The 72,089-nt window shown below is 43.7% G+C and overlaps 2 protein-coding genes across 2 annotated transcripts; both read left to right on the top strand.

Annotated features, from left to right (window-relative positions):
- Positions 1-15,088: 15,088 nt before the first annotated feature.
- LOC119164541 (female-specific histamine-binding protein 1) lies at positions 15,089-33,511 on the top strand. The gene is made up of 5 exons (XM_037416755.2): positions 15,089-15,248; positions 17,368-17,540; positions 25,894-25,973; positions 31,779-31,865; positions 33,208-33,511. The coding sequence occupies exons 1-5, from the start codon at positions 15,135-15,137 to the stop codon at positions 33,336-33,338; spliced, it is 585 nt and encodes a 194-aa protein (XP_037272652.2). The 5' UTR covers positions 15,089-15,134; the 3' UTR covers positions 33,339-33,511.
- An 8,646-nt stretch (positions 33,512-42,157) lies between these two features.
- Positions 42,158-63,754, top strand: LOC142769130 (female-specific histamine-binding protein 1-like). Its single transcript, XM_075872073.1, has 5 exons — positions 42,158-42,317; positions 44,437-44,609; positions 56,523-56,602; positions 62,013-62,099; positions 63,451-63,754. Exons 1-5 carry the CDS (start codon positions 42,204-42,206, stop codon positions 63,579-63,581), a joined length of 585 nt encoding a protein of 194 aa, XP_075728188.1. The 5' UTR covers positions 42,158-42,203; the 3' UTR covers positions 63,582-63,754.
- Positions 63,755-72,089: the final 8,335 nt, after the last annotated feature.

Here is a 72,089-nt window from a genome sequence, read left to right as displayed (position 1 = left end):
TCCAGGGTCTTTTGTCTTGACGGATAGCCCTAACACTTCCATGCCCGCATGCGTGAACCATGAGCGCGCATCCAGCACCTCATCCGAGGTGTAGGCACAACAGCAAGTCCAACGGTGTTTTCTGTGCCGAAGAATAGGCGTGGCTCTTTGGAGTGCGCAAGAGAGCCAAAAACCATCGTCATGGGGCCTGATAAAGGCTCCTGACTTAACACGATACTTCTTTTGTACACACAGCACCTATTTACACTCATATTGAATATACAAGCAATACAATGAAACGTCAGAGGACTGCTCAGAAACCTCGACAATGTGTAGGAACTCTTACACAAACATTCCTCAAAAGTGTTGTGTGTACAAGAGACGCACTTAAATTTCAGGAACACTAATTTTCTACGACAATATGTAATATTCAGAGAGGACCACAAAGACGCTGAAGTGTCATCTGGTGGTTTGGCCATTATAGTTCAACAGGGCGTAGCATGTACACATCTACCACTACAAACATCCCTTAGGGCAGTGGCTGTGCGAGCAGTTCTTTTAAACAAGCTTGTCACCATCTGCTCTCTTTAAATACCTCCTCAGTACCACCTCGAAAAACACAAGTTCCAGTCTCTGATAGATGAAATACCGGAACCTTATGTTGACCTTAGGAGCTTGAATGCGCATACTCGTCTATAAAACGACTCTCGCAACGAAGCACGAGGTCGCCTAATCGAACAGTTCATCTTTCCTTCGCGTGCGTGTCTGGTGAACAGAAAGGAAGCAACATATTTTAGCCTCGCCAACGAAACCTACTCATGCATAGATCTCAGCATTGTTTTCCCATCGCTTGTACCCCTGCTTCAATGAAAGGTGCTTAACTATTCTTTTGGAAGTGACCACTTTTCAATTATTCTCAGTTAACCAATAGACAAAGGTCATCCACAATGTTTCAGATGGCAGACAGACAAAGCGGACTGGGAGTATTTCAGAGAAGCTACTCGCTTGGGTTGGTCGAACATATGTCAATTAAGAGTAGATGCGGCTGTACTTTTTCACAACACTTTGTATTGATGCTGCAACAAGGTGTATCCCACCTACTGGATGGTCCACTAGGCGACGCGTCCCTTGTTATAACAGTGTGTCCAAATACATGTAGAAAGTAAAATAAAGCATGGAAGCTGCTTGATGACTCTCTGACAGCGGAGAATCTTAAAATTTTTTAGAATCCTAAAAGTTTTTTCAGAACATAGTCTCAAGGCAGCAGGACGCGTAGACAGGCCAGAAGTAAAAGTTGGCACAACATTATACCAGGCATCAATTCATATACATGGCTGGCCAGTGTCTGAAATACGGTTAGAAGAAAAGGAGGAAGACAAGTACATTAACTTCCTCTCGTAAACACACAACATGACAGCTTGTAAGATCAAACAAACTAACTCGGCGCACACTTCGAACAAGTGTCCAGCTCGTCACGCTATAGTGAAGCCTTCCAAACACACCACAAGAATATAAAAGCAGAAACTATAACACAAATGCACAATACACGAAGCTTACAACGACGCTTTCGGCTTGGCTGAGCTCGAGACATTACTTAACTGCTGCAGTGTTCACATCCCAGGTTCTAATCGAGTGGTGTCCGATATGTTAAAAAACCTGCCAATCGAAACACAAAAACATTGAATGCTTGTAAAAAGCTACGTGGTTTTCTGGTTCTATCCCTGATTCCTGGAAAGAGGCTATAAATATTTCCATTTTCAGAAAGAGCAGGGACCCCTTTTCAGATTCGAGTTATAGATCTATTGCACTTACAAGCTGCTTGTGCAAACTCTTCGAAAAAATGATAAACTGCCGACTTGTAATTTTTGGGAAGAAAAATTTGCTCCAACCAATTCAGTGCGCAGGGTGGATCCACCACCGAGCTTATTGTTCGAATTGAAGAACAGATCAAAGACTCTTTCGTCCACAAACAATATTTTCTCTGTGTGTCCCTCGATATTGAAAACGCCTACAATACAACATTGCGCTTTGGAATATTAAGAGACCTCTCCACCTTGCGTGCGTGGCAGAATGTATATCGTAACTAAACGTTACTTGTCATATCAGATATTCCGTGTCCTAGTGGGCAGTGTTCTCTCTCAAGTATTTGTCCAAGAAACAGGATGGCCACAGACGGTGTACTTAGCTGAACACTTTTTATTATTAAAATTATTTCTTCGCGCTTGTTCATCTCACTCAAGGAGTTTTACTGTACAAATGTCGGTGATGTTCATCTTGGTTTTAAATCTACTAATTTCGCCCTGTGTGAGCGGCAGGTTCACGTTGGTTTAAAGAACGTCTCCAATTGGGAAGAGGACAACTGGTTACAACTGATTGCGAAAAAAGCAAGTTTCTTTTTTTCTTCTGGAAGACAGGCATCCATTCCGAACCCGGTATTCAACTGCATAGGCAACATCTCTCCGTTATTACCGAACACAAATTCTTAGGCCTAATCATAGACATCAACCAAACCTTCATACCACACATCAAGTGTCAAAAGACAAGTGGATAAAAGCTATGAATGTTCTAAAAGTTTTGGCACGTACTACGTAGTAAGTGGCATGAAGTGTCTGGTTATTTTGTACACGAGCCTCATACCTACTCGCCTAGGTTATGGGCGATTGCATATAAGTCTGCGACACCTACTGCCTTTGAAAGGCTTGACCCTGTTCATGATTCATGCATCCGCCTGTCTACGGATGCTTTGCGCACTATCCCCTGGAGAGCCTGTACGTGGAATAGAACGAATGGTTGCTCCACCTGCAGAGATGTTACACGTCTTTTAAATAGTATCATAAAGTGACGACATACAAGGAACATCCTTCACATTCTGAAATAAATGACATGTCAATCCTTGCTGTGTTTGAGAAACGAACTTCCATAGGACAGCTGTACTTTCTCTGATTGAGAGGCCTAGCGAAGAAAGCAGGTGAACCAGTGAACACAGTTTGATGCCTGGTGTAGTATGCCTGCAACCGTGGCAGCTGCAGGCAGTAGATTGTGACCTCTTTTTCTTGGAGGTTGCGGAAGACGCACTAATTGCACATATTCAGACATATTTTGTAGAACTAGAACAGAAATACACAAGTCCTGAGTTCTTTGCGGATGCGACAAAAACCAACATTTCTGACTCGACGCAGCTATTGGCCCATCCTTTTCTGAGGCCGGCGTTCTGCACCCTGATAAAAGCATTTTCACTGACCAAGTTTTTGCGATATGTGCGGCTGTAAACAAAATAAACAAACAAAACTACAGAAAGCAATAATATAAACAGATTTCCTAAGCGTAGTAAAAGCTATGAAAACTTTTAAAAAGCACAAAACATTGTTCTTGTCTCGCTTTATCGCTTTTAAGAATAGCCTACTCATCCAAACAACATGTTGTAGTCTGCTGGGTGCCAAGACAGCGCGAAATACTAGGCAACGTTCTGGTAGACCAGCTAGCTGGATCCGCCAACAAAACCGCTACCAATACATCTCTGCCAAGTCCTGCACTAGACTTGAAACCTTTTATAAAACGAAAGCTCAAGGGTTAATAATAGAGCGCATGGGGACACACGCAGGTAATAAATTGCATGTAATCAATCCGCAGCTTGGTCATTGGCAACCAGCATGAAAAGCACACCACACAGAAGTGATACTTACACGGTTAAGAACAGGACATATATACAAAACACATTCATTTCTTTTGTCTGGGAGCAATCTACCTTTGTGTGACAGAGGTGGAGAACCACTCATCGTCCCTGCAGGGGCGTCTGTTTACGCAGGCGATCGAGTGTAGCGGCACCATGGACCCAAGCTAACGGGTGAGTTTAGACTATCTTCCACGCCTAGCCACGTTTGGCTGAGCGGTGTCCATGGAAAAGGGCATCCTGGAGGTTGAGACAATGCTGAATGATTGAACCTACAAGGCCTCCCCGGTGAAGGAAACACACCTCTTTTTCCCCGGCTTCACGTAGACGGCAACCCTGGCCTGAACCACCTAAGGGAAATCGGCCGTCGCCTTTTTCTATCTGTCTCTCCCTACATCTTCGTCTTTATCTCTCACCTTTTATCTTTCCTGTCTTCTACTCTCTTCGGTTTACTTCCAAACTTCCTTGCAGATAGGGTTAACCCTGTTCAAATAGCCTAATTTATTCTACGCGCATTGGGTTATAGTAGCGTTGTACGTGTGGCGTAAGCAGATTTTAACATCCGCAAAACTTTTAGCATTCCCTTCCTTTTTCTCCTGTTAAGTGATCGTACGCACCAAAGAGTGGTTTTTTTCAACCGATCTATTAAATTTTTTTTCTATTTCATGTTGTACATAAGGAGAAAAGTGGCAAGCAAGCCAGAACTGTCTCCCTCTTTGTAGTATCCAGGTGTCTTACGGAAGCTCTTGGGACCGGGTACAAAGTTACCAAAATTTCCAGCGGAGACCTCGTCTTCAAAGTTCGAGAAAAAGAACAGTTTGAGAAGCTATCTTTCAACTTTTGGGTAAACTCACATCACTGTAACACCACGGAGATCAATAAACACAACTCGTGGAGTGGTATCTGACACTGATTTGCTTGGACTGACCGAAGCGTAACTTCTGGAGGGTTGCAAGAGTCAGAATGTGACCAATCTACAGAGAATTATCTACAGAAGAGGCAACAAGCAAACAATAACCGCGCACCTTATACTCACTTTTGCCTCCAGTAGTTGGCCAGAAACTAATCAATCTGGGTACACAAAGACATCGATCAGACCATATATTACGTAACGCACGTCGTTCTTTTAGACGTCAAAGATATGGCCACGAGTCACACAGTTGTCGTGGTCACCAAACGTGCGCACAATGTGGAGCGTAAGGCCACAATTTTGACAACTGCAAAGAACCGTCATAATCTGTGAACGGTGGCGAGAATCGTGCCGCATACTCAAGGCCTTGTTTATTTTGGAAAAAAAAGACATAATCACAATTGGTAATAAAGAAATCATCACATTCAAAGAAACAAGAAGAGCGTCGCTAATTTATGGCCTAACATGAGCTGATGTAGCACGTCAGGGGGCAACGCCGTACCATCTCTCACCACTACTTCAGCCAGCGCAGAGCAAGCAGTCGGCCGTGGCGCCTGCCTCCAAGGCGGAAGCAGTTTTGTCTACACCACCTCCTAGCGAATCGAGATAGGAGACTCCAGGGTCTTCTGGTCTCAAGGCTTCACCTGACCAGGCAAGGCCTAAAATCCAAAACATTAGCTCGCACGTTAGGGTATCCTGTGCCTCCGAGGAGGCAATGTATACAATGGTATCATTGGTGCCAAAAGAGCGGCGTGGCTCCTTAGAGCGCGCCATGAAAAACAAAAAAGCCAATAACGAACCGTACGACCATCCTGCCACCTGAATTAACAAAGTCACTCCAACACAGGTTACTCTCTTGACATCACTTATTATTATGCAGACATAAATATTACAGTGGAACATCCGAGGCATTCTTCGATACCTTGATGACTTACAAGAACTCCTCGATGAAAACAATCCTAGAGTGCTGTGTGTACATGAGGCACACTTAAAACGAACACACAAGCTTTTTATGTAACTACAGACCCTTCCGAAAGGATTGAGATGATCCAAGCCATCATCCGGTAGCTGTTATAGTTAGTCAATAAAAGGCATGTGCACAATTACCCCTTCAAACTTCCCTTGAGGCGGTAACTGTCCAAGTGGTTATTCTAGACAAACTCGTCACTGTCTGGTCTTTGTAAATGCTTCCGTATCACCGTCTTGAAAAACTTGAATTCCAGTCTTTAATAGACGAACTACCTGAAAATTATCGGGACGCACATAGGTGTCTGTGGGGGGATTCTCGCTGTGATGCACGAGGTAGTCAGGCGATTTTCCTCGGCGCACATATAGAACATGTGTCCAGTTGTCAAACTTTACTGAGGCATGCCTAAAACATGAAACAAGAATTGAGAAGCAGAAACTAGAACACAAATGTGCAAGATGCGAAGCATACAACCAGGCTTTCGGCTTGTCTGAGCTCAAGACATCAAAAACTCCTGCAGTGTTTCTGCCCTAGGCTCTGATCGTGTGGTGTACGATGTGCTGAAAAACCTGCCATTGAAAACGCAAAAAACCTTACTTTGTACAATGCTATCTAGTTTTCTGGCCTTATCGGTGCTTCCTGTCAAGAGGCTATTGTTATTACTATTTTGAAAAAGGGCAAGGACCTTTTTCAGTTTCGAGTTATAGACATATTGCACTTACAAGCTGTTTGTGCAAACTTTTCGAAAAAAAATGAAAAACTGCCGACTTGTACACTTCCTTGAAACAAGGAAGTGTACAGTGGTTTCTCCCCCTCGATGTCAATTACGCCACCAGACGAGAATGCCATCACTTATGCGAACTAACTATGGGCGTCAGGACCTTGAGTATCAAGTACCCCGGCTATTGAACATTGTTGAACATCATATAGATTTTCATGCACCCCGCTTTAAAAGATTTATAGAGAACTTTCTGTTACATTCCACGATAACTTATCCTTAAAGTATATCTGTCTAATTTTCTACGTGTACCGCATATACAGTTCGCGCTACAGTTTGAAAATTCACAATTTAATGCGTATAGGTATATATTCTTGGAGTGGTTGTATGATATGTTTGTTTTCATGAAAAGTATTCATGTATGATGTCTACCTGCAATGCTTTATTTGCAGTGACAATTATGTACATGCATGTTTTCATTTTTCTGGTTGCTCTATTGTTTGTATACTCGCATCGCATGCAAACATGTACACGCATGCCGAATGCGCATGGGAGTAGGAGCCTCTGTCAGGCAATACGGCCTTTAGCTCTTACTTCTCTTTCTGTATCAGAAAGAAATAAAAAAACTTCAAACTTCAAACAATTCGCTCGACCTGTTTCAGTACGAGTTTCGAGAAGGTAGGTACACCACTGACCACCTTGTTTGTATCGAGGCACAGATCAGAGACACTTTCGTCCACAAGCAATACTTGCCTTTTGTGTTCCTCGAAATCGAAAAAGTTTGTGATACAACATTGCACTTTGGAATATTCAGAGACCTATTCCACCTTGGCGTGCGTGGCAGAATGCTTACATTAAAGTTACTTCTCCAACCGGACATTCCGCGTTCTAGTAGGCAGCGTTCTTTCCCAAATGTTTGTCAAAGAAACAGGCGTGTCGCAACGTGGTGTACTTAGTTGCACACTTTTTATTATCAAAATGAATTCTTTGAGCTTGTCCGTCCCTCGCAATATGTTTCATTGTACATGTGTCGACACCGTCGATCTTGGTTTCAAATCTGGTCATGTGGCCATGTGTGAGCAGTAGGTTCAGCTTGGTTTGAACAAAATATCAAATTGGGCAGAAGAAAACGGGTTCCGACTGAATGCAAACAAGCACGTGAATCTTCTTTTTCAGAAAGAGGGGCAATAATTCGAATCCCGACATTTAGGTGCATGGGCAACGTTTTCTGTTATTACTGAACACGACTTCTTAGGCCTAATCTTGGACGTGCAGCTAACCTCCTCACAACAAAACAAGTATCTAAAGAACAATTCCATAAAAGTCATCAACGTTCGAAAAGTGTTGTCACGCACTATGTGGGGAAGTGATAGGAGGTGTCTGATCAATTTGTATACAGCTCTCATAAATACTCACCTATATTATGGGGAATAGCATACGAGTCTGCGACATCTACTGCACTTGAAATGCTTGAACCTGTACATCATACTTTTTACATCCTTCTCTGTGAACAGTTTTTCGATTTCTTAAGGGAGCACTATGGTGACAGCTCATTATCTATAGATTTCTTTCAGATTGTTTATATATCTTTGATTGACGCCATGAGTTTCTGCTATTTGCATGACTCCTGATATCTCCCAAGAATAGAATGCCTTCTCGTAATCTATAAACGAATCGTTTAGTTGTTTTCTGTTGTCAGTATTCCCCAGAAAAGTATATACAATGTGCTATTGCCGCTTTGCGTGATATGAAGTCTCGGGCGTTCCGCGTTGCTGTTTCACCACTACTTCTTGAGCTCTCGCCTCCGGGATCTTCGCGGTCTACGCATACATGGACAGACATAAGTCGCGCTCTGCCTTCGTTGTAGCAGGTTGTTGTAGGCATTGCCGCTTCACCTTTCAGGAGTGAGACTCTTTCAAGATCGTTTTCATTCATTACAAAAAGAGTGTGTGGTCTGTAAAGCACTTATTGGTCATCGTAACCGTGTAGTCTATATTGGAACCTTGCGTGAGCTGCACCGACTAACGAACAATGCTCAGTGGATTAGTCTAGATTTTAAGGGAATTCAAACAAAGAAAGAGCGAACGTTATAAATAAAAGCAGAAAAATGGCCAACGCAGAAACTATACTCCTATCTTCTTTATGGTCACCAAGCCCCCCTCCCCTGAAGCTCCCCTAAAGGAGATCTGTCACACCTGCTTTTTGCGTCGTGAGCTTTATTGGAACATTGATTGATTTATTTGTGGTGTGTAACGTCCCAAAACCACCATATGATTCTGAGAGACGCTATAGTGGAGGACTCCGTAAGTTTCTACCACCTGGGGTTCTTTAACGTGCACGTAAATCTGAACATACGGGCCTACAACATTTCCGCCTCCATCGGAAATGCAGCCGCCGTAACCGAGCTTTATTGGAACAGGATTTCGTGATGTCAACTATACGCTGTGGCGTTTTTTCTTAGCTGTCGCATACAATAATAAAAATTATATTCAAGCCTAACTTGTCACATTCACTTGTTATGCGTATTCAGCCAGATTTTTGTTTAACTTGGTATGACTGCTTACAGCATGCATTTGCACAATGCTGCATGGGTGAATTCATTATTCAGTAGATGTGTGCCGATATTTACCGTCAGTATGGTACTTTAAATTATTTGAAGACACAGCCACTGTGATCCTGTTTGTCCTATTTCCCTTCGATTCGGAGTCAATGAATGTTTAATCTAGCGTATAATAAAAATACTAATAGAAACGTTGGTCAATTAAACGTAGAATATTTTGTGTTATAGCTATGTGTGCAGATGTAAATCAGCATACCACAATTAACAAATCCCTGGCAGAATATGCTGGCGAGTACTTGCCTTAGGTTGGAATGAAATGTAATTTACAGAAGTATTTCAAATGACATTCTTTTTTAACGTGAGTTTCATACTGAAGTAATACATCTCTTGGCACATGCCATGCACATAAACGATGCTTGTGGGCACTCCTAGCCAAAATATTAAGCAATGACGCATGTCAGTAGAATTGTATATCGCCTTTATTTTTCGGTATGTATATTACTTTGAAATCAACTATTCAAGCGGATGGGCAACCATACTCAGAGAGTGGGTCACTGATTCATATTTATGTCGTATATTCTATCCAAGGAGAAATACTTCAAGTTTCTGTAGAAGTATTATGCCTCTGTTGTTCTTCGATAGGTTTCTGAACGAAATGAGATTGCTCTTGAAGGGGTACATCATCTGTCACTGCGTAGAAGACTACAGATACAACTTTAGCTCTAGGTGATTATGGATTGATGACTGTGACGCATTGCAAAGTTGAGCAGCCAGCTGCGGCACAGAGTATATAAAAATCATTTCGTTTAATAGACTCTCAACTAAAATATGAGTCACTTCTAACAAAGAAATCTCACCAGAGCTGTACTTGAATGACCTTGTTTTGTAGTAAGACTCAAGATAATTTTTCTGAGCATCATTTTTGTCTGAAACATATGTTCAGCAGCGGCCTTCTCAGCGCTTTAAACTCCAAGCTACCTCTAGCTGGCTACTTCTATAAACAAAAAAAACGCAAAACTTCTATAAACAAAAAAAAACAACACAAGAGAAAAATTAAAATTCATTATTGTTTAAATTCACTAGAGAATCTGCCAAATATACCATTTACATATGTTACTAAATTAACCAAACATAGTATGTCGGAGGTACAAGTGTTCTTTTAGCAAAAATAACGGGCTACTCAAGTAAATAGTATTGTAATAAAGCCACGTCTTTTACATCCCAGTATGATAAGCCTACATCGGGGCGATATTTTTCCGTCGCCGACATTGCAGAATATGACCTCAATTGATAACTGGTTTTCGGTGCGGCTAATAGAAAGTTAAAAGGTTAAACAAACAAAGAAGTCGCAAACACCATTCATTCTTCAGCTTACATGATCAAGACGGGCGCCATGGTATGAAACGCGTAGCGAAGACGGTAGGCAGTAAAACACGCCCACAGCATTCTTTCTAATGCACCATGTGGCTTTCTTTAGCAATGTGCTTTAGAACGCACAACCACACCAATCGCGTTCACGATGCAGTGTTTTCTTGCATGCTCTATGAAACACCGTTCTACTCGTGTATAAAAGGTAGCGAAACGAAAGCTGCGTTTTCAAGAAGCAAGAAACAATACCTCTTATGCTGAATCTTTATTGAGAGTGGAAGGTAGAAAAGATAGCAACGGTGAAGGCCCACCATATGCACGAGACATTCGTGCATATAGAAAGCACGCGTACTTTCATCAGATGAAAAAAATTATTTCTATGCTGTAAACAAAAAACAGAGTGATTACCACAGGCACATACGCTAGAACTGCTAGTCATAGCGTTCATAGCTATGTCATAGCTAGTCATAGCTATGACTAGCTATGACTAGCAGTCACTAGCTAGTCATAGCTAGTCATGCTAGTCATGGAGGCAAAGCTGCATGCCTAGGCAACTTTTTACAATCGGTATTTTTACCTAAACACAGCTGTAGCTAGCGTGCAACTGCTAGGAGCATTTCGCCCACGCTTTCTGTCGAGCTTAGTTCTAATCTATCATAAAAACTATTGAAGGACGCTGATGAAAGTAAATCTAGTGGTCAAGTCAAGAGTTCTCCGCGTATACTTAAGCGTTGCGCGGGGCCAATTTTTATGTACCTGCATGCAATTTTCGAAATATCTTTTGTGAAAGTATCTTACAACATGACTGGAAGATTGTGCACGTGTTGCCAATAAATGATTATGATTCAAAAAAGAACATTGGTAACAATAGACTAATATCGCTTGCGTCTATTACTTGTAAAATACTTTAACACGTTACATATGAGCAAATAATAAATAATTTAAACATGAAAAGGTACTCATCGACAAACAGCGTGAATATCAAAGAGGAATGTCTTGCACGAAACAATTAGTAGAATATTATCAGGATGTGATATCAGGGGATGGTAATGTAGGATAGTTTAACGGTGTGTTTCTAGATTTTTGTAAAGCCTTTGACATGGTGTCACGCTCACTCTTACTGTTTTACCTTACCACCTTAGGTATTGATTAGACTGATTCAAAATTCTTTGGACTGCTACCTTTCTCAAAGAAGACAAACCGTAGTAATGTAGACAAAAAGCTCCGAATACGCAGATTTCACCTCAGGGGTACCAAAGGGCTCTGTTCTGAGTCTGCTATTATTTTTAATTTATGGTAATGCTATTTGAGCAAGAATATGATCTTCAATAATGTTGATCTCTGACCAAAGTGTTGTGTACAAATAATTTCAACTCACACGGATGTAGGAGCAGTTCATCAATAGTTATCACTCATTTGTAACTGTTGTATGAGGTGGAAAAAGGTTTTAACATAACAAAGTGCGTATATATATATTTTTTACAAATTGGATCAAATCATTTCTGTCATGGTACCACCTTAAAAATTTAGAGACAAAACACGATGATGTATACAAGTACATAGGTGTGCTACTATAGTCTTAATTGTCGTAGACGCCGGCACTGCACTGCCAAAGCTGGTAAGGTATAAATCTCATTCAAAGAAATTTCTGATGTTGTAATGCCGAATTTAAAACGTGTGGCATACCCACTTACATCAGACCTATCTTGAAATACATTGGTGTCATGTGGGACCCCACCGAGGTAACTTCATTGCGGCCCTTGAGCAAATACAAAATCGAGTCACCGGGTTTGTCTTGACACGGTACGAAAGGAGGGAGAGCTGCACTGCAATGAAAGCTGAGCTAGCACCGCAAGAAAAATAGAAAAGAAAATTTCTCTATACACTTTACTACATTAAACTAAAACTGCAGAAAGTTTTGCCTTTACAAACCTCATTGTATTTCAAAACGCTTTAGCCACAGTTGTAAAATCATGGAATACTCATCTGAAAGGAAAGTGTATGCCCATTCTTTTTTTCCGACAAAATAAACATTTACAGTACCCTAACTGAAGAGCAAGTTTATAATAGAAATGAAGCTGAATAAAATACATTTTCATTCCCAGTATGAACTTGCTTTTCTGGTAGCGTATCTTAATGTTTATTTTTTTTCGAAAAAATAAACATTGATATATACTGATTGAAAAGCAAGTTCATATTGTGAATGAAGATTTATTTTATTCAGTGCTGTAAACTTGAACGGTAACCTGATCGATGGTGTATTTCTTTGAGAAAACAATGCTACTGTGCGTGCGAAAAAAGGTGTATTTCAATTATTCCTATGTGAACAAAGTTGTATTTGTGAGTGCAAAAGTATGTAATTCGCTCATTGATGTAAGCTCTCTGCCAGAATGCCTTCGGGCGCGGCGGGGTGTCCGATGAATAAAGAATAAAAAGTAAATAAACAGAAGATTTCATTTGAGGAAGCTTTATTGGAAGTAGAGGAGAATGGTGAAGATAGAAGTATGGCGGGCGTGTGATATTTAGTGTTCGCTATTTTTATGTACACAGCACCTTAGGCTCTAGACTGGTGCGCTGTTTGTTTTCCGTTATCCAGCGAACCTCATGCAAGGTGCCCAATACAGGAAATGTCGATGACGCTGACGCATAAGACTTTACAGAGCAAGCAGTTTTTTTTTTGTCATGAATGATAGCGATCTTAAAAAAAGCTCTCACACCTGAAAAGCGAAGCGGCAACGCCAACGCCTTGCTACTCCGAAGACAGAGTGTGGCATACGGTAGTCAAAGTGTACGTATACAGCAAGCAAGCCCTGAAGTGAGAGCTCAGGAAGCAGAGGTAAAAGAGCAATGCAGAACAAGCTGCTCCCTGCACCAAACTTCAGGTCGCGCGAAGCGGCAACAGCAGATTGTGTATACAGTTCTAGAGGAACGCTGAGAATACTCTCCACCACTATACGTATCATTCATAGATTACGAGAAATCATTTTATTCAGTAGAGATATCAGCTGTCATGCAGACACTGAGGATTCAGGGTGTCGATGAAACATACAAAAACATCTTGAAAAAATTTTTACAGAAAGTCAGTTGCCACCGATGTGCTCCACATCGAAACCGACACACTACAGGTGAAGAAGGATGAAAGACGGGAAGACATGGCCTCCCGAATGCTATTCACTGCGTGTTAAAAGGAGGTTCTCAGAGACATTACAAAGGCAAAAGTTAGAGAACCGAAGTATTGGAGAGTATCTTAGTAACCTGTCGTTTGCCGACGACATTGAATTGCTGAGTAACTCGGGGGACAAATAACAATTCGAGGTCAATTAATTTAGAAAGGAGAGCAGAAAGGCAGGTTCTAAAATAAATTCGAACAAAGTGAAAGTACTATACATAATCCTCGGAAGAGAATGGCGCTTTGAGATAGGTAGCAGTGCATTTGGACTTGTAAAAGAGTACGTCTACAAACGACAGGTAGAAACCTTGCAGTCGAACGGCGAGATAGAAGTAGCTAGAAGAATAACAATTGGGTGCAGCACATTCGTAAAACATTCTATAAGCATGACTGGTAGATTGCCAATATTCCTCAAAATAGAAGTGCATAACAGCGGCATCTTGCCAATACTTGACTACAGAGCAAAAACCTGCAGGTTTACAAGAAGGGTTCAGCTCAGATTGAAGGCGACACAGCGAAATACGGACAGGAACTTGATATGTGTAACCTTAAGAGACAAGAAGATATCAGGGTGGGTGAGGGAACTAGGGTTAGGGACATCATAGCTGAAATATAAAAGAAATGTGCATGGCCCAGGCACGTAGCAAATAGGGCGGAAAACCACTGGTCTTCATGAACTAGATTCCCAGAGAATGTGAAGGGGAGACAGAAACTTGCGTGGACCAAAGATATGACATGTGCGGGTAGGATGTGCTGCATGCTCAGGACCGAGTTGACTGGACAGGAGAAGAGAGAGCGCTTGAACTGCAGTGGGTGTAGTGAGGCTTATAAGTAGACTGATGATGTATTTCACATTCGTTGCCTTTTGCAGATGTCATGGTTGTAGACCAGTGGTTTGCCCAATCCTCAAGAATACCTTCAGAGTTATGCACTATTTTTTCCGAGCTGATTATGTGCTGCATTTGTGTCCAGATGGTGTTAATACAGACCATTTGCGCTTTGCCCTATGCAATCTTTTTTCTCGAAGCAATGTTGCTGCAGCAAAACGTTAAGCTTCTTGCAACTAAATCGAAAGTTGGGCTTTTTGGATATTCAGAGTATAACTTTTCGTTCAAGCGCACGAACAAACAGGAAGGAAGAGAGGTCAAGCGCTTGTCCTTTTTTCCTTTCTGTTTATTCTTGCGCATAACGGACAGTTATACCAGTTAAGCTCCTTCATTCGAAACCCCTTTTTTGCGATGTCTGCGCAATGTCCCTTATAAATTTGAAAGCACAAAGTTATGAAATTAGGATGCTCTATGTTACTTCAGTGGAAAAATTGCATTATTGACAGCAATATTTTCACTGAATTTGGCCTGCCAAATGTATTTATTCTGCTAATAACATTTAGAATATGTTGAAAATAAAGGACCGCTTGATCTAAATTTAAGACACACAAAGTCTAAGTTCTGATGTATAGTCATATGTCTGTGCGTAGACACGTATCGCATGACGTGTCCTTAAAGAGCTATTTTCCAAAAAGAAGAACGTTAGAACCATGAATTGTCAGGGTGGCCGATTGTAAAAAAGAATAATGAATAATGACTTCAGCATGCTTCTCTTGTCACTTGTACTATCATACGAAACATTCGACCAGCGAACAAGTCCAAAAATAGTCCCTTGTCGGTAATCGATTGACGTGATGATGTCCTCGTGTTTCCTCATTGTTAATCCTCTACAGCGCCGTGTATAAATATGGAAGCTTCTAGTCCCTAAACACTCCATCCACCGACTGAACCTCGAAGGAAGTCAACATGAAGCTTCTTGCAGTCTCTCTTGCCTTCGTTTCAGCTCTAAGCCAAGTTAAGGGCAATATGCCAGTTTGGGCGGATGAAGCAGCAAATGGAGCACACCAAGATGCATTGAAGGTAAAATTATTCTCTCTGGTTGTGATGTTTTTGCATGAAGAAATATATGACAAGGATATATTTTTTGATGTCAGCGTGACAGACAGTGAATGTAGTTTTCGTTGTAACGACACAATATAACTCATCACAGCACCAAAAATCAACACACCGCTTATTATGCGCTCTCAGATAGTTTTCAAACGATCATCACTGGACTTAGTACTTGAGTCGGTTAAGGGGTAGGCAAGGCCGGTCTATTTCCGACAACTTCCACCAGAAATAATTTTTTTTCGTATGCCAACGCTTGTTCTTTTAGTGACTTGTACTTTGTGATCCGAAATAATTATTCATTATAAATTGTTTACATGTGTACTAAATGCAGAGACGTGTACTTTATGCACTGGTAGCGTAATATTATGCTTGTTGTTTTCTTTCTTTATTGCCAAAACATCCGGTGAAAAGCCTGAATAAGGTATCCTGTAATATTCTTAACGAGCAATATATTTGTATGCATACAATTTATTTTTATTTTTAGGTTTCTTAGGTATTGCGCTAACAAAAATATAAAATCATGTCTTAACAACACGACTGATTGGCTGCAAGGATGTTACACTGTAATCTACGCTTCTGTAGAAAAGTACGCGGACCATTAGCGTCAGTTTGCCTTCGCCTGCAGTGTCATCGTATGGCAAGGCGCCTGCTGCCAATACTGTTTCTCTGGACAATTGCGTCTGAATAGTGCTTGCACGTTCATTTCGGGAAATTCTTGCTCTAAAGAGCAGACTAATCATTACTGGAGGCGTTGTCAGTGACGTCATCTTGTGCTTTCGGGAACAGAACTTTTTCACACGAGTGCTGCGGCTTCCTCGATTTCGTTTGCACCAAATAAAAATTCACTAGGGCAGTCACGGTGTAAAATGTATTAGTGTGTATAGATCATGATAGATATCATTATTTATATACAAAAAGTAAGCAGCATTACTCAAAACAACAATAATATCATGAGTAATATATTCGTACGCAGTTTTCTAGATATTCATGCAAATCACACTTGAAACGTGGTTAGTGGTTCGTTATCAATTACATCTGTCACAAAACTTTCTTCATTATATAATGCAGATGACATCGCTCAAACGAAACTAACATATATAAAAATGAAATATTAACCCACAGTTGATTGGATTTTCTTGCAAATCACGCTTGACGATGCAATAAGCACGTCTCAAACGTATTACATGCCTCTTTTAACTTCCTTCTTAAGATGGTTCATACCAGACGATTCATATTTTCTGTATACTGAATTCATCACCATCGCCATGGTGTGCCACTAGCAAGCATGAGTACTGCAGACTATTTATGGCGAAAATGGGCTGAATCTCCCGCAAATAAAGAGTACTTCGAATGGTATACGCTAATGACGTTAGCTCCAGCGTGAAGTTCCGAGGCTGAGATGGCCTAAACGACGTGTTGTGTCTCATGGCTGCATAGAGGAGGCGTCACAGTTCTTTTTTTTTTCGTGGATGCATGTAACCTCAAAACATTCTTTAAATGATGAGAATTTACTGAAACATGACATACGTAAATAAATGCTTCCGTCTTTCGTGTAAGTATTAGACACTCATGATATTCGTAAAACCATTGTGCAAGAAAACTTCAGAAAGTTGTTCCCTTGCATTTGTCTACGAAGCCTGTTCGATTATGTCATCTTCTTCTCCGTCTTTTCCATCGTTGCACTAGCTTCTGACGCCCAACAATACTCTATACAAGTTCCCAGAACTGATGTTTTTAAATTGAATATACGCGATCATTTAATCTTGTGACACCACAGCATGTAGTAACATATGGAAGAAATCTGATTGCCATTGTTATAAGAAAATTATGCGCTGGACTCTCTTGCCGCCACCGTCGAGGGCGGTGGTGAACACTCGTATGGAATGATTCAATTATGTATTTGGCCATTTGAATTAGACTGTAAATTGCATTCTATTTTGTCATCTTGAGACCCCAATTGAGGGGATGTAGGCAGACCCTGAAAAATTGAACCTTGATGAGATTGCATAATGAACTATTAAGTAACGTACCAGAAATTAGGATAGTTCTGTCTGAGCTGCAGTATACTTACATATATTTCATTTTTCAGCATCTCAAAAACAGTGTTTCGGATGCTTACGACATGATAAAAGTGACCTATAACAATGACCCAGTGTGGGGAAATAACTTCAGATGTGTATATGCTGTATTTGATAGCTTCGATGAGGATGAGAAGAGCGTTGACGCATGGTTTATGTTTATTAATGATGCTGATTCAAATTAGTAAGTACAACTTTCTTTTCTATTTTATATGCGGAAAAGTCAACACATTATTGTCACGTGTTCGTCACGTAGACGAATCTAGCAGCCTGGATGTTCCGATGAAACTGTTTGTTCGGCCATACTTGTAGCCAATATTAGTAAAGTTAGGTGACAGCAGCACACCGACACTAATCGTAGCTAACAGATATTTGCCGTCGATAAACTGACAAGGGGCGAAACGGGCTGCTGTTTTTGCATGTGTCGCTGAAAATTCCAGCCGTATCACTGGCCTCCGCGCAAGTGATAAATAGATCTCCAGTGTTTGCGCTTATGCGCAATCATGAAAATAATATACAATGATCGCGAACTTTCTTAGAGGTTTGAGGGCAGTATAGGCTGAGCATTCGTAAGGCCTTTTGGGTGAAATCTGAAAAAAACACGATATTTAAAATAAGAAACATGCGTGGAATGTGAAGATTAACATCCCGAAACCTCCATATGTGTATGAGAGACGCTGTAGTGGAGAGCTCCGGAAATTTCGACCACGTTGGGTTGTTTTTTTACAAGCACCCAAATCTGAGCACGTGCGCCTACAGCATATTTGCGTCCATTGAAGGTGCAGTTGATTCAGCCAGATTTGAACCCGCGACCTGTGGGTCAGCAGACAAGTACTTTGGCCACTAGACCACCGTGCCGGGGCTGGCAATATAGAAGCAACATAGCCAACGAAGTCTTCAAATACTTCAATTTTTTTCACCTTACAGGGCCACACGCCCTTGCATGGGAGGATAGCTTTAGGCGTCCCAACGATGACACGTTGGCCAGTGTCTATGTTATCATTTTTTGCCGCTGGGACAAAAGATAAATACAAAATGTATACGAATATTTCAATGAAAATCTTGAAAACACCCTTCACCTACAGCGAACGTAGTTGCTTCGATCCTTTGCCTACGTAGTCTTGTATGCACACATTTCTCCCAACTGCCCTAGAGTGTGGTCGATTGGTGAATTGCAGCACCTAATGTAGTGGAGTCTCTGTTTACGTAACAAAATGAAACTCCACGTCCTCGAGGCATTATTTTACAAAAAGATCTGCAGCACTGCATTGATAAATCAAAGAAGGGCCCGTAGGAAGCCTACGATGCAAAAAAGACCCACTGGTTCCCACCCCTGTCGCAGGAAGACACTCATAGGGCTCCTGGGAGCCTCCTTTCGGGTAATATTTTTTTATTCACTTAAGTTTCAGTGTGAACAATTAGACTCTCTAAGAAGACAACCTTTTCTGTTACCCAACCGACAAAATATCATTCCAACCTGCAATGTTCGTCGGTAGGGAACCACTTTTCACTCATAAATCGTTACTAGGTTCTTCAAGAAATGTCCGTTTTCACCATGTAATATGCCCAGGCATATCGTAGCGCAACCTCTCCATAGAGGTTGCTGCTGCAGTTGCTACATTAAAAAGCACTTGCCTCGTAGCCCTTGGACACAGGGCGCTGTTGAATGTGGCAGAGAACGTCGCCTGAAGGGCGTCATGCGAGACACGCACACGATCTCTGTGGAGCGGTGACGGCGATCTACAGGGACCATAACTGGGATCACATGATAATTAACGAGCGAAGTCTGTTCGATAACTATACAATGCCCAATGAAGTGTGGCTGAAACTTGTCACACCGACTAGGTGTACAAATAGGTGTGAACAGGAGCACCTCGTCACCAGGTCGAAAGAGTACAAGGCGATGGGATGTGTCATAAATGACTTTTCGATCTTGCTGCTGCGGTTCCGTGCTCATGCGAGCACGATCGTGACACTGAGCTAGTTTCGAATCGTATTCCTCGCTGGAAGACGAAGACGAGTTCACGTCAATGTTGAAAAAGGAAACGTCGAGGAAGAAAGTAGGGGAACGTCCATCAACGAGGTAGAACGGCGAAAAACCGGCGGTGCGCTGAACGGCCGTGTTGTAAGAAAAGTTGAGGAATGATAGGAGAGTATCCCAGTTTTCGTGATCTGGACTGATGTAGACCACTATCATATCAGCAAGAGTACGGTGAAACCTCTCGTTGAGACCATTGGTCTCAGGATGGTAGCTTGAAGCTGTCTTGTGTGTTATTCCTGAGGTGCGCAATACTTCATTTAGTACTCCTGACAGGAACACCCTTCTACGGTCACTCAGCAATACACGAGGGGCACCGTGGCGCAGAATGATGGCGTGCCGAACGAAGTCAGCAACTTTAGATGCAGAGGCAGTAGATACAGACGTTGTCTCCGCGTAGCGTGTCAAGTGGTGTACAGCGGTCGCTATCTATCGTTTGCCAGTACATGGGACGGGAAGAGGGACGTAAAGGTCGATACCTAACCTCAAATGGCGTTGTGGGGCACGGAATTGGCTGTAGAGGCCCGGCCGGTGCAGTTGTCTGGATTTTATGACGCTAATACGGGACACAGGAACCGACGTAGTGCGCGATGCTAGTAGAAATAACGGGCCAGTAGAAGCGACCCTGAATCATGAGTTTTTTGAATACCAAGATGTCCGGCAGCCACATCATCGTGGAAGGCTTTAAGCACGTCAAGTCAAAGAAAGTGTGGTAACACGGGAACCCAGCGTTGACTATCAGGGTGGTAGATGTGACGGTACAGAACTCCATTCTCAAACTTAAATCGCAAGAGTGGACGACGATGCCGTGCTTTAGGTGGATGGGAAGTTCCTGAGAGCTGGTTCATAATACGCCTACAGTACGGATCAGACAACTGGCAGGAGTGAAGTGTGCAGTTGTTGTCCGATGATAGCTGATCTATTGAGGCTAACGCGGGCGCTGCACTAGAAGTGATGGCCGAACTGACCGATGCTGAGCTGGGTATTTGGTAGCGGGCAGCGTGAAAGGGCGTCGGCGTCTTGGTGTTTTCTACATGACTTGTAAACGATATCAAAGTCGTACTCCTGTAAACGTAGAGACCACCGACCCAAGCGTCCAGACAAGTTCTTCAATGTAGAAAGCCAGCATAGGGCGTGGTGGTATGTAACGATCGTAAAATGACGGCCGTGGAGATAGGGACGAAACTTCTGCTCTGCCCAGACCACAGCCAAGCAGTCCTGCTCAGTTATGGTATAGTTCTTCTCGGTTACGGTTTGTACTCTACTGGCATTCGCAACTACTGTCTCTTGTGAAGAGGTGTCGCGTTGGAGCAGATTGCCACCTATACATCGGCTGCTAGCATCCGTATGTAGGATGGTTGCTGCGGCCTCATCCAAGTGGTGGAGTACAGGTTCGGACGTGAAAGCACACTTTAATGGGTCGAATGCCATTTGACATTCTTGCGAGCGCAGAAGGGGCACGTTGGAAGCAAGAAGCTGCTGCAGTGGAGCTGCTATTGATGCGAAGTTTCGTATAAAACGGCGAAAATAGGAGGAAAGACCAAAAAAACTTCGCAACTTCTTCGGACTTTCGGGGCGCGGAAAGTTAAGCAACGCCGCACTTTTGTCCGGATCCAGCCGAATTCCGTCTTTCCCTACGACGCGGCCCTAAACATTGATAGCTTTTGTGGCGAAAAGGCATTTTTTGGTGTTGAGTTGGAGACCAGCAGCGGAAAGGCACGTCAGAACGTCATCCAAACATTGCAGATGCTGAGGGAACGTTGATGGAAAAATGACGATGTCGTCAAAGTAGCAGAGACAGGTTTTCCTGTTAAGGCTGCGCAGCACGGTATTCATCATGCGCTCAAATGTAGCGGGAGCGTTCGCCAGCCCGAAAGGCATAACGTTGATGTTGTATAGCCCCTCGGGGGTAGCGAATGCCGTTTCCTCTTTATCCTCTTCGTTCATATGAGTTTGTCAGTAACCGGAACGCAGGTCGAGGCTGGAAAAGTATTTCGCGCCTCGTAGAGGATCAAGGGCGTCGTCAATGTGAGGCATTGGGTGCAGATCCTTGCGAGTGATCTTGATGAGTGCCCTGTAATCGACGCAAAAGCGCACGGAGCCATCCTTCTTGCGAACCAGAACCACAGGCGACGACCAAGGGCTAGATGAATGGCGAATTACCTCTCATTTGAGCATGTCAGCTACGTTTTCTTCGATTCTACGTTTCTACGTTTTCTCTCAGCAGGTGACACGTGGTAGGGCTTGCGGCGTACAACAGATGTTCCGACTGTGTTGATTCGATGCGTTTTAGTAGTAGCTCGGCCAAACGTCGAGGTGCAAACATCGAAGGACCTTGCATGTTTCTTTAACAAAACAAGTAGCTGTTGAGTCTGTTAAGGTGTCAAGTCGTCGCTAATGGCTCCACTAAAGGTGGAAAAAGAAGCAGGCTCACCCTTAGGGCTGTCGTTGGAGGAGACGGCATGAAGTTGCACGACGCACGCGGGCTCGGGATCCGCCACGCAGGCCACCGTGGTGTTCTGGGGAAGTACAATTTTTTGGTATGTTGTATTCACAGCGGTGACAAGTGTGGAATCATTAAGAAACGAAACCACACCGGAAGCGAGAATGATGCCTTTACCGACGCAACCAAATGATTGTGAGACCAAGATGTCGCCATGGTCGATGTCCTTGGAGGTAATAGTTACAATTCGCTCTTGACCTGGTGGTAATTCGGTATCTTCCGCAGCTGTCAAACGAAGTGGCCTCTAAGGGTAGTCGTTGAGCATGCAGTCCGTGCCGGTGAGGTGGACGACGCGTTGGTCACAGCAATTAGCCGCGGAGGCAAAACAAAAAAATCTCACCCTAAAATTAATTAGTAAGAGTAGTCAGTCAGGACGGCGATTTGCATGTGGTGTCGGATACCATCAATAAAAACGGGGGCTGTACAGAAAGCGGAAGGGCAAATGGTATACCCCTGGGCAGCAACCAACGTGGCTCCATGGAAAAGGGTCATCATTTTTTCAGACGTTGGCCTAAATCAACACGCATAACAGAAAATGCCACACCCGTGTCCACCAGAGCATCCACATACAGTCCTTCCACTACCACTGAATTCATGTTGCACGGGCCTGGTGGAGGAATATCAGTCCTAATTCGGAATGCAGTTTTCCCCCAGAAACTTCATCACTTAGTTTTCTGAATGACTGGCAGTGACGAATGAGGCAGGCTGAAGTGGGGAGGAGGAGCGGCGAAGGTGTGATGGTGAATGGCGTCTGGAGTTCCGGCTGTTCCGAGGTGCGCAACATACGGGTGGAGAGGGACACTGGTGTATAGGTGATGAATTATGTTGACCTTAGTATCTCGTTCACGCAAGTCGTAACCGCGGCGCTCGTCTTGCTGGCACTTGCGGTAGAAACGAGACATGTGGCCGTGATACTCACAGTAATAGCAAACTGGGCGAGATGAGCGGCAGGGGGAAGGGTAGAAACAATGTGGAGTACCTGAAGAGAGTGCGGTCAGGTGTGCAGAGGAAGGATCAGACGGCATCGAACAAAAGTTGAGAGGAGAAGCGGCAGTGACCGACGTGTACGATGGCAGCGGCAACGTCGTGTTTACCTCGCTCAGAGGCATAGCAGCGACCTGCGCGTTGGTTTGTATGGGCTGAGACGAGGGTGACAGGACGTAAGACGGAGAGTTCAGAGATGTCAGTTCCTTTCTGATAATTTCGCGTAATGCCGCTCCAGTAGACGGTGGAGAACACGGTGGAGAGGTGTGAAACCTATGTTCTACAACTCTTCACGTATTATGTCTCTTATCAGGACACGGAGAGGTCTGTTCGCCTATGTCTGGTTGTAGACGAACCGAGTCCAGAGTATCGAGGCGCTGACATGTCGTGACGACGTCGGCTATGGTAGCTGGGTTCTGAGCAACCAGGGCATTGATGGCAACATGTCCTATACCCTTCAAAATGTGGCGTACTTTGTTTGACTCCGGCATAGATGAATTGGCCCGCCGGCCGAGCGCAAGAACGTCCTCGGTGTACGACGTGTATGACTCAACGGAATGTTGTTGGCGAGTACCCAGGGTTCTCTTCGCGACAGCGGACCGAATGGCCGGTTTGCCGAAAACGTGACGGAGCTGCTGCTCGAAGGTTGCCCAGTCGGGTATGTCGATGATGTGGTTTAAGTACCACGCCTTCGCCACACCAGTCAAGTAGAAAGTGACGTAACGGAGCTTGGCGAAATCGTCCCAGCGATTAGAAACACTCACCCGGCTGTACACATTCAGCCAGTTCTCAACGTCTTACCCGCGACGACCAGCGAAGAGACGGGGATCACACCGTGGTGGCTGTGTACGTAAAGAGGAGGCGCGGCTGAAGACGGCGGAGGAGAGATGGCAGCAGTGATGGCAGCAGCGCCGGCAGGCTCGTTCTGTGACATGCTGCCAGACAGGGAGGGCAATCGGCGACTTGAACACAGCTCCAGGAAGTTGAGCGAGGTGGGAGAGGACCGAGGACTGAAAATCCACCTCCACCACGTATTCCAACTCTGCCTTGTATGAAGTTTGAGTTGAGACAGCTTTTATTCAGCCAAGTGCTCAGCAGCGAACCGGCAGTCGGAGACCAAGCGCGCACGGACACGATGACGATTGTGAAGAAGAGGACAGGGACCCAGACAGATGATGATGATTATGATAATGCATATATGAGAAGCGCATAATGAGTGCCCACTATATATATATATATATATATATATATATATATATATATATATATATATATATATATATAACACAAGAAACACAATTTAGTGGGTCTCAATTATATTACCAGCGGTTTCGACCGGTGGAGCAGTCTTCGTCAGGGTTTGCGAACAAGTTCACAGTGTGTTTCTTCTCTTCCCAAGTACGTATAGCTCATTGGCATATATATATATATATATATATATATATATATATATATATATATATATATATATATATATATATATATATATATATATATATATATGTATATATATATATATATATATATGTATATATATATATATATATATATATATATATATATATATATATATATATATATATATATATATATATATTGTTGGGCGCAGGTATAAAAGCTGGCTTTTGGCTCTGTGCTTGTAGGAAATTATGGTGCTGTCTAGCACAGGGCGGCAGCCGCATCTATCACAATGAACCGCCGGAAAGCCGTCGGCCAGAATTCCCCCGCACGCATTCCAGAAACTTATAACGATGCCTTACCTGGCATCGAACTTCGCTTCTCGTTACGGGACAGCTCCTCTGTGAGAACGAGGCTCACCCGTGTGGGGCCGAAAAAACCGCATAGACACCAACGTGCTGGCCGACCATTTCAACCTGTATGCATGAAGAAAGCTGATGTTTATTAGAAATGACCTCGACTTTTTCGCGTCTGCCCATGCTCTTGTTCATGTTCGTGCCCATGTTTGCTGTTCATATAATTATATATATATATATATATATATATATATATATGTATATATATTTATATATATATATATATATATATATATTGGTTTTGCGGAGATTTATTTAGCAAGTATTTCTATTTACTGAGAGAAATAAGACAATACATCGGGAATTGCCTTCGTTTGAGAAAAGCTACAACTCAAAGAACCTCGACGCTTCATCACAGCTGACAGATTTTCGCACTTTTAAGCTTCACTGAGTGTGCATCACTTAAACGTATATGGTACTTGTTCTTCTGGGCCATTGGTATAAACCTCGAACAAGCTAACCTTGTAGCGAATCTTGCGTTTTGAACGTTTTCAGTTAAGATGTGAGCACAAACTGTAATATCGTAAGGTAAAAGTGTCCAACTGAGTAACGCAAACGCTTGGTTTTGGGACGTTAAACCCCACATATCAATCAGTAACGCAAACGCTTTTACTACAAGAAATACCCTCCTGTCTACATTCATAGCACCGAATAGATGGATTATCTGGATAAAGCTTTTAAATGTCAACAAGACAGTTTGGTGGATTTTTAAGCTTTGTCTCAGTTTTAGAGTGCATATATTGTTTCCACAAGAACTTGTCTTGATCAGTTTTCACATGCTGACTATGCGTACTATCCTAGGATTATGGATATTCAAGAGCCGTCTTACGTAAAACGGCACCAAAACTGTAAAATGATAGTATTCGGAGATCGGGATACACCGTGAATTTTTAGAAAAGCAAAGAAACTATTCAGGCAAATAACTTGCAACCCCACTATACTGTTATTTACACAACGCGTTCAACACTATACAAAAGCGGGCCATACTGGCAATATATACGCTTCTGTGACAACACACAGCTAATTTTATTCCTCGTTTTTATGTGCGAAACTGTCTCATGTGACTGGTTGGCTTTATTGATATGGTTGAATAAACTATATCCTCGCAAAAAACCGTTTATAATATTGTATCCTCAATTTTGTTGCATGAAACTGAGCCTGCAGATAAACCTGCGCCCTTTTTCTACAAAACTTTCAGCCAAGGTTCTCAAGAAAAGGCAACTACTCTTACAATGTACGACTACAATAAAGATAACGCCATCTTCTACGTTACGGAACGTAAGTTTTGCTGTTATTCCTTCTGTACCAGTGCATTATTTTGGGATGCACAAAGCGTAAATCGAAAATGTTAAACATTTACTTACCGTTGACTACATGAAGCTGGAAGATCTCAGGCGTGCGTTTTGTGTGGGTGGAATAATTATTCCAGTGCTAGCTACAAGAACACTGCTACTTCCTCTGAATTGATGGGGACTTGCTCTGTTCTCTTGTTATGTGAAGTCACTCGAACAAAACTTGATATCACAAGCGTTGTTAGAATCACTGTGGGTCGAAAGGCACTTCTGGGGATATTCGCAGTAGAAAAAGCTATAAAATACACCCTTGTAAGGACTGCAAGCTATATTTGTATGCAAAAATATTTTATTCACGTGCTGTTTTATCACAATAGAAGAGCACAAGCACTTTCTCCTATATTTGCTGCAACATTACCGAGCTTTGTCTGATTTTTGCCCTCAAAAACAATAGCATAGTTACCAGAAATGTCCTGCTAGTGCACTAAGCAATATAAATATTTTATCAACAAAGAAACGCTGTCTAAAATCTGTCTTGTTCACAATCACAGCAGTCTGTAATGGTTTTCACCTTGTGTGGACTCGCAAAAAGCGTAGCACAATTTCTCCGGCCTCCGCTGGGGGGCCTGTGAAACCAGACGTTTGGTATGTAGCGACACCACGGACCCGAGCTTACTGGGAGCTAACGGGAGGGAGGTTCGACTCCCTCCTACGCCTAGCCGTGCGTGGCTGAGCCGTGTCCTGGGAGAAGGCGATCCTGGGGGTTGAGCTGAGGCTGGGTGATTGGACCTTTAAGGCTTCCGGCCGAGGCGACACACCCCTTCGTTCCCGGCTTCACCTAGATGGCACCCCTGGGCTGACTCACCCAGGGGAAATTGGCAGTCGCCTTTTCCTATCTCTCTCTCCTTATATTTTCGTCTTTATCTCCCACTTTTCATTTGTCCCGTCATCTTCTCTTTTCAAAATACTTCCAAATTTCCTGGCAGCAAGTGTTAACTTTGTGTGCTCAATCAACCTAGGTTAAACCATATTAGGTTAAAGTCACGGCGTACTACTGGCGTTGCGCAGACGTGTTCACATGCTCTGCCACGTTCCCTAGTTGGGCTCAGTGGTGAGTGGTAGGCGCCGTTACCGAATAAACACTTTCTTTCATGGGATCACAGGCCCCTTCCTAAGTGATTGTCCCAGAAAAGGGGGCGCACCGAAGCAGCCTCACAGTTTTCATTTGGTCTTTAAGCTAAAAGACACTGCACATTATCATCATCTCGAGTGTAATGAAGAATATGACTTGTTCCCAAAATATTCTGTCATACATTGTGAAACGACAGGAAAAAAAGCAACAAACATATCACCGTTTCTAGTTTGCAGATGCCTCACTGATACCATCGGCACTGGCTACAAAGCCACCAGGATGGCCAGTGGGGACCTGCTAATAGAAGTCAAAGACAAAATTCAGTATCAGAAACTAAGCAACCTTGTTGCATTTGGGGACAAACCTCTCACCGTTACCGCTCACCAGACATTGAACACAGTGAAAGGTGTCGCATCAGATGAAGCTCTTGTAGACCTTACCGACGAAGAACTTTTGATTGATTTGTGGGGTTTAACGTCCCAAAACCACCTTATGATTATGAGAGACGCCGTAGTGGAGGGCTCCGGAAATTTTGACCACCTGGGGTTCTTTAACGTGCACCCAAATCTGAGCACACGGGCCTCAACATTTCCGCCTCCATCGGAAATGCAGCCGCCGCAGCCGGGATTTGAACCCGCGACCTGCGGATCAGCAGCCGAGTACCTTAGCCACTAGACCACCGAGGCGGGGCAAGAAGAACTTTTGGACGGCTAGAAAACAGAGAATGTCATACATGTGCGGCGCATTAAAGTTAGGCGGCATAATGCAAAACTCCCCACAAAAGACATTGTACTGATGTTTGGAGCAAACACACTCCCAGAAACAGTCGCTACAGGCTATCTCATGCTCCGTGTTTGACCATATATACCATACCCGAAACATTGTTTCAAGTGCCAACGATTTTGCCATGCTTCCCAAAGCTGTCGAGGGCAGCTCACGCGCGCAAGGTGCGCCACCACAGGGCACTCTGCTGATGACTGTAAGTCTGAGGCTGAGGCCCATTGCGCGAACTGTGATGTTGACCATCCCGCTTATTCTCGCTCATGCCCAGCCTGGAAAAGACAAAAAGAAATTCTCACAATTAAATTCCAAGAAAAATGTCAGTTTCAGGGAAGCCCGACAGCGCGCATCGCACACTTTTCTACTGAAGTCATTCGCCGAAGTGGTGCAAGGGGGGTCATCACCACTGCGGTTTTCGGCGAAGCCCCGGACGGCGCCTGGCGTGCCAAGGACACCGCGAGCAAACCCCACTGGAGAAGCAGCCCTGGCTGCTCCGCCCTTTTTGAACACGGCCTTACCAAAGGCCTATGTGAACCCTGGCAGCATCCAGGCCAACACACAAAATAAAGAGGTCTCCTAGACCTCTGGCAAGGTGGGGGCGAAGGCTTTGACCACCAACACAAATCCGACCTAACGTACACGTCTGTCTGGCGCCTCTCCAGAGGCGATGGACACCACGGACCCACTGGTGCAGACTGCGCTGAAAGAGCAGCGAGAGACCCTTGAGCGCTTCAAGAAAAAAACACCAATTACAGGGCCCCCTAAAGGCTCTGTAAAGTAAGTCACTTCCAATTCGTACACACAGCACTACTTTCCACCCAATATGAAAACAAATTATACAATGGAACGTCAGAGGACTGCTTAGAAACCTCGGCAATGTCCAAAAACTTTTACACAAACACTCACCGAAAATGCTGTATGTACAAGAAACACACTTGAAACCAAATCACACGAACTTCCTTAGAGACCACATCAACTTCCGCAAATATCAAGATAATGCAATCACATCACAAGATGGCGTTGCTATTATTATAGACAAATGCATAGCTTGTCGAGATTTGCAGATACAAACGGCCCTCGAAGCAGTGGCCATTCGTGCTGTTGTCTTAGGGAAACTTGTTACAATTTGCTCAATGTACATTTCTCTTCATTATCAGCTGCAGAAACAAGAATTTCAGTCTTTTATTGATCAAATACCTGAACCATATATCGTCCTTGGCGAATTTAATGCCCACACCCCTTTGTTGGGTGACTCGAAGAGCAATTCGTGAGGCTATCCAACTGTAGGGAATCTGATCTATTTCAAACAAGTGAAGTCTCAAGGGCGAAGGACGCGCCGACAGGCTCGTAGAGAAAGTTGGCAGAAGGTTTTGTCAGGAATTAATTCCTATACTGATGAAGTTAAGATCTGGAACAGGGTGAATGTGATAGAAGGCCGACAGACATACTCACTCCCTCTTGTAGACACATCGGGTAACAGCTTTGAGGATCAAGTAGACTCCCTGGGAGCATACTTTCAACATGTGTCCAGCTGATCGCATTATTTTGATACATTCAAATGATACAAAGAGAGAGTAGAAAGGCAAATACTTGAACGTGAATGGAAAAAAAAAAGGAGCCATATAACAGACTTTTTCGCTTGGCTGATTTGCAAGCAGCGCCAAACGGCTGTAACAAATCAGCCCCGGGCTCTGATAGTGTTTTATATCAGATGCTTAAACACTTACTTCAAGAAACATATAAAACCCTCCTCCGTCCGTGTAACTCCATATGGCGTTTTGGCGAGATTTCCTCTGCGTGAAAAGAGGCCATAGTATTACCTATTCTTAAAAAGGGCAAGGATCCATCTTTCGTATCGAGAGACAGACCTATCGCTCCGACTAGCTGCGTCAGAAATTTATTTGAAGAGATGATAAACTGTCGAATATTACATTTTTGGAATCAAACAAATTCCTCGACCAATATCAGTGCGGATTCCGAGAGGGTCGATCCACCACAGACCATTTCATCCGCGTAGAGGCGCAAATACGCGAAGCTTTCATTTAAAAGCAGTTTTTCCTATCTTTCTTCCTTGACATAGGTAAGGCAAACGATACAACGTGGCGTTTTGGAATACTGAGAGACCTCGCACAATTAGGTATACGAGGTAATATGCTGAGTGTAAGTGAAAATTATCTGTCCAATCGTACATTTCGTGTTCGAATGGACAACGCCTTGTCACGACCATTTGTGCAAGAAACGGGAGTACCGCAGGGTGGTGTCCTCAGTTGTACTATCTTCGTAGTCAAAATGAACTCCCTGCGATCGTGCATCCCGCGTAACATCTTTTATTCAGCATACGCTGATGATCTGCAGATAGGTTTTAAATCCTGTAATCTCTCGGCATGCGGACAACAGGTTCAGCTCTGTGTTAACAAGGTCTGTAAATGGGCAGATGAGAACGGTTTCAGTCTGGACCCCCTAAATAGCTCCTGCGATCTGTTTTCTAGGAAGAGAGGCCTCTACCCTGATCCCCGTATATAGTTGCAGGGTGAGCGCGTAACTTTCAATTGTGAAAAAAAAATTTAGGCATAATTCTAGACACGAAGCTCACGTTTATAACACACTTTAAGTAAATTAAGGAGAAATGCATGAAACAATGGACACCCTAAAGGTGCTGTTCGTACAAGTTGTGGGAGCGGCAGAAAATGTGTGATGAGCCTCTACAAAAGCCTTATCCGCACGCATCTAGACTACAGGGCGATAGTGTACCAGTCCGCACCACCAACGGCATTAAAATTGCTGGACTCTGTCCACCAAGTAGGCATTCGCCCTTCTACGGGAGCTTTTCGTACAATGATGGATGGTAGCGCAGACAACGAACACGGACAAGAGAAGGCACATAGACACAACACTTCTCTTGTCCGTGTTCGTTGTCTGCGCTACCATCCATCATCATGCAACCATACCAACAAGCCCAAATCGCCACCCTCATTGACTTTTCGTACAAGTCACGTGGAAAGCCTCTACGCATACTCAGATGAATGGTCGCTACATATAGAAAGATTGTACCTGTATTTTACATATTTTTGAAGATAACTGCAAAGATCAACCACCCTACATACCCTGCTCTAAACTACACATCCAGCTCCCAGCTTTTTGAAAACCGACTCGCCTTGAAACAGCCCTTCTCACTGCGTGTTCGAGCACTAGCTTTGGGCACGGGCGCCCCATTGCTCGAACACGGCGTAATGGCTTCTACTACATGCGCCCCGCCATGACACTGGCAGGCTATAAATTGTGACACATATTGTGACACAAACTGGGAATAATTCAGTTTCCTGGGATAAGCTGAATGGCATTGCATTTTTTTCTCTTTTAAAATTGCCTATTTTATGTTTGACAATCACACAAGATTACACAAACTGCAGATTAGGTCACCGAGTATGGAAATCACTTTTGTATGTTTTCAAGCAATGAGATTTTTCACACAATATTAGCGAGGGTCACGTTTCCACAAATTTGACCTTTTAAGCCTTATTGCATACAACATTAATTAGTTTCTGGCTCATAATTATATCTCGTGCTACCTAACCGCCACAGGTATAATAAAAGCGTCTCACACTCGCCGTAATGGTTTGGATCAACGTTGGTCAACACTTCAAGGGTTTTAAAAAAACAGGAACGTATTCAAATAAACAGTAATCCACAACCTCAGCGACTCAATTGCTAAGAAACTAGATAAGTTGTTTCAAGGTTGAAGGTTTGAGCCAACGTAATATTATATAATGTATAAGTTCAATAATTAACTTTCACAATGTTTTACTGTATCTATTTTGAAACACTTTCACAAGCTTATTAGAGTTAAGCCCTATGCATTATTTTCATCTCCGCTTGTAGATGGACTAAATTTCACAGACGTCCTCGTATTTTCTGACGACAATTGCTATGTGGTCTACGCTGTTGGCGCAGACGGAACTGAGGGAGGTACGTAATTCCAGTGACTTCCATTCCTACCAGAAACTGTAACACAATGCTCTCATGAAGGTATCGCGCTTTTTTCCTAAGGATTCACTTTGAGTGTTTGAAAAATTAAGTTACTAGATAACTTGATGAGCTCCCTACTATATGTTTTTCTTTTTGCCTAATATAGAGAAATGTCCATGAGTTTCTTATTTGCGACAAACACAGAATAATGATATACTTATTCAGAATTTTGTGGACGTGTTGTAGACGGCATCTAAAAGGAGTGCACATGAATATGGTTCGTGTAACTCTTTTAGTGTCATTTGAAGCTTTGTCATATCTTTATCCGTAGACTCGTATCAACGATGACAATCACACTAAAGATTCCATAGCTAAAGCTGTTGACCTGTACTAAAAAACGTAAGATAACCTTTGCGAGCGAATGTGATCTAAATATTGTTATCTACTCTGCTTCTGGATTCTATTTCAGACATCGCTGTAAAAACACTAGCCATGTATATAAAAAAGCTTCGTTTGCCGAAGAAACCTCTCAGCTTAATCCACCAAAACTGCAATATGCAGTCCGGTTATCACAACAGGGACATCAAAATACTAAGCTTTTTTCTTCGAACTTAGAAGAAACGTATTTAGTAGACAAAAATAGGTGCATTCTACTCGCTATTGATTGTTAAGTTTGGCATTTTTATGCACGCGTGTAAAAGTCGTTACTCATAATTTCTTTCCTAAATAGTTACATATGAAAGTTCGAATTGATAACACGCCTAACGCTATATACGCAATAAATTTAACGCCAAATGTTTATTGTGCTTGCTTCTCAAGCTTGTTGGCATAATGAACTCATGAATATATAGGTAACTCCAGTAATGGGTGATGAACAGATCGCAGTATGATTAAAAAGCATCAGCTGGAAACAGAGCTTTTGGATTTAGTGCTAACGGTCGAAGGTACGGACAATCGAAATGATTGTACAATGCAGCGAGAACAAATTGAACACATTGTGTTTTGTACATACCTGGTTATTGTAAGGCGTGTTTTGTGAATTCTGAAGCGTCTTCTTGCATATCAGGTCTTTGTACACTTTGAAATATTCGTTGTTCTCCTTCACGATTAACGCAATATATTCTAAGATGATGAATCGCTAAATATGCTTGAGTTTTTATCATTGTGTATGCTACAAATACATGAATAACTGGTAAGTTAAAACCAAAACGATGCACAAAAGAACTTTTTTTTTTCATAAGCAGCCATCGTTACACTTTGTCTTGAATAAAATAGGTTTGTGCTTAAAAAAAATGTTTGTCGTATTTCGTGACTGTAATATATACCTTGCATTCTATTCCAGGTTACGAACTATGGGCAAAAGACTCTGACAATGTTCCAACCAGTTGCCTGGAAAAGTTCAATGAGTATGCTGCCGGTCTACCGGTACGGGACGTATTTACAAGTGATTGCTTTCCAGACCCAGACGAATAACTTGGGAGTATTTTGCATTGAACATCAAACTAAGGCACTGCCAACTCATGTCTATATGTTTGATGTCATGCGTTCGACTATATCTACAACCTAGGTTTCTTGGGTTAGGTATTTTCTAGTCACTACCGCCACCTGCCAGGAGTACTTCGAAATAAATTGTGCAGTTGGTGGAACACAGTGTCCGGTTTTATTTATCAGATGCTTGTACGTCCTAGCACCAGCCGTAACCTCACTACATGTCTCGAATGCGCGCTGTGATTGCGAATTGTGTGTTAAATTTGAAGTATTAAGAAAGCTCTACATATATATATATATATATATATACATAAATATATATATGAATATATATATATATATATATATATGTATATATATATATATATATATATATTTATATATATATATATATATATATATATATATATATATATATATATATATATATATATATATATATATATATATATATATATATATATATATATATATATATATATTATAGTTTGCCTTAAGTTGGCCACAACGAAACCACGTGTCGACGATTCACTATATCGCCGGCATCTGAGAAGCTATAGTCCCTATACCGTGAAATGCAGTGTTTGGCCTAACCCACAAGCAATGACCTTTCATTGGCACGCTCATATCTAGGCCCGATAATTGCACACCTGTGGAAAATGCTCTACTCGTGAACCGAATAACGTGCGCGGACTGCCCCTCTTCTTACATAAGGGTAAGAAATAATTTTGATGAAAGATTACGGCATCACGAGAACAACCTTTGTCAATTGAACAGCGAAGCAAGTGCAGTATCAGAACACTGCCAGTGGTTATATTATTACTTACGACCCCACGAGACGGTGATTCTGGCAAATGAAAGGAGCCCTCACCGGCGAATCCACTTCGAATCCTGGCGCATTCAGCAGAAACCAAACTGACCAAACTGCTCCACTAAGACATCGCCCTCCGTCTACAGCCATAGCTTAGACGGGTCACGGCGATCCTCTCATGCGTGGCAAAGAACAATGTATAAGCGCCTCCTACCTCTGTCCCTCTCACTCTCAAAAAAAAGCAGCAGGCCCGGCATTCAAAATGTTGGAACATTTCATGAAATATACTTTTCTTGCGGCGGGATTGTTCCTTCAGTTAGTATCGAAACCAGTCAGACTTCTGCGAAACATTCAGCTTTGAATTGCTGCTTTGGTCGTGCTTTTTAGTGACCCATTTGTTTTCAATAACCGTAGTTGTGGCATTGAAGGTAAACTATTTATTAATGATTAAAAAAGAGCCAGGTTAATAGGTGATCATCGCTGCCACACCTAAGTCATTGCGAAATACCACTTCATACTTGTAATAAGTGAGCAGTATCGACTGAAACACGGGGTTCATGTCTATTCACTGATTATACTTACTGAACTGATACGAACACGACGTGTTTCATTGCTAGACATACATTCAAGCTTGAGTTTCAGTCTGGCGAGAACTTTTGCTCTGCAGGCTGAGGGGTGCTAGGAGCACAGTCTGGCGGTCTGAGAGAATACATTATACAAGCTGTTGCTGTACTTTTGGTAATGGTCTACTGGTGCCTGCCTGCTGGTGGTGGCCAGCCGGTGCTGGCCTCCTGGCAGCATCCGACTGGTGCTGGTCTGCCGGTAACCCTTACTGAGGCTGATCTGTTGGCGTTGCATTGGGCCTACTGACCAGTGTAATCCGCCTTTTCGTCCACCATCCCACTCGTGCCATGATGAATTAATAAAGCTGTGGTGAATCATACTATTGCGGTATTTGAGGTGCTGTTATGAGGTGGTTGCTACTGCAAAAAAGACAGCAAAAGTTAGACACAAAAACGTTACCTAAAGCGTAAAAAAGAAGAGCCAAATAATCCTGCACAAGAAAGGCGCATTGGTTGATGTCCTTTTATTTCCTTGTGTCCATGATTTTGGCACACATGCTTTCTGATGAGCTTGAATAGTTGGCAGCTTCTTCGGCGGTGTCTCGCTCCTTTACACATAAAATAAGGATACACAAAAAAGTGAATCAGTAAGGCCAATAATTTTTCTATAATATTTCTGCTGGAAAACTCAGCGCTATTAGTTTCCAGCGTCCAGTTCCATGCCAGATTATTGGCCGAATATCGCACTGCGTACACAGATGTTGGAGCAGCATATCACAGGTAGGTGGTGAGTACACAGCCCAAAACACGTTTACAGGGCTCGAACTGTGCGCTTTGTCGCCGTAAATAATTTATCATTTAAATAAGGTGTTTAGGGCGCACTGACGCAATGAATGAGAAGAACAATAAGACAACCACGTAGAGGATCCAAATTTGCTACCTCCTGATTCCTAACCTCGCTAACTTCTGATTACTACACCACACCAGAACCCGTTCAGCTGCTAGTAAATTCACAATTTATCCAATGGACTTGCTGCTCAACTTCATGTTCACAAGTCGGGCAGTCAACAAAGACGCACCATTTCTTTCTAAATAACAACCGCGTTCATATTTGATACTAATGACCAGCTGCCGGGCACCGTCAATCTCTTATTTGCAAAAGTTAAAGTTTATTGAGGAATGAACACATTAACTCAAAAAAATATCAAATTGATTGTAGGAGCAGCCCCATATCTTCAGCTTTTAGTGCCTAATTTTTTTGATAGCCGTCTACCTACACTTGCGACTGGTGAAAATATGCAGAGGTTTTATGATGACTTGTCTGATATATATGCGCTTACACTATTGAGTATTGTAGGCAATCATTAGGCACAGATACTTTCTTCACACATGTTCATCACCTGGATCAAATCCCGGCTGTGGCGGCTGCATTTCCGATGGAGGCGGAAATGTTGTAGGCCCGTGTACTCAGATTTGGGTGCACGGTAAAGAACCCCAGGTGGTCAAAATTTTCGGAGCCCTCCACTACGGCGTCTCTCATAATCAAATAGTGGTTTTGGGACGTTAAACCCCACAAATCAGTCAATCAATATTCATCACCATGAGTGATCGTCACCTTCATCTGCTGTGGGCACTTGGCTTGCCTCAGTTCTTTGCCTTGGGTGTGCTCGCTGCATCGTGTCTTCTGGGCCTAGTTAAGATTGCCTTCTCCGTTGCATCACAAGTGGTGGTGTGCGCTCTGCGATCTTCCTTCCTCTCCCAGCCCACTCTACCTCCTGGAGCTCCACTAAGGTCGTCATCTGTGCCAGGTGTCCGGTAACGAGCCTCAAGACGAGCCAACCAGCGCTTCTGCATCTACATTCACGGCCCCGACTACCGCAGCCTATTCATCGTGGTTTATTACCAAGCACCACCGTGAGCCACCCACGTTCGCCGAACTTGAGGTGAAGATGTGGAAGATTGGTTGGACCAGTTCAATCGAGCGAGTTCCACTAACAACTGGGTTGATTCTACCAATCTTCGCCGTGTTTCGTTTTATCTGACAGGCGTAGAGAAAACATGGTATATCAATCTTGAAACGGACATCACGGACTGCACACATTTCAAGCAACAGCTTCACCAAATTTTCAGCACCCCGGTGGTTCGTTCAACTCTCGCGAAGAAGACACTGGATGCTCGCAAGCAACAATGCGGTGAGTCTTACATCTCGTACATAGAGGCCATGCTTGCTCTCTGTCACTGTTTCAGCACGTCTATGTCTGAACCAGAGAAAGTTCGTCATCTATTGAAAGGGATGCCTCGGTCATACAAACCCCGGCCACAGTCGCTGACGTTGTTGCCACATGCCAACGCCTAGAGGAACTTGAGTTCCAACGGTTACCGCCGGACAGTGCTGAAAGCACCATCACGACTGATGCCTTATTGTGTGCTAAGATCTGGGCAATTATACGGGAAGAACTGCAATTTTTCGGCCTCTCAACGGCACCCAGTCCACCTCCCCCCTCCAACGCTGCTTTGCGCGACGTTATCAAAGAGCAGTTGGCGTCCATGACCGGGCCAGCGTATGTACACTCTCTGGTACCTCGACCCCAGCTGACGTACGCACAAGTCCTCGTTGGTTTACCACCCGTCGTACAACCAATGCCCGCACACTCGAAGCCTGTTTCACTGTCTTCGTTAACTCCTAGTGCGCCTCGCCAGCCTTTTCACCCACCATGACGGCCATCTCGTCCGATCTGTTATTACTGTGACTACCGGAGCCACATTGCACGCTTCTGTCGGAAGCGTTAGCAGGACGAGCGTCGTGGATTAGACCCCTACGGACAGGATGATGGGACGAGCGGGTCCGCTTTTCAATGTCGTCCGTATGATCCGCCAGTACGTCGCTCACCGTCTCCAACTGCGAAATCTCAGCCAACCCCTTCTTACTGCTCTCTTAGACGCCACTCACCATCACCCTCCGCCGCTCCACGTCTCCATTGCGACGTGTCTTGCAATTCACCAACCAACGCCCGCAAAACTAACCTCTGCAGCTTTTGGGGGAAAAGCTGCATCGAACGAAAAGACAGAAATTCTTTCAGTGCATCCATATAATACAATATCTGTCCTGATAGAAGGTGTGTACGTGGACGCTTTAATAGACACTGGTGCTTGTTTGTCTGTGATGGATCGTTATTTGTGGTCACGTCTGCGGAAAGTCAACACCTTTTATGATGAACCTACACTGCTCGCTGCTCAAGGGGACGCCATTAGACCTGCCGCTATGTGCACCGCTCGAGTTTTCATAGCTGGCCTTCTGCATTTTGTGCAATTTGCCGTGCTTAGTTTGTGTGCCAACCAGCTTATATTAGGCTGGGATTTTCTGTCTATGGCGAACGCTTCCATCTGCTGTCGAGAAAATATTGTTCAGATGTTTGAAACTGACAATCCCCATTTTGCGGATGACAAGCCCGTTCGCTTGTTCGCTGCGGAACATACTGAGCTACCACCTGGTCATCAGCGAATAGTTACCATCACTTCTAATATGATCGACTCTGGTGATGTGTTTGTCCAACCATCTGAACGCTGCCTCGCAAGAAGTATAGCCCTTGCTGCAGGTCTAGCGTTGTTCAACAATGGCTCCGGACGTCTCTACGCTACAAACGAGACGTCTGAGAAAACTTTCATTCCTAAATGCACCACAATAGCCTGCGTTACAGAATCCCGATCTGTCGTTGTTGTCCCGCTTATGCCAGCGTGTTTTGACCTTCCTTCTATTGGACGTTCATCAAGCGTTTCTGTTCTTGCTGCGACTATTAGTCCAGAGCTGACCTCTTCACAGACAGATGAATTGCTTGCCTTGCTACAAAAGCATAGGAGATTCTTTGATGCCCATTCCTCATCTCTGGCACAGACGTCCATTATCAAGCATCGTATCCAGACCAATGAAACTTCCATCGTACGTCGTTGGCCATATCGCGTCTCTTTGTCCGAGCATGAGGTCATTCAAGAGAATGTAGCCGATATGCTGCAACGGAACAATATACGTCCCTTCGCAAATCCTTGGACATCCCCTGTTGCTTAAGTAAGGAAAAAAGATGGCTCCGTGGGATTTTACGTGCACTACAGAGCACTTAATAAGATTACTCACAAAAATGTTTACCCCATGCCGCACATACACAAGGCTTTGGATTCACTGCAGGGTGCCGAGTACTTCTCAAGCCAAGACCTGCGTTCGGGTTACTGGCAAATCCCCATGCACGAGGATGACAAAGAAAAGACAGCGTTTTCAATACCAGATGGGCTGTACGAATTCAACGTCATGCCATTCGGCCTTTGCAATATTCAAGCAACATTTGAGAGCTGCACTGCAATGAAAGCTGAGCTAGAACCGCAAGAAAAATAGAAAATTTCTCTATACACTTTACTATATTAAACTAAAACTGCAGAAAGTTTTGCCTTTACAAACCTCATTGTATTTCATAACGCTTTAGCCACAGTTGTAAAATCATGGAATTCTCATCTGAAAGGAGAGTGTATGCCCATTTTTTTCCGACAAAATGAACATTTAAAGTACGCTAACTGAAGAGCAAGTTCATAATAGAAATGAAGCTGAATAAAATACATTTTCATTCTCAGTATGAACTTGCTTTTCTGCTAGCGTATCTTAATGTTTATTTTTTTTTCGAAAAAATAAACATTGATATATACTAATTGAAAAGCAAGTTCATATTGTGAATGAAGATTTATTTTATTCAGTGCTGCAAACTTGAACTGTAGCCTGATCGATGGTGTATTTCTTTGAGAAAACAATGCTACTGTGCGTGCGAAAAAAGGTGTATTTCAATTATTCCAATGTGAACAAAGTTGTATTTGTGAGCGCAAAAGTATGTAATTCGCTCATTGATGTAAGCTCTCTGCCAGAATGCCTTCGGGCGCGGCGGGGTGTCCGATGAATAACGAATAAAAAGTAAATAAACAGAAGATTTCATTTGAGGAAGCTTTATTGGAAGTAGGGGAGAATGGTGAAGATAGAAGTATGGCGGGCGTGTGATATTCAGTGTTCGCTATTTTTATGTACACAGCACCTTAGGCTCTAGACTGGTGCGCTGTTTGTTTTCCGTTATCCAGCGAACCTCATGCAAGGTGCCCAATACAGGAAATGTCGATGACGCTGACGCATAAGACTTTACAGAGCAAGCAGTTTTTTTTTGTCATGAATGATAGCGATCTTAAAAAAGCTCTCACACCTGAAAAGCGAAGCGGCAACGCCAACGCCTTGCTACTCCGAAGACAGAGTGTGGCATACGGTAGTCAAAGTGTACGTATACAGCAAGCAAGCCCTGAAGTGAGAGCTCAGGAAGCAGAGGTAAAAGAGCAATGCAGAACAAGCTGCTCCCTGCACCAAACTTCAGGTCGCGCGAAGCGGCAACAGCAGATTGTGTATACAGTTCTAGAGGAACGCTGAGAATACTCTCCACCACTATACGTATCATTCATAGATTACGAGAAATCATTTTATTCAGTAGAGATATCAGCTGTCATGGAGACACTGAGGATTCAGGGTGTCGATGAAACATACAAAAACATCTTGAAAAAAAAATTTACAGACAGTCAGTTGCCACCGATGTGCTCCACATCAAAACCGACAGACTACAGGTGCAGAAGGATGAAAGACGGGAAGACATGGCCTCCCGAATGCTATTCACTGCGTGTTAAAAGGAGGTTCTCAGAGACATTACAAAGGCAAAAGTTAGAGAATCGAAGTATTGGAGAGTATCTTAGTAACCTGTTGTTTGCCGACGACATTGAATTGCTGAGTAACTCGGGGGACAAATAGCAATTCGAGGTCAATTAATTTAGAAAGGGGAGCAGAAAGGCAGGTTCTAAAATAAATTTGAACAAAGTGAAAGTACTATACATAATCCTCGGAAGAGAATGGCGCTTTGAGATAGGTAGCAGTGCATTTGGACTTGTAAAAGAGTACGTCTACAAACGACTGGTAGAAACCTTGCAGTCGAACGGCGAGATAGAAGTAGCTACAAGAATAACAATTGGGTGCAGCCCATTCGTAAAACATTCTATAAGCATGACTGGTAGATTGCCAATATTCCTCAAGATAGAAGTGCATAACAGCGGCATCTTGCCAATACTTGAATACAGAGCAAAAACCTGCAGGTTTACAAGAAGGGTTCAGCTCAGATTGAAGGCGACACAGCGAAATACGGACAGGAACTTGATATGTGTAACCTTAAGAGACAAGAAGATATCAGGGTGGGTGAGGGAACTAGGGTTAGGGACATCATAGCTGAAATATAAAAGAAATGCGCATGGCCCAGGCACGTAGCAAATAGGGCGGAAAACCACTGGTCTTCATGAACTAGATTCCCAGAGAATGTGAAGGGGAGACAGAAACTTGCGTGGACCAAAGATATGACATGTGCGGGTAGGATGTGCTGCATGCTCAGGACCGAGCTGACTGGAAAGGAGAAGGGAGAAGCGCTTGAACTGCAGTGGGTGTAGTGAGGCTTATGAGTAGACTGATGATGTATTTCACATTCGTTGCCCTTTGCAGATGTCATGGTTGTAGACCAGTGGTTTACCCAATCCTCAAGAATACCTTCAGAGTTATGCACTATTTTTTCCGAGCTGATTATGTTCTGCATGGTGTGTAAAGATGGTGTTAATACAGACCATTTGCGCTTTGCCCTATGCAATCTTTTTTCTCGAAGCAATGTTGCTCCAGCGAAACGTTAAGCTCCTTGCAACTAAATCGAAAGTTGGGCTATTTGGATATCCATAGTATAACTTTTCGTTCAAGCGCACGAATAAACAGGAAGGAAGAGAGGTCAAGCGCTTGTCTTTTCTTCCTTTCTGTTTATTCTTGCGCCTAACGGACAGTTATACCAGTTAAACTCCTTCATTCGAAACCCCTTTTTTGCGATGTCTGCGCAATGTCCCTCATAAATTTGAAAGCACAAAGTTATGAAATTAGGATGCTCTATGTTACTTCAGTGGAAAAATTGCATTATTGACAGCAATATTTTCACTGAATTTGGCCTGCCACATGTATTTATTCTGCTAATAACATTTAGAATATGTTTAAAATAAAGGACCGCTTGATCTAAATTTAAGACACACAAAGTCTAAGTTCTGATGTTTAGTCATATGTCTGTGCGTAGACACGTATCGCATGACGTGTCCTTAAAGAGCTATTTTCCAAAAGGAAGAACGTTAGAACCATGAATTGTCAGGGTGGCCGATTGTAAAAAAGAATAATGAATAATGACTTCAGCATGCTTCTCTTGTCACTTGTACTATCATACGAAACATTCGACCAGCGAACAAGTCCAAAAATAGTCCCTTGTCGGTAATCGATTGACGTGATGATGTCCTCATGTTTCCTCATTGTTAATCCTCTACAGCGCCGTGTATAAATATGGAAGCTTCTAGTCCCTAAACACTCCATCCACCGACTGAACCTCGAAGGAAGTCAACATGAAGCTTCTTGCAGTCTCTCTTGCCTTCGTTTCAGCTCTAAGCCAAGTTAAGGGCGATATGCCAGTTTGGGCGGATGAAGCAGCAAATGGAGCACACCAAGATGCATTGAAGGTAAAATTATTCGCTCTGGTTGTGATGTTTTTGCATGATGAAATATATGACAAGGATATATTTTTTTGATGTCAGCGTGACAGACAGTGAATGTAGTTTTCGTTGTAACGACACAATATAACTCATCACAGCACCTAAAATCAACACACCGCTTATTATGCGCTCTCAGATAGTTTTCAAACGATCATCACTGGACTTAGTACTTGAGTCGGTTAAGGGGTAGGCAAGGCCGGTCTATTTTCGACAACTTCCACTAGAAATAATTTTTTTTCGTATGCCAACGCTTGTTCTTTTAGTGACTTGTACTTTGTGATCCGAATTAATTATTCATTATAAATTGTTTACATGTGTACTAAATGCAGAGACGTGTACTTTATGCACTGGTAGCGTAATATTATGCTTGCTGTTTTCTTTTTTTATTGCCAAAACATCTGGTGAAAAGCCTGAATAAGGTATCCTGTAATATTCTTAACGAGCAATATATTTGTATGCATACAATTTATTTTTTTAGGTTTCTTAAGTATTGCACTAACAAAAATATAAAATCATGCCTTAACAACACAGTCTGATTGGCTGCATGGATGTTACACTGTAATCTACAATTCTGTAGAAAAGTACGCGGACAAATAGCATCAGTTTTCCTTCGCCTGCAGTGTCATCGTATGGCAAGGCGTCTGCTACCAAAACTGTTTTTCTGGGCAATTGCGTCTGAATAGTGCTTGCACGTCCATTTCGGGAAATTCATGCTCTAAACAGCAGACGAATCATGACTGTAGGCGTGAACAGTGACGTCATCTTGTGCTTTCGGGGACAGATCTTGTTCTCACGAGTGCTGCGGCTTCCTCGCTTTCGTTTGCACCAAATAAACATTCACTTGGGCAGTCATGGTGTAAAACGTAATAGTGTATATAGATTATAATATAAGTCATTATGCAGATACAGAAAGTAAGCAGCATCACTCAAAACGACAATAAATGCATAAGTTATATAGTCGTACACAGTTTTCTAGATATTCATGCATAGTACACTTGAAACGTGGTGAGTGGGTTGTTATCAAGTACATCCGTCACAAAGCTTGCTTCATTATATAATGCAGACTAGATCGCTCAAACGAAACTAACATATATAAAAATGAAATATTAACCCACAGTTGATTAGATTTTCTTGCAAATCACGCTTGACGATGCAATAAGCACGTCTCAAACGTATTACATGCCTCTTTTAACTTCCTTCTTAAGATGGTTCATACCAGACGATTCATATTTTCTGTATACTGAATTGATCACCTTTTTGCCATGGTGTGCCACTAGCAAGCTTGAGTACTGCAGACTATTTATCGCAAAAATGGGCTGAGTCTCCCACAAATAAAGAGTACCTGGAATGGTATACGCTAATGACGTTAGCTCCAGCTTGATGTTCCGAGGCTGAGATGGCCTAAACGACGTGTTGTGTCTCATGGCTGCATAGAGGAGGCGTCACAGTTCTTTTTTTTTTCGTATATGCATGTAACCTCAAAACATTCTTCAAATGATAAGAATTTATTGAAACATGACATACGTAAATAAATGCTTCCGTCTTTCGTGTAAGTATTAGACACTCATGATATTCGTAAAACCATTGTGCAAGAAAACTTCAGAAAGTTGTTCCCTTGCATTTGTCTACGAAGCCTGTTCGATTATGTCATCTTCTTCTCCGTCTTTTCCATCGTTGCACTAGCTTCTGACGCGTAACGATACTCTATACAAGTTCCCAGAACTGATGTTTTCAAATTGAATATACGCGATCATTTAATCATGTGACACCACAGCATGTAGTAACATATGGACGAAATCTGATTGCCATTGTTATAAGAAAATTATGCACTCGACTCTTTTGCCGCCACCGTCGAGGGCGGTGGTGAACACTCGTATGGAATGATTCAATTATGTATTTGGCCATTTGAATCAGACTGTAAATTGCATTCTGTTTTCTCATCTTGAGACCCCCATTGAGGGGATGTAGGCAGACCCTCAAAAATTGAACCTTGATGAGATTGCATAATGAACTATTAAGTAACGTACCAGAAATTAGAATAGTTCTGTCTGAGCTGCAATATACTTAGATATATTTCATTTTTCAGCATCTCAAAAACAGTGTTTCGGATGCTTACGACATGGTAAAAGTGACCTATAACAATGACCCGGTGTGGGGAAATAACTTCAGATGTGTATATGCTGTATTTGACAGCTTCGATGAGGATGAGAAGAGCGTTGACGCATGGTTTATGTTTATTAATGATGCTGATTCAAATTAGTAAGTACAACTTTCTTTTCTATTTTATATGGGGAAAAGTCAACACATTATTGTCACGTGTTCGTCACATAGACGAATCTAGCAGCCTGGATGTTCCGATGAAACTGTTTGTTCGGCCATACTTGTAGCCAATATTAGTAAAGTTAGGTGACAGCAGCACACCGACACTAATCGTAGCTAACAGATATTTGCCGTCGATAAACTGACAAGGGGCGAAACGGGCTGCTGTTTTTGCATGTGTCGCTGAAATTTCCAGCCGTATCACTGGCCTCCGCGCAAGTGATAAATAGATCTCCAGTGTTTGCGCTTATGCGCAATCATGAAAATTATATACAATGATCGCGAACTTTCTCAGAGGTTTGAGGGCAGTATAGGCTGAGCATTAGTAAGGCTTTTTGCGTGAAATCTGAAAAAAACGCAATATTTAAAATAAGAAACATGCGTGGCATGTGAAGATTAACATCCCGAAACCTCCATATGTCTATGAGAGACGCTGTAGTGGAGAGCTCCGGAAATTTCGACCACGTTGGGTTGTTTTTTTACAAGCACCCAAATCTGAGCACGTGCGCCTACAGCATATTTGCGTCCATTCAAGGTGCAGTTGATTCAGCCAGATTTGAACCCGCGACCTGTGGGTCACCAGACAAGTACTTTGGCCACTAGACCACCGTGCCGGGGCTGGCAATATAGAAGTAACATAGCCACCGAAGTCTTCAAACACTTCAATTTTTTTCACCTTACAGGGCCACACGCCCTTGCATGGAAGGATAGCTTTAGGCGTCCCAACGATGACACGTTGGCCAGTGTCTATATTATCATTTTTTGCCGCTTGGACAAAAGATAAATACAAAATGTATACGAAGATTTCAATGAAAATCTTGAAAACACCCTTCGCCTACAGCGAACGTAGTTGCTTCGATCCTTTGCCTACGTAGTCTTGTATGCACACATTTCTCCCGACTGCCCTAGAGAGTGGTCGATTGGTGAAGTGAATTGCAGCCCCTAATGTAGTGGTGTCTCTGTTTACGTAACAAAATGAAACACCACGTCCTCGAGGCATTATTTTACAAATAGATCTGCAGCACTGCATTGATAAATCAAAGAAGGGCCCGTAGGAAGCCTACGATGCTAAAAAGACCCACTGGTTCCCACCCCTGTCGCAGGAAGACACTCATAGGGCTCCTGGGAGCCTCCTCTCGGGTAATATTTTTTTATTCACTTAAGTTTCAGTGTGAACAATTAGACTCTCTAAGAAGACAACCTTTTCTGTTACCCAACCGACAACATATCATTCCAACCTGCAATGTTCGTCGGTAGGGAACCACTTTTCACTCATAAATCGTTACTAGGTTCTTCAAGAAATGTCCGTTTTCACCATGTAATATGCCCAGGCATATCGTAGCGCAACCTCTCCATAGAGGTTGCTGCTGCAGTTGCTACATTAAAAAGCACTTGCCTCGTAGCCCTTGGACACAGGGTGCTGTTGAGGCATTCGAGCTATAGTGCCAAATACTTTCACACAAGCTTTAATATTCAAAACATTTTGTCACCCATTTTTACTATATATATCACGCCACTGTCATGATTTTATTAGTTATGTTTTTACCCTCGTTAGCGCGAGGAATTCGAAGGCCCCTATACAGCCACGCACTATTTTATTGTCAAAGTTTTAGTCACTGAAATAGCACCCTTCAGCCATAAACTGGCCTCTGCGCCATTAGGCCCTACACATCATCATCGATTGACTTACATAACTGACTAACTAGGAAGAGCGGCACGCTATGAGCTCTATGAAAGTGCAGTAATATACAGTGCGTTTCCGTTAACAAAAAAGTAAATAATATGGTACTTGTTACACAAACATAAAAGTAACACGTCACCACCCGAAGTTACAAACAAAAAAAGTAACACATTACCATTGCAGTTACTGAAAAAAGTATCAGACATTACCTCTGCCGTTACTCAGCAATCATAAATATCGATCATTTTTTTTCTTTTGCTGCAGGAACCGTCAGTGAGTATACTACAAAGCGACACTCATTTTTTACACAATTCTTCTACTTCAAATGGCAATTTTTTCCAAAATTTTGATTTAATTAAAATTGTTTGTGCGAATGCAATGAACCTTATCAATTCCATAGACCTTATAGGTAATAGCCTTTATAGTTGAATGCGATAAATTCGGACTCAAGCACATGAAGAATCTATCTGTTTCAACGTCACATAATGCAAAATATGAGATTCAATCATCACCGCCTTAACATAAATTCCCACAAACTAGCCGAGTTACCTATTCTTGTAAGGAAAAATGCTCTCCGTTAAGGACGCATCACTGGAGTTTTAACAAATATACGGCAATTCTTTCAGCTGCTTATCCTGGCACAATAAATGCGCAATATTTGTATAAGTAAAGAATTGTTTCAACGGCCGGTTCGCCTGGTAATATACTTGTGAATAAACATTTCTCGTTCATTTTAAACGGGTTAGTTACTGCGAAAATTGGAAGCGTTTATGTTAAAGTGTTCTAAATTAGCCTAGCTTGCTCCGGAGCTTTTTAACTAGGAAGGCTTATAACTAGAAACACAGTCTGCCATTGGTACGCGGGCTAAGTGCAGCATGCCAAGAAATCACATTCTCATTCATGCGGTCAGCAAAAAGTTTGGGCATACCGTCGGCAAATTTCGTGAGACGAGAAAGATTGGGGCGCAAAAGCGCTTCGTCAGCTATCTACGCCTCCGCAGCAGAAAAAGGTCTCTCCGCGGAAAAGGTCTATGAGACCTTTTTCGCGGAGAGAAGGATCGCTTCCTTTCTGAATTGTTGGGCGCAGGTAAAAAAGCTGGCTTTCGTCTCGGTGCCGGTACGAAATTGTGGTGCTGTTGAACACAGGGTGGCAGCCACCGCTATCACAATCAACCGCCAGAAAGCCGTCGGCCAGAAAGCTCCCGCACACATTCCAGAAACCGATTACGATGCCTTACCTGGCTACGAACTTTGCTTCTCGTGACCGGGCTGCTTCTCTGTAAGAACGAGGCGCACTCGTGTGGGGCAGAAAAAAATAACCTCGACTATTTCACGTCTTCCCACGCTTTCCTGTTCACCATAATCTGCAGCCCTTGGTACGTGACCCTGAGCTCTGTAGATGCTCTCGGTCACAGCAATCAGCAACGTCTCAAGATTGCCGGCCATTCCAGGACGAGCCACAGTGCGCTATACCGGCTTATGTCAGCTCAGAGAATCGGTGCCTGCTAAAGTAAAGCTCCGTTCCCCCCCCCCTCAAATTTCTCACACTAAACACCGTCCACGCTTTATTTGTCAGGTTGGCGACAGTAGCCCGACGCTGCAACAAAAGAATTCATCGGCACCAATTCTGAAAATGTGCACCTCTGGAGTGGAAAAGTAACAAGTAACGTGGTACCTCACGTTACCGAAAAATGTTAATGGCAGCCTGTTACCCGTTACAGTTCCGAAATTCTAATGATTGCGGTACTAAGTTAATGAAAAAAGTACCGCATTACCGGTAACGGAGTGACCTGTAAAGCGTTATCGTCACGACGTATATAGCGGGACAGGTAGCAGCAATGTTCGAGAATAGAGAATGGCAGAGTACTTCGAGTGCAGAAGTATATCCTTACCATAGGCGTATTAGCCTTGGGCGCAAAACCCACACTTTTCCATAAATAAAACGCCATCACATACAAATACAGGCGTAAGTATTGCTGTTAAGCCCAATGTACTTCATACAGAGAAAGCTCTGTCAAGCACTGCAAATAACTCCCGAAAATATTTCATTCGGGAACAGGGAACTGCATGTATACTCAGCATCGCTTACCACATGCCAGTCATGCTGACAGCCAATCAGACTGAGAATCTTATTCGATGACGACCAAGAATGATAGCAAAGATCATTCTAGATAGAAAACAAAGCACATTGAAGTTAGATGTTAGCCTTCGGGCTAGCCAACTGACGCTGCAAGACCCTTACTATGTGGAACGCCAACCATACCGATGTTGACATTTTTAATTCATCAGATAGCACATGCTTTGATTTTTTCACTTCGTCAATGAGAATATGGTCCTCCTTGTTGACATCTTTAGCAATACCTCCAAAATTAAAACAAAAATAAATACTACATGGTACCTAAGTAATTTTGCTGTAGTAATTACACACAAAACATTTTGCAGTTAGTATCATTTTGCTGAGAAATCTTTGTCAAAGGGAGTTTCATAATCACTACATAGGTTGCTCTAAACTGTACTGTTACAGTCGAAAAAGAATATGTAATTAAAGAAGGGGCTGTCAGTTTGAAAGTGGTTTTACAAAAGATGCGATGTTACGGGGGTATTTTGAGAGACGCTAGGTTTGGTCTTCGGATTCTCAAGCACTGAAGAGCTTCTTCTCAGAATAGAGTCGTCTGTCTAGGTGAATGGCGAATTATTTCAACTGGCTTTAGTGCTGTAACAATGACACAGGGAGAGCACACATACAATAGCATGTGTTATACGGACTACTGGTGGAGTTTTGTTCTTCAACCAATTCTACAAAAGTACCACCATGTATTTGCGAGAGCCAGTTGGAATCTGTGCAGCAGCGTTTCCTTATCTCTTCACAAAGAATTTAGCAAGCTAAAAGCCTAATTAAAGTGAAATAATGGAAGATGCTGATGGTAAACCTTACTGTATAGTCGAATACAATAATAACGCTTCTGTCAAATATTGTGAAATAAAATCGGACGAAAAAAAACGGTGTTTAGAAGAAAAAATATACCTCATGATTCAAAATTATAATGCCTGAGTATATTCTTCAGCTCTTCGTTATATCTTGAGGCAAACTTTATGTATATATATATATATATATATATATATATATATATATATATATATATATATATTATGACATCTGGGTTGAGACAGCTTTATTCAGCCAAGGGCTCAGCAGCGAACAGGTAGTCTGAGACCGAGCGCGCACACACCCGGCGATGATTGTGAAGATGAGAACCGGGACCCAGACGGATGATGATGATTATGATAATGCATATATAAGAAGAAGCGCATAATGATTGCCCACAGTATTTCCCCCCCCCCCCCATCAAAGCGGCCAACCTGCCCAAGCAAGTCAATGTGGCAGAGAACGTCGCCTGAAGGGCGTCATGCGAGACACGCGCACGATCTCTGTGGAGCGGTGACGGCGATCTACAGGGACCATAACTGGGATCACATGATAATTAACGAGCGAAGTCTGTTCGATAACTATACAATGCTCAATGAAGTGTGGCTGAAACTTGTCACACCGACCAGGTGTACAAATAGGTGTGAACAGGAGCACCCACAAGGTCGAAAGAGTACAAGGCGATGGGATGCGTCATAAATGACTTTTCGATCTTGCTGCTGCGGTTCCGTGCTCATGCGAGCACGATCGTGACACCGAGCTAGTTTCGAATCGTATTCCTCGCTGGAAGACGGAGACGAGTTCACGTCACTGTTGAAAAAGGAAACGTCGAGGAAGAAAGTAGGGGAACGTCCATCAACGAGGTAGAACGGCGAATAACCGGTGGTGCGCTGAACGGCCGTGTTGTAAGAAAAGTTGAGGAATGGTAGTAGAGTATCCCAGTTTTCGTGATCTGGACTGATGTAGACCACTATCATATCAGCAAGAGTACGGTGAAACCTCTCGTTGAGACCATTGGTCTGAGGATGGTAGCTTGAAGCTGTCTTGTGTGTTATTCCTGAGGTGCGCAATACTTCATTTAGTACTCCTGACAGGAACACCCTTCCACGGTCACTCAGCAATACACGAGGGGCACCGTGGCGCAGAATGATGGCGTGCCGAATGAAGTCAGCAACTTTCGATGCAGAGGCAGTAGATACAGACGTTGTCTCCGCGTAGCGTGTCAAGTGGTTTACAGTGGTCGCTATCTATCGTTTGCCAGTAGATGGGACGGGAAGAGGGACGTAAAGGTCGATACCTAACCTCAAATGGCGTTGTGGGGCACGGAATTGGCTGTAGAGGCCCGGCCGGTGCAGTTGTCTGGATTTTATGACGCTAGCACAGGACACAGGAACCGACGTAGTGCGCGATGCTAGTAGAAATACCGGGCCAGTAGAAGCGACCCCGAATCATGAGTTTTTTGAATACCAAGATGTCCGGCAGCCAAATCATCGTGGAAGGCTTTAAGCACGTCAAGTCGAAGAAAGTGTGGTAACAAGGGAACCCAGCGTTGACTATCAGGGTGGTAGATGTGACAGTACAGAACTCCATTCTCAAACTTAAATCGCAAGAGTGGACGACGACGCCGTGCTTTAGGTGGATGGGAAGTTCCTGAGAGCTGGTTCATAATACGCCTACAGTACGGATCAGACAACTGGCAGGAGTGAAGTGTGCAGTTGTCGTCCGATGATAGCTGATCTATTGAGGCTAACGCGGGCGCTGCACTAGAAGTGATGACCGAACTGACCGATGCTGAGCTGGGTATTTGGTAGCGGGCAGCGTGAAAGGGCGTCGGCGTCTTGGTGTTTTCTACTTGACTTGTAAACGATATCAAAGTCGTACTCCTGTAAACGTATAATCTACCGAACCAAGCGTCCAGAGAAGTTCTTCAACGTAGAAAGCCAGCATAGGGCGTGGTGGTATGTAACGATCGTAAAATGACGGCCGTGGAGATAGGGACGAAACTTCTGCTCTGCCCAGACCACAGCCAAGCAGTCCTGCTCAGTTATGGTATAGTTCTTCTCGGTTACGGTTTGTACTCTACTGGCATTCGCAACTACTGTCTCTTGTGAAGAGGTGTCGCGTTGGAGCAGATTGCCACCTATACATCGGCTGCTAGCATCCGTATGTAGGATGGTTGCTGCGGCCTCATCCAAGTGGTGGAGTACAGGTTCGGACGTGAAAGCACACTTTAATGGGTCGAATGCCATTTGACATTCTTGCGAGCGCAGAAGGGGCACGTTGGAAGCAAGAAGCTGCTGCAGTGGAGCTGCTATTGATGCGAAGTTTCGTATAAAACGGCGAAAATAGGAGGAAAGACCAAAAAAACTTCTCAACTTCTTCGGACTTTCGGGGCGCGGAAAGTTAAGCAACGCCGCACTTTTGTCCGGATCCAGCCGAATTCCGTCTTTCCCTACGACGCGGCCCTAAACATTGATAGCTTTTGTGGCGAAAAGGCATTTTTTGGTGTTGAGTTGGAGACCAGCAGCGGAAAGGCACGTCAGAACGTCATCCAAACATTGCAGATGCTGAGGGAACGTTGATGGAAAAATGACGATGTCGTCAAAGTAGCAGAGACAGGTTTTCCTGTTAAGGCTGCGCAGCACGGTATTCATCATGCGCTCAAATGTAGCGGGAGCGTTCGCCAGCCCGAAAGGCATAACGTTGATGTTGTATAGCCCCTCGGGGGTAGCGAATGCCGTTTCCTCTTTATCCTCTTCGTTCATATGAGTTTGTCAGTAACCGGAACGCAGGTCGAGGCTGGAAAAGTATTTCGCGCCTCGTAGAGGATCAAGGGCGTCGTCAATGTGAGGCATTGGGTGCAGATCCTTGCGAGTGATCTTGATGAGTGCCCTGTAATCGACGCAAAAGCGCACGGAGCCATCCTTCTTGCGAACCAGAACCACAGGCGACGACCAAGGGCTAGATGAATGGCGAATTACCTCTCATTTGAGCATGTCAGCTACGTTTTCTTCGATTCTACGTTTCTACGTTTTCTCTCAGCAGGTGACACGTGGTAGGGCTTGCGGCGTACAACAGATGTTCCGACTGTGTTGATTCGATGCGTTTTAGTAGTAGCTCGGCCAAACGTCGAGGTGCAAACATCGAAGGACCTTGCATGTTTCTTTAACAAAACAAGTAGCTGTTGCGTCTGTTAAGGTGTCAAGTCGTCGCTAATGGCTCCACTAAAGGTGGAAAAAGAAGCAGGCTCACCCTTAGGGCTGTCGTTGGAGGAGACGGCATGAAGTTGCACGACGCACGCGGGCTCGGGATCCGCCACGCAGGCCACCGTGGTGTTCTGGGGAAGTACAATTTTTTGGTATGTTGTATTCACAGCGGTGACAAGTGTGGAATCATTAAGAAACGAAACTACACCGGAAGCGAGAATGATGCCTTTACCGACGCAACCAAATGATTGTGAGACCAAGATGTCGCCATGGTCGATGTCCTTGGAGGTAATAGTTACAATTCGCTCTTGACCTGGTGGTAATTCGGTATCTTCCGCAGCTGTCAAACGAAGTGGCCTCTAAGGGTAGTCGTTGAGCATGCAGTCCGTGCCGGTGAGGTGGACGACGCGTTGGTCACAGCAATTAGCCGCGGAGGCAAAACAAAAAAATCTCTCCCTAAAATTAATTAGTAAGAGTAGTCAGTCAGGACGGTGATTTGCATGTGGTGTCGGATACCATCAATAAAAACGGGGGCTGTACAGAAAGCGGAAGGGCAAATGGTATACCCCTGGGCAGCAACCAACGTGGCTCCATCGAAAGGGGTCATCACTTTTTTCAGACGTTGGCCTAAATCACACGCATAACAGAAAATGCCACACCCGTGTCCACCAGAGCATCCACATACAGTCCTTCCACTACCACTGAAATCATGTTGCATGGGCCTGGTGGAGGAATATCAGTCCTAATTCGGAATGCAGTTTTTCCCCCAGAAACTTCATCACTTAGTTTTCTGAATGACTGGCAGTGACGAATGAGGCAGGCTGAAGTGGGGAGGAGGAGCGGCGAAGGGGTGATGGTGAATGGCGTCTGGAGTTCCGGCTGTTCCGAGGTGCACAACATACGGGTGGAGAGGGACACTGGTGTATAGGTGATGAATTATGTTGACCTTAGTATCTCGTTCACGCAAGTCGTAACCGCGGCGCTCGTCTTGCTGGCACTTGCGGTAGAAACGAGACATGTGGCCGTGATACTCACAGTAATAGCAAACTGGGCGAGATGAGCGGCAGGGGGAAGGGTAGAAACAATGTGGAGTACCTGAAGAGAGTGCGGTCAGGTGTGCAGAGGAAGGATCAGACGGCATCGAACGAAAGTTGAGAGGAGAAGCGGCAGCAATCGACGTGTACGATGGCAGCGGCAACGTCGTGTTTACCTCGCTCAGAGGCATAGCAGCGACCTGCGCGTAGGTTTGTATGGGCTGAGACGAGGGTGACAGGACGTAAGACGGAGAGTTCAGAGATGTCAGTTCCTTTCTGATAATTTCACGTAATGCCGCTCCAGTAGACGGTGGAGAACACGGTGGAGAGGTGTGAAACCTATGTTCTACAACTCTTCACGTATTATGTCTCTTATCAGGACACGGAGAGGTCTGTTCGCCTATGTCTGGTTGTAGACGAATCGAGTCCAGAGTATCGAGGCGCTGACATGTCGTGACGACGTCGGCTATGGTAGCTGGGTTCTGAGCAACCAGGGCATTGATGGCAACATGTCCTATACCCTTCAAAATGTGGCGTACTTTGTTTGACTCCGGCATAGATGAATTGGCCCGCCGGCCGAGCGCAAGAACGTCCTCGGTGTACGACGTGTACGACTCAACGGAATGTTGTTGGCGAGTACCCAGGGTTCTCTTCGCGACAGCGGACCGAATGGCCGGTTTGCCGAAAACGTGACGGAGCTGCTGCTCGAAGGTTGCCCAGTCGGGTATGTCGATGATGTGGTTTCAGTACCATGCCTTCGCCACACCGGTCAAGTAGAAAGTGACGTAACGGAGCTTGGCGAAATCGTCCCAGCGATTAGAAACACTCACCCGGCTGTACAAATCCAGCCAGTTCTCAACGTCTTCCCCGCGACGACCAGCGAAGAGACGGGGATCGCACCGTGGTGGCTGTGTACGTAAAAAGGATGCGCGGCTGAAGACGGCGGAGGAGAGATGGCAGCAGTGATGGCAGCAGCGCCGGCAGGCTCGTTCTGTGACATGCTGCCAGACAGGGAGGGCAATCGGCGACTTGAACACAGCTCCAGGAAGTTGAGCGAGGTGGGAGAGGACCGAGGACTGAAAATCCACCTCCACCACGTATTCCAACTCTGCCATGTATGAAGTTTGAGTTGAGACAGCTTTTATTCAGCCAAGTGCTCAGCAGCGAACCGGCAGTCGGAGACCAAGCGGGCACGGACACGATGACGATTGTGAAGAAGAGGACAGGGACCCAGACAGATGATGATGATTATGATAATGCATATATGAGAAGCGCATAATGAGTGCCCACTATATATATATATATATATATATATATATATATATATATATATATATATAACACAAGAAACACAATTTAGTGGGTCTCAATTTTATTACCAGCGGTTTCGACCGGTGGAGCAGTCTTCGTCAGGGTTTGCAAACAAGTTCACAGTGTGTTTCTTCTCTTCCCAAGTACGTATAGCACATTGGCATATATATATATATATATATATATATATATATATATATATATATATATATATATATATATATATATATATATATATATATATATATATATATATATATATATATATATATATATATATATATATTTATATATATATATATATATATATATATATTGTTGGGCGCAGGTACAAAAGCTGGCTTTTGGCTCTGTGCTTGTAGGAAATTATAAATTATGGTGCTGTCTAGCACAGGGTGGCGGCCGCATCTATCACAATGAACCGCCGGAAAGCCGTCGGCCAGAATTCCCCCGCACACATTCCAGAAACTTATAACGATGCCTTACCTGGCATCGAACTTCGCTTCTCGTTACGGGACAGCTCCTCTGTGAGAACGAGGCTCACCCGTGTGGGGCCGAAAAAACCGCATAGACACCAACGAGCTGGCCGACCATTTCAACCTGTATGCATGAAGAAAGCTGATGTTTATTAGAAATGACCTCGACTTTTTCGCGTCTGCCCATGCTCTTTTTCATGTTCATGCCCATGTTTGCTGTTCATATATTTGTTTATATATATATATATATATATATAGTGGTTTTGCGGATATTTAGTTAGCAATTATTTCTATTTACTGAGAGAAATAAGACAATACATCGGGATTTGCCTTCGTTTGAGAAAAGCTACAACTCAAAGAACATCGACGCTTCATCACAGCTGACAGATTTTCGCACTTTTAAGCTTCACTGAGTGTGCATCACTTAAACGTATATGGTACTTGTTCTTCTGGGCCTATGGTATAAACCTCGAACAAGCTAACCTTGTAGCGAATCTTGCGTTTTGAACGTTTTCAGTTAAGATGTGAGCACAAACTGTAATATCGTAAGTTAAAAGTGTCCAACTCAGTAACGCAAAAGCTTGGTTTTGGGACGTTAAACCCCACATATCAATCAGTAACGCAAACGCTTTTACTACAAGAAATACCCTCCTGTCTACATTCTTAGCACCGAATAGATGGATTATCTGGATAAAGCTTTTAAATATCAACAAGATAGTTTGGTGGATTTTTAAGCTTTGTCTCAGTTTTAGAGTGCATATATTGTTTCCACAAGAACTTGTCTTGATCAGTTTTCACATGCTGACTATGCGTATTATCCTAGGATTATGGATATTCAAGAGCCGTCTTACGTAAAACGGCACCAAAACTGTATAATGATAGTATTCGGCGATCGAGATACACCGTGAATTTTCAGAAAAGCAAAGAAACTACTCAGGCAAATAACTTGCAACCCCACTATACTGTTATTTACACAACGCGTTCAACACTATACAAAAGCGGGCCATACTGGCAATATATACGCTTCTGTGACAACACACAGCTAATTTTATTCCTCGTTTTTATGTGCGAAACTGTCTCATGCGACTGGTTGGCTTTATTGATATGGTTGAATAAACTATATCCTCGTAAAAAACCGTTTATAATATTGTATCCTCAATTTTGTTGCATGAAACTGAGCCTGCTGATAAACCTGTGCCCTTTTTCTACAAAACTTTCAGCCAAGGTTCTCAAGAAAAGGCAACTACTTTTACAATGTACGACTACAATAAAGATAACGCCATCTTCTACGTTACGGAAGGTAAGTTTTGCCGTTATTCCTTCTGTACCAGTGCATGTTATTTTGGGATGCACAAAGCGTAAATTGAAAATGTTAAACATTTACTTACCGTTGACTACATAAAGCTGGAAGATCTCAGGCGTGCGTTTTGTGTGGGTGGAATAATTATTCCAGCGCTAGCTACAAGAACACTGCTACTTCCTCTGAATTGATGGGGACTTGCTCTGTTCTCTTGTTATGTGAAGTCACTCGAACAAAACTTGATATCACAAGCGTTGTTAGAATCACTGTGGGTCGAAAGGCACTTCTGCGGATATTCGCAGTAGAAAAATCTATAAAATACACCCTTGTACAAGGACTGCAAGCTATATTTGTATGCAAAAATATTTTATTAACGTGCTGTTTTATCACAATAGAAGAGCACAAACACTTTCTCCTATATTTGCTGCAACATTACCGAGCTTTGTCTGATTTTTGCCCTCAAAAACAATAGCATAGTTAACAGAAATGTCCTGCTAGTGCACTAAGCAATATAAATATTTTATCAACAAAGAAACGCTGTCTAAAATCTGTCTTGTTCACCATCACAGCAGTCTGTAATGGTTTTCACTTTGTGTGGACTCGCAAAAAGCGTAGCACATTTTCTCCGGCCTCCGCTGGGGGGCCTGTGAAACCAGACGTTTGGTATGTAGCGACACCACGGAACCGAGCTTACGGGGAGCTAACGGGAGGGAAGTTCGACTCCCTCCTACGCCTAGCCGTGCGTGGCTGAGCCGTGTCCTGGGAAAAGGCGATCCTGGGGGTTGAGCTGAGGCTGGGTGATTGGACCTTTAAGGCTTCCGGCCGAGGTGACACACACCTTCGTTCCCGGCTTCACCTAGATGGCACCCCTGGGCTGACTCACCCAGGGGAAATTGGCAGTCGCCTTTTCCTATCTCTCTCCCCTTATATTTTTGTCTTTATCTCCCACTTTTTATTTGTCCCGTCATCTTCTCTTTTCCAAATATTTCCAAATTTCCTGGCAGCAAGTGTTAACTTTGTGTGCTCAATCAACCTAGGTTAAACCATATTAGGTTAAAGTCACAGCGTACTACTGGCGTTGCGCAGACGTGTTCACATGCTCTGCCACGTTCCCTAGTTGGGCTCAGTGGTGAGTGGTAGGCGCCGTTACCGAACAAACACTTTCTTTCATGGGATCACAGGCCCCTTCCTAAGTGATTGTCCCAGAAAAGGGGGCGCACCGAAGCAGCCCCACAGTTTTCATTTGGTCTTTAAGCTAAAAGACACTGCACATTATCATCATCACGAGTGTAATGAAGAATCAAGACTTGTTCCCAAAATATTCTGTCATACATTGTGAAACGACAGGAAAAAAAGCAACAAACATATCACCGTTTCTAGTTTGCAGATGCCTCACTGATACCATCGGCACTGGCTACAAAGCCACCAAGATGGCCAGTGGGGACCTGCTAATAGAAGTCAAAGACAAAATTCAGTATCAGAAACTAAGCAACCTTGTTGCATTTGGGAACAAACCTCTCACCGTTACCGCTCACCAGACATTGAACACAGTGAAAGGTGTCGCATCAGATGAAGCTCTTGTAGACCTTACCGACGAAGAACTTTTGGACGGCTAGAAAACAGAGAATGTCATACATGTGCAGCGCATTAAAATTAGGCGGCATAATGCAAAACTCCCCACAAAAGACATTGTACTGATGTTTGGAGCAAACACACTCCCAGAAACAGTCGCTACAGGCTATCTCATGCTCCGTGTTTGACGATATATACCATACCCGAAACATTGTTTCAAGTGCCAACGATTTTGCCATGCTTCCCAAAGCTGTCGAGGGCAGCTCACGTGCGCAAGGTGCGCCACCACAGGGCACTCTGCTGATGACTGTAAGTCTGAGGCTGAGGCCAATTGCGCGAACTGTGATGTTGACCATCCCGCTTATTCTCGCTCATGCCCAGCCTGGAAAAGACAAAAAGAAATTCTCACAATTAAATTCCAAGAAAATGTCAGTTTCAGGGAAGCCCGACAGCGCGCATCGCACACTTTTCTACTGAAGTCATTCGCCGAAGTGGTGCAAGGGGGGTCATCACCACTGCGGTTTTCGGCGAAGCCCCGGACGGCGCCTGCCGTGCCAAGGACACTGCGAGCAAACCCCACTGGAGAAGCAGCCCTGGCTGCTCCGCCCTCTTTGAACACGGCCTTACCAAAGGCCTATGTGAACCCTGGCAGCATCCAGGCCAACACACAAAATAAAGAGGTCTCCTAGACCTCTGGCAAGGTGGAGGCGAAGGCTCTGACCACCAACACAAATCCGACCTAACGTACACGTCTGTCTGGCGCCTCTCCAGAGGCGATGGACACCACTGACCCACTGGTGCAGACTGCGCTGAAAGAGCAACGAGAGACCCTTGAGCGCTTCAAGAAAAAAACACCAATTACAGGGCCCCATAAAGGCTCTGTAAAGTAAGTCACTTCCAATTCGTACACACAGCACTACTCTGCACCCAATATGAAAGCACAAATTATACAATGGAACGTCAGAGGACTGCTTAGAAACCTCGGCAATGTCCAAAAACTTTTACACAAACACTCACCGAAAATGCTGTATGTACAAGAAACACACTTGAAACCAAATCACACGAATTTCCTTAGAGACCACATCAACTTCCGCAAATATCAAGATAATGCAATCACATCATAAGGTGGCGTTGCTATTATTATAGACAAATGCATAGCTTGTCGAGATTTGCAAATACAAACGGCCCTCGAAGCAGTGGCCATTCGTGCTGTTGTCTTATGGAAACTTGTTACAATTTGCTCTATGTACATTTCTCTTCATTATCAGCTGCAGAAACAAGAATTTCAGTCTTTTATTGATCAAATACCTGAACCATATATCGTCCTTGGCGAATTTAATGCCCACAGCCCTTTGTTGGGTGACTCGAAGAGCGATTCGTGAGGCTATCCAACTGTAGGGAATCTGATCTATTTCAAACAATTGAAGTCTCAAGGGCGAAGGACGCGCCGACAGGCTCGTAGAGAAAGTTGGCAGAAGGTTTTTTCAGGAATTAATTCCTATACTGATGAAGTTAAGATCTGGAACAGGGTGAATGTGATAGAAGGCCGACAGACATACTCACCCCCTCTTGTAGACACATAGGGTAACAGCCTTGAGGATCAAGTAGACTCCCTAAGAGCATACTTTCAACATGTGTCCAGCTGATCGCATTATTTTGATACATTCAAATGATACAAAGAGAGAGTAGAAAGGCAAATACTTGAACGTGAATGGGAAAAAAAAGGAGCCATACAACAGACTTTTTCGCTTGGCTGAGTTGCAAGCAGCGCTAAACTGCTGTAACAAATCAGCCCCAGGCTCTGATAGTGTTTTATATCAGATGCTTAAACACTTACTTCAAGAAACATATAAAACCCTCCTCCGTCCGTGCAACTCCATATGGCGTTTTGGCGAGATTTCTTCTGCGTGGAAAGAGGCCATAGTAATACCTATTCTTAAAAAGGGCAAGGATCCATCTTTCGTATCGAGAGACAGACCTATCGCTCCGACTAGCTGCCTCAGAAATTTATTTGAAGAGATGATAAACTGTCGAATATTACATTTTTGGAATCAAACAAACTCCTCGACCAATATCAGTGCGGATTCCGAGAGGGTCGATCCACCACAGACCATTTCATCCGCGTAGAGGCGCAAATACGCGAAGCTTTCATTCAAAAGCAGTTTTTCCTATCTCTCTTCCTTGACATAGGTAAGGTAAACGATACAACGTGGCGTTTTGGAATACTGAGAGACCTCGCACAATTAGGTATACGAGGTAATATGCTGAGTGTAATTGAAAATTATCTGTCCAATCGTACATTTCGTGTTCGAATGGACAACGCGTTGTCACGACCATTTGTGCAAGAAACGGGAGTACCGCAGGGTGGTGTCCTCAGTTGTACTATCTTTGTAGCCAAAATGAACTCCCTGCGATCGTGCATCCCGCGTAACATCTTTTATTCAGCATACGCTGATGACCTGCAGATAGGTTTTAAATCCTGTAATCTCTCGGCATGCGGACAACAGGTTCAGCTCTGTGTTAACAAGGTCTGTAAATGGGCAGATGAGAACGGTTTCAGTCTGGACCCACTAAATAGCTCCTGCGATCTGTTTTCTAGGAAGAGAGGCCTCTACCCTGATCCCCGTATATAGTTGCAGGGTGAGCGCGTAACTTTCAATTGTGAAAAAAAAAATTTTAGGCATAATTCTAGACACGAAGCTCACGTTTATAACACACTTTAAGTAAATTAGGGAGAAATGCATGAAACAATGGACACCCTAAAGGTGCTGTTCCGTACAAGTTGTGGCAGCGGCAGAAATTGTGTGATGAGCCTCTACAAAAGCCTTATCCGCACGCATCTAGACTACAGGGCGATAGTGTACCAGTCCGCACCACCAACGGCATTAAAATTGCTGGAATCTGTCCCCCAAGTAGGCATTCGCCCTTCTACGGGAGCTTTTCGTACAAGTCATGTGGAAAGCCTCTACGCAGACTCAGATGAATGGTCGCTACATATAGAAATATTGTACCTGTATTTTACATATTTTTGAAGATAACCGCAAAGATCAACCACCCTACATACCCTGCTCTAAACTACACATCCAGCTCCCAGCTTTTTGAAAACCGACTCTCCTTGAAACAGCCCTTCTCACTGCGTGTTCGAGCACTAGCTTTGGGCACGGGCGCCCCATTGCTCGAACACGGCGTAATGGCTTCTACTACATGCGTCCCGCCATGACACTGGCAGGCTATAAATTGTGACACATATTGTGACACAAACTGGGAATAATTCAGTTTCCTGGGATAAGCTGAATGGCATTGCATTTTTTTCTCTTTTAAAATTGCCTATTTTATGTTTGACAATCACACAAGATTACACGAACTGCAGATTAGGTCACCGAGTATGGAAATCACTTTTGTATGTTTTCAAGCAATGACATTTTTCACACAATATTAGCGAGGGTCACGTTTCCACAAATTTGACCCTTTAAGCCTTATTGTATACAACATTAATTAGTTTCTGGCTCATAATTATATCTCGTGCTACCTAACCACCACAGGTATAATAAGAGCGTCTCACACTCGCCGTAATGGTTTGGATAAACGTTGGTCAACACTTCAAGGGTTTTAAAAAACAGGAACGTATTCAAATAAACAGTAATCCACAACCTCAGCGACTCAATTGCTAAGAAACTAGATAAGTTGTTTCAAGGTTGAAGGTTTGAGCCAACGTAATATTATATAATGTATAAGTTCAATAATTAACTTTCACAATGTTTTACTGTATCTATTTTGAAACACTTTCACAAGCTTATTAGAGTTAAGCCTTATGCATTATTTTCATCTCCGCTTGTAGATGGACTAAATTTCACAGACGTCCTCGTATTTTCTGACGAGAATTGCTATGTGGTCTACGCTGTTGGCGCCGACGGAACTGAGGGAGGTACGTAATTCCAGTGACTTCCATTCCTACCAGAAACTGTAACACAATGCTCTCATGAAGGTATCGCGCTTTTTTCCTGAAGATTCACTTTGAGTGTTTGAAAAATTAAGTTACTAGATAACTTGATGAGCTCCCTACTATATGTTTTTCTTTTTGCCTAATATAGAGAAATGTCCATGAGTTTCTTATTTGCGAAAAACACAGAATAATGATATACTTATTCAGAATTTTGTGGACGTGTTGTAGACGGCATCTAAAAGGAGTGCACATGAATATGGTTCGTGTAACTCTTTTAGTGTCATTTGAAGCTTTGTCATATCTTTATCCGTAGACTCGTATCAACGATGACAATCACACAAAAGATTCTATAGCTAAAGCTGTTGACCTGTATTAAAAAACGTAAGATAACCTTTGCGTGCGAATGTGATCTAAATATTGTTATCTACTCTGCTTCTGGGTGCTATTTCAGACATCGCTGTAAAAACACTAGCCATGTATATAAAAAGCTTCGTTTGCCGAAGAAACCTCTCAGCCTAATCCACCAAAACTGCAGTACGCAGTCCGGTTATCACAACAGGGACATCAAAATACTCAGCTTTTTTCTGCGAACTTAGAAGAAACGTATTTAGTAGACAAAAATAGGTGCATTCTACTCGCCATTGATTGTTAAGTTTGGCATTTTTATGCACGCGTGTAAAACTCGTTACTCATAATTTCTTTCCTAAATAGTTACAAATGAAAGTTCGAATTGATAACACGCCTAACGCTATATACGCAATAAATTTTACGCCAAATGTTTATTGTGCTTGCTTCTCAAGCTTGTTGGCATAATGAACTCATGAATATATAGGTAACTCCAGTAATGGGTGATGAACAGATCGCAGTATGATTGAAAAGCATCAGCTGGAAACAGAGCTTTTGGATTTAGTGCTACCGGTCGAAGGTACGGACAATCTAAATGATTGTACAATGCAGCGAGAACAAATTGAAGACATTGTGAAGACCTGGTTATTGTAAGACCTGGTTATTGTAAGGCGTGTTTTGTGAATTCTGAAGCGTCTTCTTGCATATCAGGTCTTTGTACACTTTGAAATATTCGTTGTTCTCCTTCACGATTAACGCAATATATTCTAAGATGATGAATCGCTAAATATGCTTGAGTTTTTATCATTGTGTATGCTACAAATACATGAATAACTGGTAAGTTAAAACCAAAACGATACACAAAAGAATTCTTTTTTTTTCATAAGCAGCCATCGTTACACTTTGTCTTGAATAAAATAGGTTTGTGCTTAAGAAAAATGTTTGTCGTATTTCGTGACTGTAATATATACCTTGCATTCTATTCCAGGTTACGAACTATGGGCAAAAGACTCTGACAATGTTCCAACCAGTTGCCTGGAAAAGTTCAATGAGTATGCGGCCGGTCTACCGGTACGGGACGTATTTACAAGTGATTGCTTTCCAGACCCAGACGAATAACTTGGGAGTATTTTGCATTGAACATCAAACTAAGGCACTGCCAACTCATGTCTATATGTTTGATGTCATGCGTTCGACTATATCTACAACCTAGGTTTCTTGGGTTAGGTATTTTCTAGTCACTACCGCCACCTGCCAGGAGTACTTCGAAATAAATTGTGCAATTGGTGGAACACAGTGTCCGGTTTTATTTATCAGATGCTTGTACGTCCTAGCACCAGCCGTAACCTCCCTACATGTCTCGAATGCGCGCTGTGATTGCGAATTGTGTGTTTAATTTGAAGTAATAAGAAAGCTCTACATATATATATATATATATATATATATATATATATATATATATATATATATATATATATATATATATATATATATATTATAGTTTGCCTTAAGTTGGCCACAACGAAACCACGTGTCGACGATTGACTATATCGCCGGCATCTGAGAAGCTATAGTCCCTATACCAGGAAATGCAGTGTTTGGCCTAACCCACAAGCAATGACCTTTCATTGGCACGCTCATATCTAGGCCCGATAATTGCACACCTGTGGAAAATGCTCTACTCGTGAACCGAATAACGTGCGCGGACTGCCCCTCTTCTTACATAAGGGTAAGAAATAATTTTGATGAAAGATTACGGCATCACGAGAACAACCTTTGTCAAATGAACAGCGAAGCAAGTGCAGTATGAGAACACTGCCAGTGGTTATAATATTACTTACGACCCCACGAGACGGTGATTCTGGCAAATGAAAGGAGCCCTCACCGGCGAATCCACTTCGAATCCTGGCGCATTCAGCAGAAACCAAACTGACCAAACTGCTCCACTAAGACATCGCCCTCCGTCTACAGCCATAGCTTAGACGGGTCACGGCGATCCTCTCATGCGTGGCAAAGAACAATGTATAAGCGCCTCCTACCTCTGCCCCTCTCACTCTCAAAAAAAAAGCAGCAGGCCCGGCATTCAAAATGTTGGAACATTTCATGAAATATACTTTTCTTGCGGCGGGATTGTTCCTTCAGTTAGTATCGAAACCAGTCAGACTTCTGCGAAACATTCAGCTTTGAATTGCTGCTTTGGTCGTGCTTTTTAGTGACCCATTTGTTTTCAATAACCGTAGTTGTGGCATTGAAGGTAAACTATTTAATAATGATTAAAAAAGAGCCAGGTTATTAGGTGATCATCGCTGCCACACCTAAGTCATTGCGAAATACTACTTCATACTTGTAATAAGTGAGCATTATCGACTGGAACACGGGGTTCATGTCTATTCACTGATTATACTTACTGAACTGATACGAACACGACGCGTTTCATTGCCAGACATACATTCAAGCTTGAGTTTCAGTCTGGCGAGAACTTTTGCTCTGCAGGCTGAGGGGTGCTAGGAGCACAGTCTGGCGGTCTGAGAGAATACATTATACAAGCTGTTGCTGTACTTTTGGTAATGGTCTACTGGTGCTTGCCTGCTGGTGGTGGCCAGCCGGTGCTGGCCTCCTGGCAGCATCCGACTGGTGCTGGTCTGCCGGTAACCCTTACTGAGGCTGATCTGTTGGCATTGCATTGGGCCTACTGACCAGTGTAATCCGCCTTTTCGTCCACCATCCCACTTGTGCCATGAGAAATTAATAAAGCTGTGGTGAACCATACTATTGCGGTATTTGAGGCTCTGTTATGAGGTGGTTGCTACTGCAAAAAATACAGCAAAAATTAGACACAAAAACGTTACCTAAGGCGTAAAAAAGAAGAGCCAAATAATCCTGCACAAGAAAGGCGCATTGGTTGATGTCCTTTTCTTTCCTTGTGTCCAAGATTTTGGCACACATGCTTTCTGATGAGCTTGAATAGTTGGCAGCTTCTTCGGCGGTGTCTCGCTCCTTTACACATAAAATAAGGATACACAAAAAAGTGAATCAGTAAGGCCAATAATTTTTCTATATTATTTCTGCTGGAAAACTCAGCGCTATTAGTTTCCAGCGTCCGGTGCCATGCCAGATTATTGGCCGAATATCGCACTGAGTACACAGATGTTGGAGCAGCATATCACAGGTAGGTGGTGAGTACACAGCCCAAAACACGTTTACAGGGCTCGAACTGTGCGCTTCGTCGCCGTAAATAATTTATCATTTAAATAAGGTGTTTAGGGCGCACTGACGCAATGAATGAGAAGAACAATAAGACAACCACGTAGAGGATCCAAATTTGCTACCTCCTGATTCCTAACCTCGCTAACTTCTGATTACTACACCACACCAGAACCCGTTCAGCTGCTAGTAAATTCACAATTTATCCAATGGACTTGCTGCTCAACTTCATGTTCACAAGTCGGGCAGTCAACAAAGACGCACCATTTCTTTCTAAATAACAACCGCGTTCATATTCAATACTAATGACCAGCTGCAGGGCACCGTCAGTCTCTTATTTGCAAATGGGAAAGTTTATTGAGGAATGCACACATTAACTCAAAAAATTATAAAATTGATTGTAGGAGCAGCCCCATATCTTCAGCTTTTAGTGCCTAATTTTTTTGATAGCCGTCTACCTACACTTGCGACTGGTGAAAATATGCAGAGGTTTTATGATGACTTGTCTGATATATATGCGCTTACACTATTGAGTATTGTAGGCATTCATTAAGCACAGATACTTTCTTCACACATGTTCATCACTTGGATCAAATCCCGGCTGTGGCGGCTGCATTTCCGATGGAGGCCGAAATGTTGTAGGCCCGTGTACTCAGATTTGGGTGCACGTTAAAGAACCCCAGGTGGTCGAAATTTCCGGATCCTTCCACTACGGCGTCTCTCATAATCAAATAGTGGTTTTGGGACGTTAAACCCCACAAATCAATCAATCAATGTTCATCACCATGAGTGATCGTCACCTTCATCTGCTGTGGGCACTTGGCTTGCCTCAGTTCTTTGCCTTGGGTGCGCTCGCTGCATCGTGTCTTCTGGGCCTAGTTAAGATTGCCTTCTCCGTTGCATCACAAGTGGTGGAGTGCGCTCTGCGATCTTCCTTCCTCTCCCAGCCCGCTCTACCTCCTGAAGCTCCGCTAAGGTCGTCATCTGTGCCAGGTGTCCGGTAACGAGCCTCAGGACGAGCCAACCAGCGCTTCTGCATCTACATTCACGGCCCCGACTACCGCAGCCTATTCATCGTGGTTTATTACCAAGCACCACCGTGAGCCACCCACGTTCGCCGAACTTGAGGTGAAGATGTGGAAGATTGGTTGGACCAGTTCAATCGAGCGAGTTCCACTAACAACTGGGTTGATTCTACCAATCTTCGCCGTGTTTCGTTTTATCTGACAGGCGTAGAGAAAACATGGTATATCAATCTTGAAACGGACATCACGGACTGCACACATTTCAAGCAACAGCTTCACCAAATTTTCAGCACCCCGGTGGTTCGTTCAACTCTCGCGAAGAAGACACTGGATGCTCGCAAGCAACAATGCGGTGAGTCTTACATCTCGTACATAGAGGCCATGCTTGCTCTCTGTCACTGTTTCAGCACGTCTATGTCTGAACCAGAGAAAGTTCGTCATCTATTGAAAGGGATGCCTCGGTCATACAAACCCCGGCCACAGTCGCTGACGTTGTTGCCACATGCCAACGCCTAGAGGAACTTGGGTTTTAGCAGCGCGAAAAATGCACGAAAGACAAGAAAGGGACGAGACAAGCACTGACTTCCAACTAAAATTTTATTGACGGGAAGACCGTTAATATGCAATGGAGCACAAAGAGTGAAAAAATGACGTATTTTAAGATACAAATTATCAACTAACGCCATGCCTGCTGCGCCTACCCTCGCACCTCAAGAAACATATCTCTTTATCTGATAGGGCAACTGAAGGCTTGCTTACACATGCGCTGCTTTCAAGCTCCATTTGAGCAGCCTCATAAATTATACGCACGTTTTCCTCTTTAATCTTGCATAGAACTGTTGTTTTTTCAAACAGCGGAGTGCACCCACACGTGCTCACGTGTTGCGCTAAGAAGCCATCTTTTCCGCCACGAACATTATTGGCATGTTCCCGTAAGCGATCGTTAAGGCATCTGCCCGTCTGGCCCACATAACATGCACCGCAAGAAAAAGGGGTCCTGTAAACGACGCCTAACGCGCAGTCCACAAACTGCGTTCTGTGCCTCACCATACACCGTTTTCTCATACTCTTTACGGGGCAGGTCCTGTTTGTCAACTGGGACAACTTGTCAGGGGCACTGAAGACCACTTTCACATTGAGGCGCTGTCCTATTTTCTTTAGGCGGTGTGACACAGAATGCATGTACGGAATAACCGCTACCTTTTCCCTCTTCTCCGCTGTGGTGCCATCACTGTTGCAATCAGTGCCCAATCGTTTCCTTTTTCTGTGCATTGCCTCCGCCACGGAAATGAGCAAAGTGCGAGGGTACCCTTCTCTTTCTAGGCGCTCCGACTGTGCCAAGAGACTAGCTGCTAAGACGTGGTGACACGACCTCTCTAAAGCATTGTGAAAACATGATTGAACAATGCCTCTCTTTACTAATTTGCTATGCGCAGACGAGAACGGAAGAACGGGCTTCTGCGAGCGAGGCTCTTTAGAGAGGTCGTGTCACCACGTCTTAGCAGCTAGTCTCTTGGCACAGTCGGAGCGCCTAGAAAGAGAAGGGTACCCTCGCACTTTGCTCATTTCCGTGGCGGAGGCAATGCACAGAAAAAGGAAACGATTGGGCACTGATTGCAACAGTGATGGCACCACAGCGGAGAAGAGGGAAAAGGTAGCGGTTATTCCGTACATGCATTCTGTGTCACACCGCCTGAAGAAAATAGGACAGCGCCTCAATGTGAAAGTGGTCTTCAGTGCCCCTGACAAGTTGTCCCAGTTGACAAACAGGACCTGCCCCGTAAAGAGCATGAGAAAACGGTGTATGGTGAGGCACAGAACGCAGTTTGTGGACTGCGCGTTAGGCGTCGTTTACAGGACCCCTTTTTCTTGCGGTGCATGTTATGTGGGCCAGACGGGCAGATGCCTTAACGATCGCTTACGGGAACATGCCAATAATGTTCGTGGCGGAAAAGATGGCTTCTTAGCGCAACACGTGAGCACGTGTGGGTGCACTCCGCTGTTTGAAAAAACAACAGTTCTATGCAAGATTAAAGAGGAAAACGTGCGTATAATTTATGAGGCTGCTCAAATGGAGCTTGAAAGCAGCGCATGTGTAAGCAAGCCTTCAGTTGCCCTATCAGATAAAGAGATATGTTTCTTGAGGTGCGAGGGTAGGCGCAGCAGGCATGGCGTTAGTTGATAATTTGTATCTTAAAATACGTCATTTTTTCACTCTTTGTGCTCCATTGCATATTAACGGTCTTCCCGTCAATAAAATTTTAGTTGGAAGTCAGTGCTTGTCTCGTCCCTTTCTTGTCTTTCGTGCATTTTTCGCGCTGCTAAAACCCAAGTATGCCATACCAACTAGCCCAGTCAACCGCTCTATTGCCTAGAGGAACTTGAGTTCCAACGGTTACCGCCACACAGTGCTGAAAGCACCATCACGACTGATGCCTTATTGTGTGCTATGATCTGGGCAATTATACGGGAAGAACTGCAATTTTTCGGCCTCTCAACGGCACCCAGTCCACCTCCCCTCTCCAACGCTGCTTTGCGCGACGTTATCAAAGAGCAGTTGGCGTCCATGACCGGGCCAGCGTATGTACACTCTCTGGTACCTCGACCCCAGCTGACGTACGCACAAGTCCTCGTTGGTTTACCACCCGTCGTACAACCAATGCCCGCACACTCGAAGCCTGTTTCACTGTCTTCGTTAACTCCTAGTGCGCCTCGCCAGCCTTTTCAACCACCATGACGGCCATCTCGTCCGATCTGTTATTACTGTGACTACCGGAGCCACATTGCACGCTTCTGTCGGAAGCGTTAGCAGGACGAGCGTCGGGGATTAGACCCCTACGGACAGGATGATGGGACAAGCGGGTGCGCTTTTCAATGTCGTCCGTATGATCCGCCAGTATGTCGCTCACCGTCTCCAACTGCGAAATCTCAGCCAACCCCTTCTTACTGCTCTCTTAGACGCCACTCACCATCACCCTCCGCCACTCCACGTCTCCATTGCGACGTGTCTTGCAATTCACCAACCAACGCCCGCAAAACTAACCTCTGCCGCTTTTGGGGGAAAAGCTGCATCGAACGAAAAGACAGAAATTCCTTCAGAGCATCCATATAATACAATATCTGTCTTAATAGAAGGTGTGTACGTGGACGCTTTAATAGACACTGGTGCTTGTTTGTCTGTGATGGATCGTTATTTGTGGTCACGTCTGCGGAAAGTCACCACCTTTTATGATGAAGCTACACTGCTCGCTGCTCAAGGGGACGCCATTAGACCTGCCGCTATGTGCACCGCTCGAGTTTTCATAGCTGGCCTTCTGCATTTTGTGCAATTTGCCGTGCTTAGTTCGTGTGCCAACCAGCTTATATTAGGCTGGGATTTTCTGTCTATGGCGAACGCTTCCATCTGCTGTCGAGAAAATATTGTTCAGATGTTTGAAACTGACAAACCCCATTTTGCAGATGACAAGCCCGTTCGCTTGTTCGCTGCGGAACATACTGAGCTACCACCTGGTCATCAGCGAATAGTCACCATCACTTCTAATGTGATCGACTCTGGTGATGTGTTTGTCCAACCATCTGAACGCTGCCTCGCAAGAAGTATAGCCCTTGCTGCAGGTCTAGCGTTGTTCAACAATGGCTCCGGACGTCTCTACGCTACAAACCAGACGTCTGAGAAAACTTTCATTCCTAAATGCACCACAATAGCTTGCGTTACAGAATCCCGATCTGTCGTTGTTGTCCCGCTTATGCCAGCGTGTTTTGACCTTCCTTCTATTGGACGTTCATCATGCGTTTCTGTTCTTGCTGCGACTATTAGTCCAGAGCTGACCTTTTCACAGACAGATAAATTGCTTGCCTTGCTACAAAAGCATAGGAGATTCTTTGATGCCCATTCCTCATCTCTCGCACAGACGTCCATTATCAAGCATCGTATCCAGACCAATGAAACTTCCATCGTACGTCGTTGGCCATATCGCGTCTCTTTGTCCGAGCATGAGGTCATTCAAGAGAATGTAGCCGATATGCTGCAACGGAACATTATACGTCCCTTCGCAAATCCTTGGACATCCCCTGTTGCCTAAGTAAGGAAAAAAGATGGCTCCGTGGGATTCTACGTGCACTACAGAGCACTTAATAAGATTACTCACAAAAATGTTTACCCCATGCCGCACATACACAAGGCTTTCGATTCACTGCAGGGTGCCGAGTACTTCTCAAGCCAAGACCTGCGTTCGGGTTACTGGCAAATCCCCATGCACGATGATGACAAAGAAAAGACAGCGTTTTCAATACCAGATGGGCTGTACGAATTCAACGTCATGCCATTCGGCCTTTGCAATATTCAAGCAGTATTTGAGCGGATGATCGACACAGTTTTACGAAGCTTGAAATGGAAAACTTGCTTGTGCTATTTAGACTATATAGTTATTTTCTCGTGAACATTCCCTCAGCTCTTGCAACGACTGCACGATGTTCTCACGTGCCTTGCAAACGCAGGCCTTCAGCTGAACACCAAGAAGTGCCGTTTTGCGAGCATGACAATTACAGTGTTAGGTTACCTCGTGAGCAAGGACAGTATTCGTCCTGATTCAGACAAGATTTCTGCTGTCTAACACTTCCCGCGTCCTGAAAAAGCCAAAAATTAGCGCAGTTTCCTCGGCCTCGCTTCTTATTTCCGCCGATTCATTCGAGACTTCGCGTCAATAGCTTCACCATTGCACAAGTTGCTCGGATCAGGCGTCGCCTTTGTGTGGTCTTCTGAATGTGAAGCGGCGTTTGCCCAACTTAAGTGGGCCCTCACATCTGAACCAGTCCTCTGTCATTTTGACGAAACCGCACCTACGCTTCTGCATACAGACGATAGTGCTCAAGGCGTTGGGGAATTCTCCTACAGCGAGACAAGTCTTTACGTGAGAAGGTCGTCGCATAGGCGAGCCGTGCACGGACCCCTGCCGAAAAGAATTATACCATCACTGAACAGGAGTGCCTAGCGGTCGTATGGTCAATACAAAAGTTTCGACCTTATCTCTACGGCCACCACTTTACTGTGGTTACAGACTATCACGCCTTGTGCTGGCTTTCGACAATCAAGAACTTGTCTGGCCGCCTTGGTCGCTGGATTCTTCGCTTACAAGAATGAGACTTAGCGATTACGTACAAGTCGGGAAACAAACATGAAGACGCCGACGCACTTTCGCGTGTCCTGCACTCTTCGGAGCAACTTAACCAACCCGCCCTTGCCGCACTCGACAAGCTTTCGGCTGTCGCTTCCTACATGTTTAATCCTTAGCTACTGTGGACCCAACTTCTCCAAGCGAGTGTGGTTTGTTGTTATCCCATCAACGTACTGACCCTTACTATCGCCGCGTCATGGACCGTCTTGACGGGATTTCCCGGC

Source organism: Rhipicephalus microplus, chromosome 8 (genome assembly GCF_043290135.1).
Source record: "Rhipicephalus microplus isolate Deutch F79 chromosome 8, USDA_Rmic, whole genome shotgun sequence".
Classification (NCBI taxonomy): Eukaryota; Metazoa; Arthropoda; class Arachnida; order Ixodida; family Ixodidae; genus Rhipicephalus; species Rhipicephalus microplus.
This window is presented reverse-complemented; position numbering and strand designations above follow the sequence as displayed.

Excerpts from the sequence above, each read along its gene's own strand:
- LOC119164541 (XM_037416755.2), top strand. The coding sequence starts at position 15,135 with ATGAAGCTTCTTGCAGTCTCTCTTGCCTTCGTTTCAGCTCTAAGCCAA. Across the intron at positions 15,249-17,367 it reads CACACCAAGATGCATTGAAG|CATCTCAAAAACAGTGTTTC; the intron begins GTAAAATTATTC and ends TTCATTTTTCAG. Across the intron at positions 25,974-31,778 it reads CATCTTCTACGTTACGGAAC|ATGGACTAAATTTCACAGAC; the intron begins GTAAGTTTTGCT and ends CTCCGCTTGTAG.
- LOC142769130 (XM_075872073.1), top strand. The coding sequence starts at position 42,204 with ATGAAGCTTCTTGCAGTCTCTCTTGCCTTCGTTTCAGCTCTAAGCCAA. Across the intron at positions 42,318-44,436 it reads CACACCAAGATGCATTGAAG|CATCTCAAAAACAGTGTTTC; the intron begins GTAAAATTATTC and ends TTCATTTTTCAG. Across the intron at positions 62,100-63,450 it reads CGCCGACGGAACTGAGGGAG|GTTACGAACTATGGGCAAAA; the intron begins GTACGTAATTCC and ends ATTCTATTCCAG.